Here is a 66,610-nt window from a genome sequence, read left to right as displayed (position 1 = left end):
CAAACCTACGCCAAACGTAAAGCCGAAGGTTTGGTTATCAAAAATGGCAACCCTAAGGAAAATCAAGCTTAGAATACAGTTTGGAAGAAGCCTTCAAAGGTGTCTAGAAGGCTCCAAGTATTTTTCTCCCATTAAGCTGGCCTGACTTGCTCATTTCGCTTCACGATGCGTGTTAACGTAAAGGTAAAGGTTTCCCCTTGGCATTAAGTCTAGTTGTGAGGGCGATGCTCATCTCAATCGCTAAGCCAAAGAGCCAGTGTTATATTATATTTCTTTTGCATTTTATGTATTTTATTTTCTGGTATTATGTTTTTTGTATTACAATGTATGTACTGTACTGATGGGTGTGGAGATGGAGAGGGGTATAAATAAAGTATTATTATTATCTGTAGACGCCTCCAAGGTCATGTGGCTGGCATGACTGTTGGAGCGCCGCTGTTCCCTTCCTGCCGAAGCGGTACCTATTAATCTACTCATATTTGCATGCTTTTGAACTGCTAGGTTGGCAGAAGTTGGGGAGATCACCCTGCTCCTGGATTCGAACCACCAACCTTTCGGTCACCAAGTTCAGCAACTCAGCAGTTTAACCTGCTGCACCACCAGTTTTGAATAAAACATTTGCCGAACCTTGTTGAATGATGCTTCTTTCTAGGTTAATTCTGCCTCTGTACTAATTTAGTATTTAAAATGCAATCCCTTTTGTTGACAGATATTCCAGTACCTTCACAAGGAATAATGTGTAGTCTCACTCTGAGCGCGTATACAAAGTAAGGGAACGTTTGGGCTCAGCTGGTTTTATATTTATAATATTTTATTATCTGGGCCTAAATAATACCCTAATGGCACCAGACCCTGCCTGATCTTATAAGCTAAGCTGGGTCATTCCTGGTCATGATTTGGGTAGGATAATGGATACCAGTGGCAAAATCAGCCAACGTTTGCTGTAGACGACCCCCACCTTGAAAGCACATACAGACATTTGGCATCCAGTTCCTTAGTCACATTGAATTCTATATTTACTTGTATTTTAGCATCCCATACTTCCATTTACACACTATGTGTCATCTTAGGGTGCGTCTACACTGCAGAATTAATGCAGTTTGCCACCACTTGCTATGGCTCAATGCTGTGGGATCCTGGGAGCTGTTGTCTGATGAAGCCTTGGGCCTTCTCTAGTCAAGTGTGCTCGTGCCTCCCCAAACTGAAAGCCCGGCAGTTAAAGCGGTATCAAACTGCACTAATTCTACAGTGCAGATGCAACCAGGTATGCTCATCTACACTACAGAGGTCCTTGGGCCCTTCCACTCCCCTCTAATGCTCGGGAGGTGCTATTGCAATGAAGCTGATCTCCAGCCATGCATTGGGATGAGAGCGCTTTCAAATCCAAGTCAATATGTGAGAGGAAGCCACAGGGAGGAGGAGGAGGGAGGGAGGGAGGGAGCTTGTTTTCTGCTTCCCTGGAGACTAGGACGCGGGACAATGGCTTCAAACTACATGAGAGGAGATTCCATCTGAACATTAGGAAGAACTTCCTGACTGTGAGAGCCGTTCAGCAGTGGAACTCTCTGCCCCGGAGCGTGGTGGAGGCTCCTTCTTTGGAAGCGTTTAAACAGAGGCTGGATGGCCATCTGTCGGGGGTGATCTGAATGCAATATTCCTGCTTCTTGGCAGGGGGTTGGACTGGATGGCCCATGAGGTCTCTTCCAACTCTTTGATTCTATGATTCTATGGTGGAAGTCTGAGGAAGAAAATCAGGGTTTGAAAAAGTATCGTTCTCCAATGAAGACGGGACATCTTCTACCACGGGATTGTGGCGCAGTTGGCTGAGTGTCAGCTGCATTAAGATCACTCTGACCAAAAGGTTATGAATTCGAAGCCAGCCTGGGTTGGAGTGGGTTTCCAACCAATTGTGTGTAGCCTGTTGTTGACCTTTGCAACCCGAAAGACAGTTGCATCTGTCAAATAGGAAAATTAGGTACCAGCTTAAAGTGTGGGGAGGCTAAATTAACTGATTTATGAGGCCATAAAGAAGACTCCAGCAAAGCATTCCAGCGGGGAAGCATGCGGGGAATGCGGAAGTGCTTCATCAGCGTCGCAGATGGAGGAGGAAAGCGACAGCTCCCCTGGCGGCCAGAAAAAGTTAAATAGCCTCTGTGTATGTCTGTATATGTTTGTATGTCAAAAATTGGTATTGAATGTTTGCCATATATTTGCCATACTGTAATCCGCCCTGAGTCCCCTGCGGGGTGAGAAGTCTGACTTGGCCACGGTAGTCCTCGCTCTGGTTACATCCCGTTTAGACTACTGCAACGCTCTCTACGTGGGGTTGCCTTTGAAGACAGCTCGGAAGCTCCAACTAGTCCAACGCCCGGCAGCCATGATTTTAACAGGAGCGGAGCCCTGTTGCGCCATACAACCCCCCTGTTGCGCCAACTTCACTGGCTACCGATCTGCTACCGGGCTGAATTCAAAGTGCTGGCGTTGGCCTTTAAAGCCCTAAACGGTTCCAGCCCAAGCTACCTATCTGACCGCATATCTGCCTATGAACCCACCAGGACTTTGAGATCTTCCGGGGAGACCCTGCTCTCGATCCCGCCTGCTTCTCAAGCTCGGCTGGCGGGGACGAGAGATAGGGCCTTCTCGGTGGTGGCTCCTCGGCTGTGGAACGCCCTTCCTACGGACATTAGACTAGCACCATCTCTAATGGTATTCCGCAAAAAGGTGAAGACCTGGATGTTTGTGCAGGCGTTTGAGTAATTTAGTGCAATCTGGTAATGGAACATAGGAATGGAACTATGGAGGACGAACCTGGACTATGCTTGGATGATGAGAAGATTGGGTATGGTTGTTTTTGGTAATAATTGTGCATTGTAATTGCTTATTGGTAATTTATGGATAATGTGTTAAGTCAATTGTTATATGTTGTATGGAACCACTGCTGTTTCTACTGTTTTTACTGTTTGTGAACCGCTGTGAGTTGCCTTCGGGCTTGAGCTACAGCGGTATATAAGCAAAGTAAATAAATAAATAAATAAATAAATAAATAAATATAAAAGCTGCAAATAAATAAATAAATAAATTTAATTCCAAATTAAAGCCTGACCGTGTAGGAGCCCTGGTGGCGCAGTGGATTAAAGCGCTGACCTGCGGAGCTGTTGACCCAAGGTCTCAGGTTCGATTCCGGGAAGTGGCGTGAGCTTCCGCTGTCGGCCCCAGCTTCTGCCAACCTACCAGTTTAAAAACATGCAAATGTGAGTAGATCAATAGGTACCACTCCGGCGGGAAGGTAAGGTCGTTCCATGCAGTCATGCCGGCCACATTACCCTGGAGGTATCTATGGACAACGTCAGCTCTTTGGCTTAGAAATGGAGATGAGCACCACACTCCAGAGTCAGACATGACTGGACTTCATGTCAGGGGACAACCTTTACCTTTACCTTTAATTTGGAATGGTGTATTTTTAAGGATTCCTGCAAAGCTTTCATTCTTTCCTCACGCTTAGATGCATTCTTTTTTTTCTACTGGACACGTGCTCTCCACATTACCATTTCATCTTTCCATGTTCCTTTTGAGTGCCGAACGCATGTCGCCTCGACTACGTATTACAATCCGAAGCCTTGGTTTTATTGCCCTTTCGGCAAACGTCTCCATCTTGGCATCTCCGTTCCCCGATGATGTCTTCTGAGGTCCAGACTCAAACCGGGTAACACCTCTTCATAAAGGAATGCACCGGCGGATGAGTGCGATGATGCTTGTGGGAACCTCACTGGGGTTAGATGGCATTTGTGTGGTGGGTCTACTCAAGTCTCTGTGGGGGAAATGGTGCTATTCCTGAGTGGAACTGAACCCTGGCATTCCCCTTAGGAGAATGAGCGTGGGTTGGACCCACAGTTGAAGCAGCGCTGCGCTGGGCTGTTGAGTTTTGAATGACAGGAATGCATTCTGCAACACGCAGCTGACACGAATGCCTTTGTGTCAAGGGACTGAAAGAACAGGGAAGGAACCCTTTAGGAACTCACACAGAGGTCAGTTCACTTGGTAGCAGTGTATGGGAAACTCCCTCTGAAATGCACAGCATGCCTATCACAAGATGTATAAACTTCTCAGAAAACTATTTTACCTTGTCATATGCGTTTGTAGAAACATCTGCAAAAGGTGAAGAGTTGTGTGTTACTTGAGAGAAATTGTTTCACTGTTTCTCACCCATCAGAAGGTCTGGCTGATGAGAAACTAACTTTTTTGTTAACGAAAAACTCAGGGAACCCAATTAAATATACAAACTGGTCCAAGATAGAGGAATATGAAAAAAACAAGAAGTTAATCAGATCCTTTAAAAGATTTTAATATGTAAGGGAGAAACATGAAGAGCCGGTTTATTTTATTACTACACAATATCCCAGAGTACTTGTAAGATATCAGTACAAACACAAAACAATCTATGCGTAATGTCAAAGTGTATTATCAAGAAAACATATAATATTCTATTTACCAAAATCCCCAGTACAAAGCTCAATTTAGTGGTACACAGAAATCAAAAGGAGCAACCGCTCTCAAACGTAACAGTTCTGGGTTTGGATAGGGATTCCACTGTGTATAGGCTTCAGGGATACATTCAATGAAAAAAGTCATATAAACAAAGTAAGCATAGAGTCATGAGGCTATATGTAAACTGAAGACAATAATGAAGATGAAGCGCCACTCTCAAAACAATCTTCATGGAAAAGATCCAACTCAAGTCCAGTGAAAAATGGAGCACTGCTTCTCAAAATAAGTCTTCAAAGAAAAGTCCCAATGGCATTCAACAGGGGTGCCCGGGTATTTTTGTACCCTGTTTCGGGGAAAGCAATCCCCTTCCTCAGGAGTTGATAAATTCAGCAACTCTAGACTCTTATCTATAACAAAACATAACATCACATAGAGTAACAAGTATTTTGCAGCACAATTACAGTAGTAAAGATAATGGATACATCAAACATATAACATATACTCACATCATGCCAGGTAGCTAATACAAAAAGTGACTCTGCTTGAAGTAAATTCACACTGCGAGTAATTCTGAAGGGTCATCCAGAGGTTTATAAAGATTAATCAGAAACTTAAAGGAAACGGCTAAAATGAAGTGACTCATTAAGTCCTTGAGGGGAAAGGGTTCTCAACTTAAAGATCCATAGCATTGTCATGTTATGAAAGCCTGCTGTGATTGGCCATTATGTCGGTCAAGGTAAAGCCACAAAGGACTAGATGAAAGTCACCAATTTTTTTTTCCAGTTTTTCAATATGTTTTCTTTTTTCCCACTTTTTCTTTTCTTTTCCCATTTTCTCCATCTTTTTTTCTCTATATAGGTTTTCCTACTTTCCTATGTATTGTTCTCCCACTTTCCTACTTTCCTATATATTGTTCTCCCACGCCTACCTGCGTGACCGCATCTCTGTATACAAAGCCACACGATCCCTTTGATCATCCGGGGAGGCCCTGCTCTTGATCTCACCAGCATCGCAGGCGCGGTTGGTGGGGATGAGAGAGGGCCTTTTTGGTGGTGGCCCCTCGACTCTGGAACTCACTCCCTAAAGACATCAGACAGGCCCCAACCTTGGCAGTCTTTAAGAGGAGCCTGAAGACGTGGTTGTTCCAGTGTGCCTTCCTGGAATAATGATCCCATAGCACTTTGTCCTCCAAAGCACTTTACACTTTTTAGATCTGCTCGTATGCCCTTCCACAAATGCCACTATCACCTTTCGTCCATGTCCCAGCATTATTTCCATTTTAACTTTACATTTGGCCTTCCCACTGTTTTTAATTGCGTGTTATCTTATTGATAATGTTGTATATTTTATTGTCTATGTTTTATTTTAATTGCTTGTACTGTTGTCGTTTTGCATGTATTGTTGTATTTGGGCTTGGCCTCATGTAAGCTGCACCGAGTCCCTTGGGGAGATGGTAGCGGGGTATAAATAAAGTATTATTATTATTATTATTATTATTATTATTATTTGTAAAAGAAAAGAAAAAATTACCTTTTCTTCCCCTTTGTGTTCCCCACCCTGCCCCCCTTCCCCTTAATAAAAATAGATTGAAAAAAGAAAACTATTACGAAAGGAGGAGTGTTTATTTTCCTCTTACCTTGTCATATGCGTTTGTAGAAACACCTGTAAAAGGTGAAAGGTTTGTGTGTTACTTGACAGAAATCGTTGGTTTCTCACCAGTCAGAAGGTTTGTACTAGTTCTCACCTGTGTTGGACATGTTCCATTTTGGCAAACTGATGCCAAATTTCCTTAGGAAATTCCATGCCTGAGTTACCTGCCTGAAATGACAGGCACTGTTCCTTTTACTCCATGCCTAGAGAAACTTTGCTATGTGTCCTATGAGGACACAGCCAGCTGTTTCTCCAATTCCCTTCACCTTCTGATCTGCATGAAATGGCTTCGGGGAAGCGCTGCAGCCGTCCAGCCTAGGTCCATGGGAGGGGAGTGGGTTGAATGGCTTCAACTGGGCCTGTTTTGCACAAGACCCTCGGCTGGTTTTGTTGCATTCAACCAGGGCTTCTTCAGCCTTTTCAACTTGCAAGCCCCTTTTGCCCAAGACATTTTTATGTGACCCAGGTATATGGCTATATAAAAAAGGTATACAAATCAAACTTTTTTTTTACTATTGGATGGTTAAATCAGCAGATATGGAGGGTCAGTTGTACCACAGCAATAACAATTAGGATACCTAACTTCCAAGTCCATAATCAAACCCCTTAAGTCAAATACAGTGGCTTTCGTTGTCCACTGCCATTTGATTCCAGAACCCATAGAGAAAACAAAAACCCATGGATTCTTGAATCCTATGATATACAAGACTGGATGATATGTCAGGGATGCTTTGAATGTGATTTTCTTTGGCATGGGAAGGAACCCCACTGGAGCATTTCAGCGCACCCAAATACCTGGGAGTCACTCTGGACCGTGCTCTTACCTGCAAGAAGCACTGCCTGAACATCAAACAAAAAGTGGATACTAGAAACAATATCATGCGAAAGCTGACTGGCACAACCTGGGGATCACAACCAGATACAGAGAAGACATCTGCCCTTGCACTGTGCTACTCTGCTGCTGAGTATGCATGCCCAGTGTGGAACACATCTCACCACACTAAAACAGTAGATGAGGCTCTTAATGAGACATGCTATATTATCACAGGGTGTCTGCGCCCTACACCACTGGAGAAATTACACTGTCTAGCCAGTATTGCACCACCTGACATCTGCTGGGAAGTAGCAGCCAATAGTGAAAGGACCAAGGCAGGGACATCTCCAGCTTATCCCGTTTGGGTATCAGCCAGCACATCAATGACTTAAATCTAGAAATAGTTTTCTAAGATCTACAGAGACACTCGCTGGAACACCTCAGCAAGTGAGAGTCCAAAAGTAGCAGGCTCAAACCCAGAACCTCAATCAATGGCTGATACCAAATGAGAGACTCCCCCCTGGGCACACAGAGGACTGGGCAACTTGGAAGGCACTGAACAGACTGCGCTCTGGCACCACGAGATGCAGAGGCAACCTTCAGAAATGGGGCTACAAAGTGGAATCCTCGACATGCGAGTGTGGAGAAGAGCAAACCACAGACCACCTTCTGCAATGCACCCTGAGCCCTGCCACATGCACAATGGAGGACCTTCTTGCGGCAACAGAAGCACTCCAAGTGGCCAGATACCGGTCAAAGAACATTTAATCAACTACCAAACTCACAAATTTTGTATTTTGTCTGTTTGTTTGCTTTGTTCTGTTAGAAATGTAATATAATTGACTGGTTGCCCTGACACGAAAAATAAATAAATTTGGTATGGGGTTGGACTGGATGGCCCATGAGCAGGCCTGTAGCCGTGGGGGGGGGGGGGTGTTAGGGGTTCAACCCCCCCCCCGACATTTTTCAGGTTAAAAAAACTGGTTAACTCATGAATTTTAACTGGTTAACCAAATCCCCATGCTAAGTCTATGAGACGCAAAAAAATAAGCGTCCCTCCAGAACTGCAAGCACTATCTCAAGCAAATACTGACAATTTATTCACACTGTCAGTACTTACAGCAATAGCCGATGTAGCAGAGCAACCAAGTTGGGGGGGGGGTGTTGAATCCTCTCAGTAAGGAGTCCAGACTTGGTGGAGGTGGTTGACAGGGGCGGAGATGCAGGCTTTTGAAGGCTGCTCTGCCCCCTGCTGTGCTCTTTGCTTCAGCGTGAGCTAGGAGGCAGATTTCAACCCCCCCCCCAAATTTTCAACCCCCCCGAATTTTTTTTCTGGCTACGGCCCTGCCCACGAGGTCTCTTCCAATTTTAGGATTCTACAAACTGCTAAAAAAAACCTATTACAAAAGGAGTAGTCTTTATTTATTACCTTGTAATATTTGTTTGCAGAAACATCTGTAAAAAGCTAAGAGTTGTGTGTTACTTTACGGAAATCATTTCACAGTTTCTCATCATTTGGGATGTCTGTAGTAGTTCTCACCTTCTGAAGCAGCCTTTAGTTTGGGCAAACTGATGTTCTCTTCAGCCGCTTCCAAGCCAGAGGTACCTGCCTGAAATGACATGCATTGGTAATTACACTACATATCTAGAGGAACCTAGCACAAGAAATACACATTGATAAAGTGTTTAAGTGTATGTTCGGCAGAGAATGGTAGTTGAATAATCTGATCAGAAGAAGTAAAGTGTACCCAGATAGACATTTTAAAAAGTACTTAACCTTTTTTACTGTGTTCTGCTCTTTCCATTGAAACTGCATAGGTGAACCCCATGGAAGAGCCGTTTTATTTAGAAACCTGCAGTACAGACGAAAACTCAATCCAAGATCAGCTCACATTCATACAATCCAAATTATATCTGATTCTGGTATGAAATTACACTCTATCAAAAGTTAAGAGTATTTCCAAGGACTTAGGATCCAAAGCACCATCTTTATCTTTCTCTACATCTGAAAAGCAGCAGATCCTGCCTAACCTTGGATGTTAGTTTTCAAGCTTTCTACAATGGCCAAAGCCCCCCACCCCCCCCCCCCCACCAGATCTAGGCTTCCCATTCAGGTGCTGCCGCGCCTTGCAGCCATTCTGTGACTGGTAGAGCGGAGGGGTGGCCAAAGAAACACCTGGCTTGGGCCCTGTAGGCAGGCACAAAAGGATTCCACCATCATCTCCTAAGATCTTGGGGGATAGCTGGGGGACCTCCGTAGGTGATGTAATGGTTCTGTGCCTGCCTAGGAGGGACATGTTTCCACATGTTTCTCCAATCCACTTCACAGTCTGGTTCTCATGAAATGGCTTTGGGGAAGCACTGCTGCAGTTCAGCCTAAGCCTGTGGAAGTGGGTTGAAGAGCTAGACCCTGTCCTGTTTTACACAAGACTCTCTGCTGGTTTTGAGTCATTAGACCAGGGCTTCTTAATTGGCAGCTTGCAAGACCTTTTGGCCCAAGATATTTTTATGTGACCCATATTTTATTTTGAATATTGGATGGTTAAATTAATGGATATGGAGGATCACTTGTACAATTAGGACACACCTCTTCCAAGTACATAATCCAGTGTTTCTCAACCTGGGGGTCAGCATCCCTGGGGGGGTTGTGATGGGGTTCCAGAGGGGTCGCCAAAGACCACCAGAAAACACAGCATTTTCTGTTGGTCATTGGGGTTCTGTGTGGGAAGTTTGGCCCAATTTTATCATTGGTAGGTTTCAGAATGCTCTTTGATTGTAGGTGAACTCTAAATCCCAGCAACTACAACTCCCAAATGCCAAGGTCTATTGTCACCAAACTCCACCAATGTTCACATTGGGCATATTGAGTTTCCGTACCAAATTTGGTCCAGATCCATCATTGTCTGAGTCCACAGTGCTCTCTGGATGTAGCTGAACTACAACTCCAAAACTCAAGGTCAATGCCCACCTATGCCTTCCTGTATCCTCAGTGGATACTTTTAAGCAGAGGTTAGGTGGCCACTTCTCAGGGGAACTTTTGCAGTGGGTTATTGTGTTGGCAGGAGTTTGGACTTGGTGGCCCTTGGGATTCTTTCCAACAGTAGGTTTCTGTTTTATTTGCTTCCATTGAAATAAAACAATGTTTAGACCTTGGATGCTTGACCTTTGTTGTTTCCTACCCAAGACACCTTTTAAGATTTTTCGGTCAGTCAAAAAAATTTTTTTTCTGTAACGCAGGCTCAGGAAGGACAGATTTCTTGGGTTTGGGACAGTCTCTTTAGAGAAAGTTGCACTTTCCGAACCTTACATGAACTGGAATGCATGTGAAAATTTAAACTTTTCAGATTTTTGCAGTGTCTGTCAATTTCAAAATATTGCCATTGCAGCTTGGTTTGCCTTGTTGGATGACTTGTGCTGGGAACAGGATGGGATGTGTGTGTGGTTCTGCTGGCCCTCTTGATATCTTTTAGTACCAGTGGTCATACTGTCCTTTTTGGCCACCTCACAGAGATGGAACTTAGAGGTACTGTTTACAGTATCTGTGTTCCTCCCCGGATGGGTCCAGCAGGCAGTAATTGTGGTGAATCCTGTAAACGTATTGATCTCCAAGGCCTGTTTCGACCTCTATTCTATTCAACAACATTTACATGAAAACACAGAGAGAGGTTGTTCAGAGTTTGGGGTTCAATGCCACTAGCATACTGATTGTACTCCCATCTATTTCTCCTTTCCACCTAACTCCAAGAAGCTGTTTGATGCTAAACCGTGTTTACTGTCAACAATGGAGTGAATGATGGCAAAAACTGCAATCAAAACTAAACAAAGTGGAGATTTTTAGTCAGTTAAAAAGTAAATGAGGTTATACTCTTGCTGCAGGTTTTCAGTTTGAGTAAGCTGTTGGTTCCTATTTGCACAGGCTTATTTTTGGCAGTAGGGACAGGGTTTTTTCCCACTTTTGCCACAAAGTCCACCAGATCCCATCTTACACAGTAAAATTACTTCCAAGGTGGCTCCATGGCGAAAAGGGGGGGGGGACCTCCTGCCACCACCCCAATTTTTCAGTGTCACACGATGGGAGGCTTCCTGTCTTTCCATGAGGAAAGATGGGTTTGGCTGGCTTAAAGAGGCTCTCAATGTGTGTTGAGGTAGAGGAGAAGGTGGGATGGTGCAGGCCGACAGGTCCCCATGCCCCCTGGATGGGAATTGCTGGGGTCATCGTGATTCATGACGATGCTCAGCAATTCGGGCAGCAAGTGTGAAGAGGTTCTTGAATTCAGCTGTGAACCTTGTAGCCCAGATTTCCTAGTGGCTTGAAGTGCCTCTGGACACTTAGGGCTGCGCACAAGCTGCGCCCATCCCTTGAAATGCCTGATCTGGCCACAACCACAAATGCCCTAATCACATCCCATTTGGATTACTGTAACAAGTTCTACATGGGTTGCCTTTGAAGACCATTCACTAATTTTAGCTAGGATGCACCTACACTGTAGAGTTAATGCAGTTTGTCACAAGATGTAAAGATGTGCACTAGCTGTAAAAGAGGATGGAACAAACGTGTGGATAATGGGTTATCAGTAGTTCCTTGACATGCAGGACTGATCTTTTCACTTGTCTACCGGTTAATTATTATGCGAAGAGAATCCTGAATTAGTTAGAGCTTTGGCTCTTCTCTTTTTCTGTCCTTTGTTGTCAGAGAATCATACTCTGCTCAGACCATGTCTCTGAAATTCCCCAGTCTCTTACAAGGAGGTGGCATCACTAAAATTCAAGATCTGAAATAATTTGTGATGTGTGTGTGCCTTTAAATCACACATTGACTTGCAGATTAAAAAAAAGAAAAGAAATTAAGTCTAGGAATACGCAGAAATGGCTTGCCAGATCCTCCCCTAGAACAGAGATCCCCAAACTAAGGTCCGCATGATGGAGGTGGGCCTCCAATGTAACTTACACAGCACCGGCCCCTAAACTTTAGACTTTGGATCACCCCAAGTCTCACATGACTTGAAGGCACACAACAACAATCCTAATTAACTTGACTAACTCATTAGCCAAAAACAGGCCCACACTTCCCATTGAAATACTGGGAATTTTATGTTGGTTAACATTGTACTTCATTTTAAATATTATATTGTTCTTTCTACAAATAAGATATGTGCAATGTGGTTAGGAATTCATTCATTGGGTTTTTTTCTAACTATTGTCTGCCTCCCCCCCCCCCCCAATAGCCTGAGGGACCATGAACCTCAGTTAAAAAGTTTCGGGACCCCTGCTCTAGATTAAAACTATACTAATTTGGTGGTATGTCTCTCTTCACTCCCATTACTGGATTCACTCCTGCTGATGTTTGTGGGTAAAGCACCCAAGTCGTCAAAAAACTGGGTTGTCCTTGTTGAAAAGTTTTCAATAAAAGGCTTCATGAACCTGGGAGTTTTACACATTTTGCTTGGCAAGCCCCCTTCATTCAGTTCAAAGGGCAGGGGGGAATGGGGCTGTTGTAAGTGAACTGGCCTTGCTGCTGCTTTCTCATTCCTCCAGTGAGTAACCTAACTGCAGAAACCCTGAGAGCCAAGTGTGAAGATCCAAGGGCTCCACAGGACAGAGTCCGAGGACCCATCCAACTGCCTTGTCTGTATTCTCCCTTTCAAAGGGATTCAAGTGAAGCTGTTTGAGAACAGAAATTAAAGGCATGTTTTGTTTACTGAGTGGCTCGGTCCTTAACTTTATTTTATTTATTTTTTGGAAAAAGAAAGCCTGTGCTTGTTTTTAATTATTGTTCTTTGCCGTTTACAATGGGATTAACTCAATACTTTGTTAAAAACAATTATGTTTGCTTATGCGCTAGTACACATGCCTGCCTAAAGCACAAAAGAAAAGAAAAACAAAACAAAAAAGTGGCACAACTTCATACAAAATAAAAATGGGAATGGAAAGAAATCCCTGTGTTTCAAGAGGGTGAGATTTACTTTTGTTTGCATTGCTATAATTAATATTATGATGTCATCTTGTAGAGCAGACATCTTCAGCCAATCGCTGAATGGTAAGTCAACACTTTTGAGAGTCAGTGTGGTGTCGTAGTTTGAGCATTGGATTACAACCCAGGACAATGGGGTATGAATTCCCACTCAGCCATAGAAACACACTGAGTGGCCCTTGGCAAGTCCAGCGTACTTGTCCGAATGCATCTCCCTCTACATCCCACCCCGGATTTTGAGATCATCTGGGGAGGCCCTGCTCTCGACCCCACCGCTATCACAAGCGAGGTTGGTGGGGACGAGGAGCAGGGCCTTCAGAGTGGTGGCCCCTCACCTGTGGAACTCACTCCCGGGGGAAATCAGGGCATCAACATCCCTCCTCTCCTTCAGGAGGAAATTAAAACGTGGTTGTGGGACCAGGCCTTCAGGCAATCTGACAACTAGATAAGGACAATCAGACGACTGGACTGACAGGACTGACAAAGTGGAATTGGAATTTGGACTGTGAGATGGCGAACGCTGAGCGTTAATTAGATGAAACTGGTTTTATTGGGTTTATTGTTGTAATGCAGAAACTGAGTGTTAATTGTTGAATTGCTGCCATATTGTTTTATTTTATCGTTATGTTGATGCCGGCATCGAATTGTGCCTTTGTAAGCTGCCCTGAGTCCCCTCCGGGGTGAGAAGGGCGGGGTAGAAGTAACCGAAATAAATAATAAATAAATAAATACTGTCTCAGGGTCGTTCCAGACAGGTCCTCTATCCCAGGACTGATCCCGGGTTTTCTGTTTATCTCAGATCATCTGGCAGTGCAGACTCACATAATCCACTTTAAAGCAGAAAACCTGGGAACATATCCTGGGATAGAGAGCCTGTCTCAAAGGAAGGTCATGGTAGACCCCCTCAGGACGACTCTTTCCAAGGTTGTTCCCTCCGATGTGTTTACTGTAGGGTCAACAAAACTCGAAAATGATATGAAGACATAAACAACAGTGTCAACACCTATGTAAATGCCCTTGATTTTATGAGCCTATGGGAGTTGGAACTAATACCTAAATTTAGGTTGTCGAAAATTATGATAAAAAACAACCGGAGAGCTTCTTAGCTCAATGGAGAATTAAAAAAATATTTCTGATCATGTTTTTTAAGACATATGTTTGAATCAAATACAATTCTAAGTATAACAAAAACAGAAAGTGCACTGCTGTTAACTGTTTTAGTTTGACGTACTGTCGAAGGCTTTCATGGCTGGAATCACTGGGTTGTTGTAGGTTTTTTGGGCTGTATGGCCATGTTCTGGAAGCATTTTCTCCTGACATTTTGCTGCATCTATGGCAGGCATCCTCAGATGTTGTGAGGTCTGTCTATGACCTCACAACCTCTGAATGCTTCTAGAATGCTTCTAGAACACGGCCATACAGCCCAAAAAACCTACAACAACCCAGTGTTTAAAATTGCCTATGTTGAAGAGAAGGCACTTAGTAGCCAAACTGCAGAATTATAGCATTTTGATATGACTGACAGCCATGCCTCAATGCTATAGAATCTTGCGATTTGTTGGTTTGTCAGCTATGTAGAGCTCTAGTACCACAACAAACTACAAATCCCAGGATTCTACATCATTTATCCATGGTAGTTAAAGTGTTATAAAACTATTATAATTCTACATCTTGGCTATACTAATCTATTCATCTTTGAACAGAATCCCTCTTGGGATATTATTATTATTATTATTATTATTATTAAACTTTATTTGTACCCCGCTAGCATCTCCCAAAGGGATTCGATGCGGCTTACAACAGGCCGGAACCCAGCACAACACAATACCACAATACAACAATACAAAAACATAGCAAATAAAACAGTTAAAGCAGAAAACAGTGGCAATACACAATACAACAGGACATATTAAAAGAAACTGAGCCGGCTGGAGTGGGGTACAGGGATAGACTTCGTGACCAACCCTTGTATTTCCTGCACCATTTAAGAATTAAATTTCAAAGCTGAATTGATTAGATGGGCACACACAGGGGAAAAAATCACATTTATTTGTATGACTTTGTTTATTTTATAATGAGCTGATGCATCACAGTGGAAAAGCAATAACAAGAATAATATGTTTGGTCGAAGGCTTTCATGGCCAGAATCACTGGGTTGTTGTAGGTTTTTTCGGGCTATATGGCCATGTTCTAGAGGCATTCTCTCCTGACGTTTCGCCTGCATCTATGGCAAGCATCCTCACTACCTCTGAGGATGTTTGCCAAAGATGCAGGTGAAACATCAGGAGAGAATGCCTCTAGAACATGGCCATATAGCCTGAAAAAATCTACAACAACCCGCAAGAATAATCTGTTTATTCAACTATCAACAAATTTCATGCCTGGCTGATCACAATGGTGTGAGAAAAATGTGTCATGGGAGTTACATGAGTCCCCTTATACCCATTTGGCAGCTGCTGAATCCAGCTCAAAACACCCCTTAAATTGCTCAAGTTACTTTAAATGATAATATTTCCACAGAATAAGATCAAACCATTTTCTGGTGATTTTTCATGTTGTTGTAGCTCAGCGTCCTGACAGAGCTGCTACTCCTAGTAGCAGTGGGGAAAGGTCTCCACGGGAGTCAGAGAGTGAAAGGCAGCGTCAACACGTTAGAGCAGGGGTCCCCAAAGTACGGCCCGGGGGCCGGATCCGGCCCGCCGGGGGCATTTATCCGGCCCCTGGCAGGGGTGGCTGAAGCAATAGCAGCCTGGCTGCTGCTCCTCTCCCGCTCGCTCGGGGGCTGGGAAGGAAGAGGGAGGCGGAGGCGCGGGCGGTGTGAGTGCCGGGTCTGAATGGAGGGAGCGAGAAGGCAGGCAAGCAGATAGGGCCTTCCTGCCCCCCATCCAGCCCCTGGATGCTCCATCTCCACCTGTCGAGCGCCAGGGTGTATGAGGCGTGGTGCACCATGGCTGGGGCTGCAAGGTTGGCAGGCAGCGGGAGGTACCTCTGTCTCTTTTCTCCACGCTCCTAGCCAGCCACTCTCCTCTTGCTGCTCCTGTTGCCCCCGGACGGGAGACGGAGATGGAGCATCTGGGGGCTGGGGGCAGGAAGGCCCCGATCTGCTTGCCTGCCTGCCTGCCTGCCTTTCACCCTTCCTTCCTTCCCTCCTTTTGCCTTTCTTTTCCCTTTCCTTCCTTCCTTCTATCCTTCTCTCCTTCCATCCTTCCTTCTTTCGGCCTTGATCCCTCCCCTCCCTTCCCCTTTCCTGGCTTTTCCATTCCTTCCTTCTTTCCTTCGGCACTTGGCCGCTCCCTCTCTCCATTCAGATTCAGCTCCGCCTCCTCATCCTCGCAGCAGCAGGGCCAAGGGGCCACACCAAGGCCAGTATTCCATTTGCAGCATATCAGGATTTTGTGCCAAATTGGGTAAAGACCCATCATTGTTTGAGTTCACAGTGCTCTCTGGATGTAGGTAAACCACAACTCCAAAACTCAAGTCCAATGCCCTTCAGTTTACTTCAGGAGACTGTTGTTGTTGTTGTTATTGCTCCTGCAGTCATTCTAACTTCCTGCCTGGCAGAAGGAAGGGGCTGGACTAGATGACCTTTGGGGGTCCCTTCCAATTGTATGAGTCTAATAATAATAATAATAATAATATACTAATGCTATCTTCCTGCCTGGCAGAAAGAAGGGGCTGGACTAAATGACCTTTGGGGGTCCATTCCAACTGAGTTCATAAATAATAATAATAATAATAATAATAATAATTATTATTATTATTATTATTATGTCTCTCTCTTCCCCCCCCCCCCCCCCCTCCAGTATGTTCTGTTGTTCATGGGAGTTCTGTATGCCAAGTTTGGTTCAGATCCATTTTGGAGGAGCTCAGAATGCTCTTTGATGGCTGGTGAACTCTAAATCCTCAGAACTGCAATTCCCAAATGTCAGGGTCTCTTTTCCCTATTCAGCTGTGAATGTGATTTGATAGCTTTCCATTGAATGTTTAAAGCAGGCATGGGCCGGCTTGGGCCCTCCTTGTGTTTTGGACTTCAGCTCCCACTACTGGCTGTTAGGAATTGTGGGAGCTGAAGTCCAAAACACAAGGAGGGCCAAACTGGCCCATGCCTGCTTTAAAGAATAGTAATAATGTTTAATTCTATTGTAACGTTTCATATATTTGTAGATTTAAAATTGTATTGAAATGTAAGCTGTTTTGGCCCCTTCCACACAGCTGTATAAAATCCACACTTAACTGGCTTACATGGACTCTGATAATGCAGTTCAAAGCAGATATTGTGGATTATCTGCTTGATATTCTGGGTTATATGGCTGTTTGGAAGGGCCCTTTCAGACAGGCCCTATATCCCAGGATCTGATCCTAGGTTTTCTGTTTATCCCAGATTATTTGGCAGTGCAGACTCATATAATCCAGTTTAAAGCAGAAAACCTGGGATCAGATCCTGAGATATAGGGCGTCTGGAAGAGCCCACAGTCTCCTTGTGGAGACAAAAAGTGGTGTATAAATAAACGTAATATTAAATTGTAGAACAGAAATCTGTTCCTGGTTTGAAAGTGTTATTTTCTGTTTAATTGTGCGTCCCTTACTTTGAAAGTAGTAGTTCTCATCCAGAAACTGTGTGGCTGCCACAAACTATTGGCCAAAAAGTTTGGACAATTGGCTGATCAGCAAACATATTCATGGGTTCCTGCTGTTATAGTAAACCTGTTACCCATGCTACGACATGCTTGAAGCCAAATTTTCATTTATTTGTAATTAGAAATAAATGTTTCACAATATATAAAACAAATGTTTCACAATATTCCCGTGTAAACTATAGTCCGGCCCTCCAACAGTCTGAGGGACAGTGAACTGGCCCCCGGTTCAAAAAGTTTGAGGACCCCTGCATTAGAGAAACCCTCCTGGCACCAAGCGACAGTGATACGTTTATGGGCTTCTCAGATTACGACATGGGGAATGGGGAAGCATCTAGAGGTGTTAAAAGGACTGTTTGTGAGCCAGAATCTGAAGGAGAAGCACAGAGGAAGTGTATTCGGGAGTTACTTAGGGAACCCACTTCTGAGGAGGACTTTTTGGGCTTTGAGGGGGATTTGGGGTCTGGAAGTGACATGGAAGGGGAGGAATTGGATTGGACTCAGGTACAGAATATAAGAGACATCTGCAACCAGCCCACTTCCAGCGAGGAGTTCGAGGGGTTCATGGGGGACTGGCAGCCAGGTGATTCTTGGCAGAATCTGACCCCTGATAGTAATTGGCAAAGGTGGAGAGATGGGCATTCAGCTGCAGACTTGGAAGCAGGCGATAGCGATGATGAAAGGGTGGGGAGCTCATCAAGCTCTGACAATGAGCTTTAAAATATAAGGGAGTTCTGTTGGCACATCTAGTTGCAGGAAGCAAAGTGTCCAAATGGGACCTTACTCTTTGCCTTGCCAAACTGTCACTTTTGGGTCCCAGGCTCCAGCCTCGTAAGTTCTTGTTGTTCCAGCTTTCCAGCTTTGATTCATTCGGATTGACCTCAGGACCGGTTTGACCACGCTCTGGCTTTTCTGGACTTTACGTGTTTATATTTTTGGGACTGAAACATTCTTTTGTTCTGAAACTGCGATTTTCTTTTCCAGTGACTGTATTTCTGCTACATATTGATTTTTAAGCAGTTTGCTTCATTTTTAGTTTAATCTGGATCAAGAGTCTACACTATAATCCGGATTATATTTTAGTTTGCTCTATTGACTCAATTTTGGTGTCAAACTACTCCAATAGACTTCAGCACTGCAGTTAAGTGCTTTTCAAGACTTTTTGTTAACAATAAAGCTGTGTTTTACCATTTGAACTGTGTCTGGCGTGTTTGAAGGCATCTGGGTTCTGACACATGTGGTGTTGGTCTAGACACGGTAAATAAAAATGGGTCCATCCTGAGCTGTAATTGCTTGTGTGAATGTAAATTGGGTTTTTATCTTTTTGTTTATGTTGTTTTGCATCTTTATATGGCATTGAATGTTTACCTCTCTGTATGTTGCAATCTGCCCTGAGTCCCCTGAGGAAGATAGGGCGGGATAGAAAGAAAGTCACATTTACTTATTATTTACTTATTTACTATATTTGCATACCACTCTTCTCAGCCCTCAGGGCGACTCAGAGCGGTTAACAAAGCAAATCCAATACTTAAACATGATAAAAACAGTTCTCCACAGGCACATTTCACATGGACAAGAGGAAGGCCCTTCTGAGTGGTCTCTCCCAGACCATGGAAATCCACTCCAGTGGCAGGGAAAGGCTCTTTTATTCGGGCTGGCTTTTGCCAGTTCACTGACTGCTGAAAAAAGTGCGGCATTCTTTAATCCATGTATTAAAGTTGGCTGGATTTTTATATTTTGTTTAACTACATTTTTGTTACAAGTTTTGGGGAGGATCTCTGGTGATCAATGTGCAAAGTGGGCCAAAGGATGCAATGATAATTGAATGTAATTGCTGTTTTAATGTTTTATTGTAATATGAATTATGATGTTTTATTGACTGTATGTGATATTATGGTTGGAAACTGGTCTGAAGGGTGCTTGCTTTGTGAGAGCCCATTGCCTCAGCCTTATCTTCTCATTCCCTGGGCAGCTCTGCTTGGTCCTATATAAGCGTATAGGTTTTTTTTATATATATAAAAAATAGTGAAAATAACAAGGGATGCTGATGCAGGGCTGACATATTTCCCTATATTTTGTTACAGATGGCTCGCAAAAGTGACGATACCGGACTGCCAGATGTAGAATATTTTACGTTCAAGCATGACTACAGATTCCTACAGCTACTGTCTCTGTAAGTTTATACACTTTTCTTAACCCTTGGATGTGTATGTGTTGTTGCAGTTATAGAGGATGTGTTCCCTTCTATGACTTCCCCCTTTTTTTCTAGATGAGCAGCAAATCATAAATAATTTTAACAAGAATTGCATTCCCTTCATCAATACAGGAGGTTTCTGCACACCCAATATTTTAGAATAGCGTGAACAGTACCATAGTTTGATTATGTTTCTTTTATTTCTTGAGACATGTCCGAGTGTGGTGTAGTGGTTGGAGTACTTGGGAGTCCTAATAATCCCTGCTGGCTCAAGAAACACACTAGGTGAACCTTGCATAGTGACTGTGTTTCAGACTGACCCACCTCACTGTTTTTTTAAGGGTAACATCAAGAGGAAAACACAAAACAAATCATAATGAACACGTGGTTGCTCCTTTTCACAGCAGGGTTCGCAGCCTTCTTAATTTTGCTACACATATCTTAAAAAGCAAGACCATTCATTGAATATCATCAGTGTAGTAGAGCAGAGTTTCTCAAACTGTTCTCCACCAGATGTTTTGAACTTCAGATCCCACAATTCTTAACAGCAGGACTATTTTAATAAGAAGCACTGAAAATACACACACACACACACACATGTTCTCCTCTCCAGCAGGGACCATGCTTCCTTCCAGTGGCAGCATGTGAATATCTGTGTTAACATCTACAATGCCCTTTGAATTGCATTATATGGTCAGTGTAGTCCAGTGGTACAAAACCCGTGGGCCCCAGCCCACAGGTGGGCCGTGAGACCTAAAATAAAGTCCGCAAGAGGGAGAGAAGGAAGGAAGGAGACGCACATTGCCCTCGCCCGTACTTTCTCGGCTGGCAGATAAGACTCACCTGGTGGCACACATGAGGGGGCAAGAGAGAGAAGCAGAGGGAGAGAACTGCCCCATGGTTGGCATGGAGACACATCACTAAAGAGCGCGGGAGCCGGTGGGTCAGTTCGCACATGGGGAGGAGGGCAGGCTGGCCTTGGTTGGCAAGGCGATGCCTCAGCTTGAGGTTTGGGTGTAGAGGCTGCTTGTCAGGTGCCTCTCCCTTTGGCAATGGCTCCGAAGCGTCCCAAGAGCGGAGGTGGTGGGGAGACCTCTACGACCCCAGGGACTGGCTCGAAAAACTGGGAAGCTGGGCTGATGGCTGCCTGCTTGGAAGAGGTGCATTTTCTATAGGAACAGTCGCTAGGTCCATTGGAAATGTGAAAGGAGATGCGTTACCCTGCGTGGTGTGGCGTGGTGTGGGTGGAAGGAAGGAACAGCACGGAGGAAACAAAGCACCAGCATTGTGGCAGGTCTCTTTGGCCTGGCCTCTGTGTTGTACATTGCCTCAATAGAACTAGATATCCCATCAATTCAAGCCACTCTTTGAACACAAACTATTCTTCTGAAAGTTTTGAAATCAACTTCCAAAACCACCAAGGCCTCTCTGCTGTTTGTTTCCTTTGTTTGCCTTGCGTTGCCAGAAAAGACACTACAGATCCCATATAGTCAAAATATTCTTCCTAAAGGTGGGAAATCAACTTTAACTAAGCGATTCAGACATTTCAAAAATTTTGGAAAGTTCCGAAAAATTTTAAGGAAAAATTCGGAATTCAATTCTGAATTGAACCACTATATCCGAAACGGGTTTTGAACCCATTTTTTGGATCAACCAAGCCTAACAATGATAGCACTAAATTCCTACTTTTACTGCCATGATAATATTCTGTGGAACCCCAGGATCTGCAGTTGAGGGTACGATGCTTAGCGCTCTCTGTCAAAGAGATATAGCATCTCACCAAACTAAAATGCTCAGATTTCCATTGGATGGATCCATGGCAGGGAAAATTAAATCATAGCACTACAATTGTGTAGTGGGAAAAAAATCCTAACCTCAGAAGATACCACTAGGCTCAGTGTTCTTTCAAAACAAATGAGAAACCATCCAGTTCTTTGTAGTACGTTGGGTCACAATTCCTTAGAAACAGAAGGTACTTTTAAAACAGTTATTTCCCCAGGATTTGTACTGCATTAAGCTTCAGCAATTGTCACCTCAAAAGTACCACTAGATATAACTACCCTATCAGTCTTGAGAAAGCTACACAAATTGGATCAAAGTGCTTTGTCATCAACAGGTTACTAATAAATGATACTATCCAATCAACTTTTTGTCCAATTTTCTGGGTTTTCCACAGTTAAAACCACAGGGCTATTGACAGTTTTATCAGGAAGCAGATGGAGGATTTCTGTGGTGTTATAGTATCTTCTTTTGTTCTTTTGTAGTGATCCAAACTTTAATATCGAGGAGAAGCTCAAGAAATTTGGAAGAACTAAGGCAGAAGATGAGGAATTCCTGGTAAGTGTCTTTTCAATATTCTTCTATTGTCTGCTTTGTGTCTTGCATTGATGTGTGTCAGTGGCATTCCCCAAACTAAAAGTGACAATTAGCACAGAACATTTCCAATGTTATAAAGCGATGTCCTGGATTGCATAACACGAAAGGCATAACACAGGATATAAATGGCCTTGCAATAACAGAATATACAACTGACAGATCCTCTTGTAACTGATATCCCAAAATGATTTCTGGGTTGACAGTTTTTGCAGAATCATCTGCCGGCTTTTGCTGCTACTGCTGCATGGATGTATATATGCCTTCAAGGCACCTGGCAACTTGATTCATAGGGTTTTCTTAGACAAAGCATACTCTGAGGTGGTTTTGCCTGTTCCTCCCACTGAATCATAGCATGAAATACCTGGTGTTCATGGTTGGTCTTTTGTCCAAATATTACTGAGGGTTAGCTCCTCTGTTGCGCCAGCTCCACTGGCTGCCAATCTGCTACCGGGCACAATTCAAAGTGCTGGCTTTAGCCTTTAAAGCCCTAAACGGTTCTGGCCTGACCTATCTGTCCGAACGCATCACCCCCTATGAACCAGTTAGGACACTAAGATAGTCTGGGGAGGCCCTGCTCTCGATCCCACCAGCCTCACAAGCACGGCTGGCGGGGACGAGAGTCAGGGCCTTCTCAGTGGTGGCCCCTCGGCTGTGGAACGCCCTTCCCGCAGACATTAGATCGGCCCCCTCCCTACTGGCATTCAGGAGAAGAGTGAAGACCTGGCTCTTTGAACAGGCATTTAATTAAGCAGTGCAATTAATTGATTAATTATTGGAACATGGAATAATGGACAAGGAGATCGGATTATGACTTTACTGATGAGACGTGATGGATTAGTTATATGGATGTATTGATGTTATATTGATGTACTGATGTATTGTTATATTGATGTAGTTGCCATGTTTACTGTTTTAAATGCTAATGTTGTGCACTTTGTATACTGATTTGGTTGTAAACCGCTCTGAGTCGCCTACGGGCTGAGAGAGAGCGGTATACTAATGAAGTAAATAATAAATAAATAACAATAGCTTTGCTTCACTTCCAAGTTCAGATGGATCTGGTTCCTTCATGGTATTTAGGCTTTGGTGCTCACATTTCGTTATATTTTGGAATGTATCTGTGTTGGAAATAACGGTAAACAATTAATCTGGTTGTTTTAAATATGAATGTACCCGAATCTTTAAAAATCTTCATATTCAGAGTGGAAACAATATAAGATTTTAAAAACCTGACTATGCGGGGAAACCGAAAAACACACCGTCTTCCACCCAGACCCAGAGCCTCAAAGTCTTCGTTCATATCGCTGTACACTCACAGCACTCTTAATACTAAATTAGTATTTCCACTTCCTAATTTTTATGTGAGATTGGTAAAGGAGGGGAAAGAATATAATTTCTGTTCATTGTAAAAGAATTGATCACACATATAAATTGCTTCAAACTTGGAATGGAAAGGATGCTTAAAGAAAAGTAAATCTGGAGAAAAAGTGAAAATGACATTTCCTCTTGAGTATACTAATCAGGAAAGAAATTAAATTTAAAGATTTACCAACGAGACTGTAAAGAAAAGGAGGAGGGTCTGCTAGGTTTTTCCCCCCATAAGACATTTGGTGTGTGAATTTTTTGAAAATATGTAAGATTGCTGGGGGATTGTTTGCTTTGCATAGTCTTGCACAATACACACATGCATTAGTCTGGAAAGAAATGAAACATATAGCACAAGTTGAGAGCTGGGAAACTAATTTAACTAATTTAACAAATACTGGCAAACACACACAGTCAAATCCTCTTGTTCAGTTATCCAACCAGAAAGCCATATTTTCTCTTCCAGTGCACTCCATTCTGTTCCTCGTCCCATCCAATTTTCAGTTATCACCACCGCAATGATCTGCCTTGTACACATAGTTCTCTTTGGACTGATTTTGTGGTGTTTTCCCAAAGATCCTCCTATCAAGTTATTCTCTCCAAAGTATGCTCTTGTGCACAGCTGCTACTGGTTTGATTGCATATGGGTTGAAAATTTATCTCTGAGCTTTAGGATAAAGGGCAATGATTTTTCCTGTGATAAGTCTTATACCAGTAGCTAATAGAAATGACAAAGAGTAGCAGAATCATTGTATCCATTTGTTTATGGCAATTTAACACATCGATATCTTCATGTGAATTGAATGTTTTTCTGCTCACATTTTTTGCTAATCAGTCTCCTATTTACTGAAGCCAACTATCGTACCCCATACTATTTTGAAAAGGCTCAAGTCCCCCAGAAGCCATTTTTGAAGTGCAAGAAGACTGATGATACAGGGGAGGATATTCAGCAAAAAATGTGCCTTTTTTGCAATTAGAAATATATGCTTCTGGTTGAAAACAGTGAATTGTTTGCACATCTGGATGAGTAAACCTACTTTTGCATAGGGAAAAGTGCACAGATTTATATACAAGTTATATATTGAAAGTAACATTCAGTATGGTCCTCTGTTGACCCAGATTTTCAAAACTTTTATATATATATTGTGTATTTTTTTAAAATGACAGATTCATCTGGTTCCTGGTAACTTCCTTACACACCTTGTTTTCTCAATTTGTTTAAACCATGATGCTATATTTCTGGAATACCAACATGCTATCTCTTTGTGTTGCCTATTGTTTCCAGAGCTGAAACATTTCACAACTTGCTTTCATAATCATGTTTGTTTTGTTCTATTAAAAGGACACTCTGTCACTCATGATTTGTCTGAGAAACATTTTATAGAGTATTGTCAAAATTGCAAGGTCTTTTGAATAATAATTGAAGAACCATAGGAAAAAAGTTCTTTGTTTGGAGATGCCAGTGTCACTTTCCATCACTAGTCATCAAAAGTGGAATCCACTTGGGTCCCTTTGGGAAGATGGTGGAGGGGTATACATGAAGATTATTATTATTATTGTTGTTGTTGTTGTTGTTGTTGTTGTTGTTGTTGTTATTATTATTATTATTATTATTATTATTTTCTGACACAAAAACACAGTATGACACAGCAAACGAGATATATATGTTGGATTTCATATCACAAAATTACAAGTCGAATACGTCCCAAGTGTTTAGGACTGTGTGATATATTTTTGAATGATGCACGCAGATCCAAGTAAGGTGGCTTTTTGCTGTTGACAGATTGTGATTTTTGTCAATGTTCAATGTGCCGATTACCACTGGGACCACCTGTGCTGGTTTCTGCCAAAGCCTTTGCAATACAATTTTAAGGTCTTGATAATGGTTGATTTTTCCTATTGTTTTTTGTCAATTTGACTGTCACCTGGTATGGAGACATCAGTAATCCAAACTTTTTTTCTTTTCCACAATCGTGATGTCTAGTGTATTGTGTTCAAAAACTTTGTCAGTTTGGATTCGAAAGTCCTGCAGTATTTTTGCGTGTTCATTTGCCACTAACTTTGCAGGTTTATAATCCCTATTTACTATTGGCAGGTGGTACTTGTGACATAAGTTCCAATGAATCATTTCAGCCACCGAGTTGTGCCTCTGTTTGTAGTCTGTCTGTGATGATGATGATGATGATGATGATGATGATGATGATGATGATACCACAGTATGTCACAGTAAATGAGATCTATATGCTGGATTTCTTAGCACAAAATCACAAGTCAAACACTTCCAAGTGTCTACGACTGTGTGATGCATGATGATGATGATGATGATGATTATTATTATTATTATTATTTTATTGAGGCACATTTGTTGTCACACTAAAACAACTCCCATCTTCATGTTGTAATAAATGATATTTTTCTTGCAGTACCTGATAAGACCATATTTGAGGCGTCCGGATAGAGACATTGCCCAACGCATGAGGCTGGCCTTTTACCCCGACATGAGAAAAGAGCCCGGATGGGAACCTAACATAAAACCTACGGTCAGTATAATATACCAATCCCTTTCCTTTTTTTGTTCCTTTTGTTCCTTTGGTCTAGATCAGGTAGAGAGCTGGTCACATCAATACACTAGACATAAAAACTGCTATAGCATTATCATTTTTAAAATTGACTAGAGGCATGATTTGCATTTCTTTGCATTTGACGACTGCAAATTAGATTCAACACACATTTTGAAAACACTGGGAGGCTTAGACCTAAGAAAGAAATTGGTCAGTGAAAAAGTACTGGTGAACATGTGGAGCATTTCTCTAAAGTCCAAATTTGCTAAATGTGACTGAGTTTTTTTTATTGCAATTTTGGAGAACCTGGAATGACATTTCTTTCCTAGGCAGGCAGAAGAGCAGAAGGAGAGAGGCAGTAGGAGAACAGTTTAAAAAAAGCATGCCCATTGATTTTATGAAGCCTTAGCTTTGATTAGTACTTAGGTTTTCAAAATTTTGTGTGTATGTATGCGTGAATTTTCGATGGTTAGTTTTGTCCTTCTAAGCACCCTTGTCAGAGATAGGGATTTGATTTTTGCCCTCTGGGTTTCTTTTTTACTTTCCTTTGTAACCGGAATATATGATTGTGACAGGGGTGGCATCATTTTCTCTTCTGATATTGTTCTTCTTACTATATTAGATTTTTTTTGGGGGGGGAGAGAGATTGCTATTTAATTTTATTGCATTGGTTTCTTGTTGTTTTGCCTGCTTCTAATTAATTGACAAAAGAAAGCAGTTATTTATATTTTAGAATTTTGCAGCTCCCTTGTTAGATTTCCCTTCTCCGAAGCCCTTTAACCAAAGTCTTAATGGGGTTCTCCAAGGGGCTGAACTTTATTTCTAAATATGCCCAGTAACCTGGAAAACACCTGAAAAGGTAACAAAAACCTAGAATGGACACTAATGCTTGAGAGGACTCAGTTGTCAGTTGGAACGATCACTGGACTGACTGAAGCCTGTTCAAAATGCCTGCAACCTTTTCCCACTCAACATGCCATGAGTTCTAGGCTCCATGGCTTGTGTTCTCGTACGGCTGTACCAGGAGCTCCAACTTCCTTTTCTTGCTTTGAGTGTTTGCATGTATTCCAAGGTTCCATGCATTTTGCAATAAGGTGGCTTCCCTTGGTTTGCAATAATAGGGAAAATGACCCATCAATTATCATTATGCTTTTTAGTTCCTCCCCTTTTTCTGGGTTAAGGAGGGGAAAAGGAGACCTCCAGTTCACACAGAGAAGCCTTTCGTACAGGACGTGAATCACTTCCACCTGTAGAAAGCTTAGTCTTTTACAGCTTTTGCTGGAGGGATCCAGTCCCACAGCTATACAGCCAGCCTTCGCTGGGAATTGAAGACCTTCTTTCCTCTTGGAAATCTACAAAAGGACTCTGTTCGGTAAGGACCACACGTGGCGGCCATAACGCAATTTGGACCGGGTGTAGGGGCCCACGCCAACAGAGCCTAATACAGATTGCCCAGGTAGAGGTCAAGGATTTCCCTGATAGTGAAGAAACAGTTCATGAAGATAGTTGCCTGTCCCTTGTGGACAAGATTAAGAAAGCCACCAGTTGATTCAAAGCCTTGAAGTATTTGTTTGATTTATTGAAGACCTAAGCACTAATAAAGAACTTTTAAAACTTTCCAAGTTTCTAAAGACTTTGTTTAGGGAAATCTATAGGGCCTCTAATCCGAAGCACCCTCGGCGTTCCGTTGGGCATACAGAACACGTCCTGCCTACAGACCTTTTCACAGGCCCAGCGCGTGACAGCTCAGCTTGAGTTTCAGCTCCTTATCCCTTCCCTTATCACCCCCTTTGTTTTGTTTACCATCAGGCCGGATGAAAAATTCTGAAGTGGGGAAAAGTGGAGGAAGGGGAGGGAAAGTGGGAGAAAGAGAGGGAGAATTGAGGGAACCGTCTTACTTCATTCTCTACCATAGAGGCCCATCTTTTGGGATGGTCAGTCAGCCTATGTCCTTTCCCTGTCTTTCTCCCATTTTTGCTGTTTGGAGTCGAATGGCACCTGGCGCCTGAAAATGCATTCTGGGCTCCATTTTCATGCTTTGTGGAAATGGTGTCCCACGGAGTCTCACTGGAATTGCGCCTTTGTCATGGGATTATATGTTAGGGCTATTGGATATGAGATGCATACGATGGCCTCCATGGGACTTCATTTTCGAAGTGCATAGAAACTGAGCTCAAACTGCATGCAATAAGAGTCCTTCGACAGCATTTGGTGGAAATATAAATGCATCTGTAGAACAGAAAAAAAAATACAAAAATAAGAAAAAAGTACAAAAATAAGTGGAAACCATTTTTTTAAAAAGCATTTTAATTTATTAATATGTTTGTACATAAGCATGCATAAAACATCATTGTATAAGAGTTTGCTTGTAAGATTTCCAGTTACCTTTACCTACGTTGTGTCATATTTATTTTGCTTAAATGTGCCAATCATACCACAGCATGAACTAACACTGTTAATGAAATGCAAAATCACTTTGAGACTTGAACAGCAAGCACAAGTTTGGGAAACATAATTCTACCAATTAGTTGCACAATCCCTTTGTTTAACAAATCTTTACAGCATGTAGATAATAATCTACTGTACAGGCAAGAGGCATGTAGATAACAATGGTGTCCTTGAAGGGCAGTTCTGAAAATCATGCTTATATCATACCACTAGATGACCAGATTTTTGCGGTTCACCACTTCTTGAAAACTGATACAGCCCCTTAGATATTTGTACTGTCAAAGGCTTTCATGGCCAGAATCACTGGGCTGTTGTAGGTTTTTTCGGGCTATATGGCCATGTTCTAGAGGCATTCTCTCCTGACGTTTCACCTGCATCTATGGCAAGCATTCTCAGAGGTAGTGAGGTCTGTTGGAACTAGGAAAAAGGGTTTATATATCTGTGGAATGACCAGGGTGAGACAAAGGACTCTTGTCTGCTGGAGCTAGGTGTGAATGTTTCAACTGACCACCTTGATTAGCATTTGATGGCCTGGCAGTACCTGGGGCAATCTTTTGTTGAAAGGTGATTACATGTCCCAGATTTTTTTTCCTCTCTGTTGTTCCTTTTTCTTGTTCTAAACAGATGGCTGAATAATTCTTTATGACAATTTATGCTGTTCTGCAACTTAATTGTATCAGCAACACAATTACTCAGTAGTGTTTACTCTTTCCTATAAAGATTACCATTTACTTAGCACATTGTCCTCAGCTTGTTGATGTAGTAGTTTGTCAGTTATGTGTTGTGTGCTATCGCACGCTGGGCTCCTATAAAAGACTGCAAACAGGGCTTAAATTCTGTTCGCCCAATGGGACGCTGGGGTTGCCTCAGAGAGAGGTTTTTTGGGATTTTCCTGAAAAGATGGGCTTCAAAGTCTTTAAAGATGCAACAAAATCTTTATTACTGAACAAATAACGAATCTTCAACGATAAGCTTCAAAGTTTTCTTAATAAACTATTGGCGTTCTCAATCTTGCCCCGAAAGGCAGGCAACTGTTCCTTTACCGTTGGGAAAATCCCCGGCCTCTACCTGGGCAATCTGTCTTCTCTTCTGTTGGCGTGGGGCCCCTACACCCGGTCCAATCTGCTTTATGGTTGCCGCGAAGGGCCCTTACCGAACAGAGACTTTGCAGAACTTCCAGGAGGAGGAAGATGGCTGAAGCGCTGCGGGACTGGATCCCCAGCAAGAGAGCTGAGAGGCTGTCTCTGTATATCCCTGGCCAAGCTATGGGGCCTTTTCTCCCTGGCCAAGCTATGGGGCCTTTTCTCCCCGGCCAAGCTATGGGGCCTTTTCTCCCCGGCCAAGCTGTAAATGATGAAGCCTTTTACAGGAGGCCCTGATTTAAGTCCTGTAAGGAAGGCTTCTCTGTGTGGACTGAGCTAAAATGACTCCTATTCCCTCCAAAACCCAAAAAGGGGGCGGAACTAGGGAACCTAATGATAATTGACAGGTCATTGACCCAATAACTGCAAAGTAAGGAAAGCCATCTAACTGCAAAAGCAGAGAACTTTAAAATACATGCAACAAATAACCAATAGCAAGGCAAGCTGGAGCTCCTGGTATGGCTGTACCAGAACATATTGACTTAATTATTTCATGCCAATATTCATAAAATAAAAATAGATTGAAAAGTAATCCAATAGAAACGTCCAGGCTAGTGCAAGAAAAATATTAGGCTCTGTAGTTCAGGAGCCACATTTCAGCTTGAAGAGACTATTATATTAAATGTATGACATTTACTCACTGTATTATGTTTTTCTCCTGCTTTGCTGAGGTTTGAGAGTTCTTCCTTGAGAAGCTCTGAGATCTTATTTCTCTCAATGTGTAGCTAGCTAGGGAACTAGGCCCCTTCTACACTGTCATATAAAATCCAGATTATCTGCTTTGAACTGGATTATATGGCACTGTAGACTCATATAATCCAGTTCAAAGCAAATAATGTATATTATCTGATTTGATAATCTGGATTGTATAGCAGTGTATACAATCCAGATTATCAACTCCAAGTCATATTTCCAAGGATTTTGGGGAGCATGGAAAATATTTCAATTTACCTGGTTCTGAACGTATGTAAATTGGTGGTATTTTTATTGTATCAGAAGCGATTTGAGGGAAGTACTCACAAAAGTCAAATTAATATTAATTTTATTCAGTATGCACTTGCAAAGGGAATTTCAATTGCTTTAGCAACAAAAGTTAATTTCATTTTTTAAGGAAAGCCACTAAAAAAGAACATGTATGGGTCATTTATTTATTCAGATGGGTTATTTAGCGGCATGATAAATAATGTCATGCATTTTTTCCTTTTCAGAGAATCCCAGTCTCCAAAAGACCCACTCTCCTTTACCGGAACCCCGAAGACAGTAAGTACAATGCACTAGCTGTTTTGGGAGACACTGTGATTCATTACTAGCTGTCCCCTGCCACGCGTTGCTGTGGCCCAGTCTGTTGATATGGAAAATAAAAGTCATGAGAAAGTGTTGGTTTCTAATATATGCAATGTCTTGATGCTTGTGGGTAAACAGTATTTCTTGCTGTTTCTTTGTCAGTGTTGATGTGGAGAGTGTCTGGTTTGTCTATTCTGGAACATGCAACATATAATTGTCCTTCTTCAGGGGTCCCTTTCAAATCTATGATACTATATTTGTGTGTGAATCATATCTATCTATATCTATGGCGGGATGGCTCTTTGTCAGGACGGCTTTGATTATGTTTTCTTGCCCTGGTGAAGGGAGTTGGACAGGATGCCCTTGAGTATTTTCTGTTGGTCATGGGGGTTCTGTGTGGGAAGTTTGGCCCAATTGGTTTGTGGGGTTCAGAACATTCTTTGATTGTAGGTGAACTACAAATCCTAGTAACTACAACTCTCAAATGTCAAGGTCTATTTTCCCCAAATTCCATCTGTGTTCATATTTGGGCATATGGAATATTCGTGCCAAGTTTGGTCCAGATCCATCATTGTTTGAGTCCATGGTAGTCTCTGGATGTAGGTGAACTACAACTCCCAAACTCAAGGTCAATGCTCACCAAATCCTTCTAGTGTTTTCTGTTGGTCAAGAGAGTCCTGTATGCCCCAATTGGTTCAATTCTATCATGCTATTTGATTGTAGGTGAACTATAAATCCCACCAACTACAACTCCCTATCTATCTATCTATCTATCTATCTATCTATCTATCTACCTATCTATCTCTATAGCTGGATGGCTCTTTGTCAGGAGGACTTTGATTATGTTTTCTTGCCCTGATGAAGGGAGTTGGATTGGATGGCCTTAAGTTTTTTCTGTTGGTCATGGGGGTTCTGTGTGGGAAGTTTGCCCCGATTCTGTCATTCGTAGGGTTCAGAATGCTCTTTGATTGTAGGTGAACTGTGAATCCCAGTGACTAGAACTCCCAAATGTCTATTTCCACCAAACTCCATCTGTGTTCATATTTGGGCATATTGAGTGCTTGTGCCAAGTTTGGTCCAGATCCATCATTGTTTGAGTCCACAGTGCTCTCTAGATGTAGGCGAACTATAACTCCCAAACTCAAGGTCAATGCCCACCAAACCCTTCCAGTATTTTCTGTTTGCCAAGTTTGGTTCAATTCCATCGTTGATGGAGTTCAGAATGCTCTTTGATTGTAGGTGAACTATAAATCCCAGCAACTACAGCTCCCAAATGACAAAATCATAAATTTTTTAGTGATGGTCACTCCTTGTGTTGTGAGATGTTTTGTTGCCAAATTTGGTCTGATTTCGTTAAGTTGTTCTTTTGTTTTTAAGGCACTCATTATGCACAGAGCATTTATATATAGACTAGCCATCCCCTGCCATGCGTTGCTGTGGCCCACATGGGGGCTCTGTGTGGGAGGTTTGGCCCAATTCTATCTTTGGTGGGGCTCAGAATGCTTTGTGATTGTAGGTGAACTATAAATCCCAGCAACTACAAATCCCAAATGTCAAGATTCTATTTTCCCCAAACTCCCCCAGTGTTCACATCTGGGCATATTGAGTATTTGTGTAGAGTTTGGTCCAGATCCATCATTGTTTGAATCCACGGTGATCTCTGGATGTAGGTGAACTACAACTCCAAAACCAAAGGACACTGCTCACCAAACCCTTCCAGTATTTTCTGTTGGTCATGAGAGAGCTGTGTGCCAAGTTTGGTTCAGTTCCATCGTTGAAATATTAAATGGTATTTGATAGGAGAATAAGAGAAGAAGTACCTATTCAGGTCAAGAAAAACAAAGCGGATTCTGATGCAAAAGGCATTATCTGAGACAAAGGGCTCGTTCTTGTATTGACTCAGACAGTCCATTCTCATGCCAGAAGGAATTTCATTAGCTAGAAATCACCCATGCTTGGCTATGTCAAATCTGATTCTGAATATACTCAGAACTGGGAAATTATCCTCTGTGATTCCATGTTGTCTCTTTGCCGCATCTCCTAACAGTCCATTGCTCTTTTGGCCTGGATCTTTAGTAGAAGCAGTTTTATACTCCTGGGCTCTCTTCCTTCTCTTAAGTGGCCGGAAGCTCTTCTCTCCTTTCCCTAAAATGGTCCCTGCAGAACGGGCTCTAGCGTTTGACTGAGCAGGGTCAAGGGCATTTCAAAGAAGGAAGAATCTGCTCTCCAGATGATTTTTTTGTCCTGGTCTAGAGAAAAGGATCTCTCAGTTGCTGCTAGGATAATAATCCAATAAGCTTTGACTTTCAGATATTTCTCATGGGTGAGGCTGCATGCTGTCTTGGGTTTTAATATGCCTAGTGTGATGCAGTGATACAACACCTGAATTTAACACTAGTTATAATCTCAATTGCCACCTTCTTTCTGTGAAACTAAACTTAAACACCATTGGAAATAAGAGTGGAGCAGTGAATCCATTCCATGTGTTAATCTTTCAGTGAGTTATGATAATAATAATAATAATAATAATAATAATAATAATAACTTTATTTTTATACCCGACCATCTTCTCCCCAAAGGGACTCGGGCGGCTTACATGGGGACAAGCCCGAGAATCACAGATTAAAAACAACAGCATTAAAAACAGTCAGATAAAAACACAACACAATCACAACAACGATATCATGGCTGAAAAACAGAATCAGGATGGGTCTAGGCTCAGGTAGTGCAATGAATTCTTAAGTAGAGCTGAGGAAAGGTGCAAAATTCAAGTGTGCCAATCTAGACAGAATACAAGTCAAAATTTGAAATATTGCCACCTTGCATTCTAGATGCAGGTGCAAATAATGATGATGATGATGATGATGATGACGATGATGTGCCAGCACAGTACTTGATGCTTTAAGAGAACAAGAAAATAGTCCCCCTATCTACAGGCTTACAGTCTAATTTAGACATGAAACAAAAGGCAAAAGGCAGTAGGTACTGCCACCTTCTCTCCTTCTGAGGTCATGGCAGCAGGAACTGAAATGGACGGAGGACTTTTCATCTGCTTCTGGTACATAACATAATGGTTCTTGTCTTCCTCTGAGTCTAGAACAATGACAGTTGGGACATGGGAAAGATTGTCATCAGCTTCTTGGCCTGGGCATGATAGAGCTGTGTCTGCTTTCTTTCGTCCCTCTGAGGCCTGGCCAGCCATATGAGCTTCTTCTAACTGACTAAGGAAGGAGGACTGATTAAGTCAAGGGGACTCCAAATGCAGTGATATTGTTTTTCTTGATTTTCAGAACCTACAAAATCAAAGCCGGCCCCGGAGCCAGAGGTCAAGGAAGAAAGAATCATCCCACCAGTAAGTAAAACTATACACTACAAGAAATACTTCATTACCAATATTGGTCAAAATGAACGCAGGTAAAACATAAAAATACCTTACAGTTTAAGTTGAGCTTTGTTGCTGGGTTTTCAATTCATTCATTCATTTGTTTGTGCAATTGTGAGTTTTAATTTGTATATTTTTTTAAATGACTGCATGGTTTTAGTGACTGGAGAGGTAGCCATTTTAGTTCAGCACACCTGAGGAAAGCTTTTGTAGAAATCTCTTCCTGAGAAAAGCACATAGAAAGTCCAGTATTTGTTAAGAAGTGGTCTAGGACATGAATTGCAATGGGCAAGCTGGTGGCCATGGCTCTGGTATCAAAGACTTAGTGGCAGGCTCTGTTTCTCCATCTCCATCATGCTACCAGAATAAGCAACATCCTTGTAGAGCAAAGAAGGGGATTTATTGCACAATCGCTGTATGAAAGAAATGGTCCATGCTGTTTTCAAAGCAAACAGCCTAGTGAATCCTTTCCTTTCACCTCTTTGTGAAAAGAAGAGGGGGGAAGAAAAGTCTTTGCATTCATCCACTCTGCAAGCACAAGGTTTAGACTTTCCTTCTGCCTTAGGTACTCTGTTCTGCATTCAAAAGTGCCAGAAGAGCCTTACTGAGCGGTGGGCTTATATTATCAGCTAATGTGTTGAAGCAGAATGTGTTGACTTCTCCTGGAGACCAACATGGTCCCACTAATGGGTTCAACTGAAGAAAGGGGCCGTTCTTGTCCGGATCCCCTACTGGTGCAATTTGCTCTGTAGGCTTTGCTGAGATTTACATTGCTTTTCTCTCCCTGCTTGCTCTTCGGGAATAGACAGAACAGATAGGGAGGAGAAGCCAGCTATTACTACACGAAGGGCTAAAGGGGACACAGGGAGGCTAACAGCTGTGGCTCATTGCCATTCTCATCCATGCGACACAGGGCCCCTCCAAAACTCCCCATTACATTTATAAATATGTTCCTTTTCTTCCCTATTTTCAGCAATCTCAATGGCACTTCCCTCCGATAGTCACTAAAGCGGATATCAAGGAGCTGGAGAATAAGAAATTGGAAGTGATGTGTAACATCTACACTCAAGTAAGTTGGATCTGTTGGAATATATTTGGTACCAGGGGCAAGGATACTTTGACAACATTGGACTTTGAATTAGCTTTCTGTTGAGGTTTGCTTGGCTGCTCTTGCAATTTATTGAAGCAATGATCATAAGGTAACATAAGTGTGTTCTGAAGAATTGGATCTGAAGAGCTAGATTAAATGATCTGTTTAATAAATGGAACAGCCTTATTGATTATATGCTAAAAATCATGCACAGAATCCTCTTCTCTAATAAATACAGGGAAGTAAAGGGTTATTTTCTTGCTGATGGTAGAGGAGAAAAAGTCTGGATTCACCCTGTTCACCTTATTGGTGGGAATAATATCAAAATGTAGGATTGGGAGGACATTGGTTTCCAGATGGAAGGCAGTCCCGGACAGGGTTGGTTTGACGTGCCTTCCTCTTGATACATTTCTCCCTTTTTCCCTCCATTCGTGCCTCTTCAAATTCCACAGCACTGTTGGTAACAGCTAACTTCCAGTTAGAGCACTCAAGGGCTTCTCAGTTTTCAGTGTCTATGCTACAGTTTTTAAAGTTGGTTTTAAGCCCATCTTTAAATCTCTTTTCCTTTCCACCAACCTTCCATTTTCCATTCTTCATTTGGGAGTAGAGTAACTCCTTTGGGAGACGGCAATCAGGCGTTCAGACAGTGTGGCCAGTCGAGCAGAGTTTATGGCAAAGGATCATCGCTTCAGTGCTGGTGGCCTTTGCTACTTCCAGCATACTGACATTTGCCCGCCTGTTTTCCCAGGAGATTTGCAGGATTTTTCAGAGACAACGCTGATGGAATCATTCCAGGAGTTGAGTGTGATGTCCATGTTTTGCAAGCATATAGCAGAGTAGGGAGAACAATAGCTTTCTTAACAAGCATCTTGGTATCCCTACGAATGTCCCAATCCTTAACATTCTTTGCTTCATTTGGAAGAATGCTGCACTCACAGAGCTCAGATGGTGTTGATTTTTGTGGAGAGGTGGCTGCCAAGGTAGTGGAAATGGTCAACATTTTCTAATATTATTCCATTAAGCTATATTTATGACATTGCAGAGGGACTGGCTGGTGTCTGTTGAAGGACCAATTTGGTTTTCTCAGTGTTCAGTGAGAGGTCAAGCTTTTCGTATGTTTCTGCAAAGGCATTTAGAGAAATTTGTATGTGTTCTTATGAATGAGCACAGAACATGTTACCATCAGCATATTTAAGTTCTATAGCAGACATTGTGACCTTGGTTTTGGCTTTCAGTCTGTTGTGATTAAATAGCTGATAGATGATTTCCACACCGGTTGGAAACCTCCCATCAACAAGGTGCAGTATCATGGCAATGAAGATGGAGAATAAGGTTGGGACAATAACACATCCCTGTTTGATATCTGATTCCACCTTAAATGGGCGACTTTGGGAGCCATTGCTCTCCAAGACAGTTGCAATCATGTCATCGTGGAGGAGCCACAGGATGTTCACAAATTTGTCAGGGCATCCAATTTTTTGGAGGCTGGTCCAGAGAGCACTGTGCTCCACTGTGTCAAATAAGGTTGGTTTTGTTCCCTGCTTTTTTCTTGGAGCTGTCATGCAGTGAAGATCATATCCACAGTTCCTCTGGAGTGGTGGAAGCCGTTCTGAGATTTTGGGAGCGTGTCTTCTGAAATAGGTAGAAGGCGGTTTGCAAGTATTCTTGTGAGGATTTACCCAGTGGAGGTTAGGAGAGAGATATCTCTATAGTCTGTCACCTTCTGATCTTTTCCCTTTTTTTTTTTTTGTAAAGGGTGATGATGGTGGCATCTTTGAAGTCTTTTGGGATTTTCTCAGTTGCCAACACTTTTTCAATGAGCTGGTGGAGTTGTTGTGTCAGCTCAGGTCCACTCTCTTTAAAGATTTCAGCAGGGATCCTATCAGGTCCGCTAGCTTTGTTGCATTTTTAGTTGACTGATTGCTTTGCTGATTTCCTCCAAACGAGGTGGTGCTTCAAGCTCATTCCTGGTTTATTGTTACAGGATTTGTGAGAGAACCTCTTTGGCCATGCTGGAGCTGCGGTTAAGGGGGTTGGGGTAGTGCTCTTTCCAACATAGTGCAATTGATATCTTATCCTTCAGAAGTTAGGTTCCATCTTATGAATGTAGAGGGTGTATGTCATGATTTCTTGGTCCACAGATGACCTTTGTGGCATTAAAGAATCCCCGTGCATCATGGACATCAGCAAGGTGTTGAATTTCTTGAGTCTTTTTTGTCCACCAGATGTTCTTGAGTTCGCCAGTCTTTCTCTGGGACTCAGCTTTTGCATTATCATAGATCTTTTTGTTAGCAGCGCAGTTGATGTCTCTGCCATGTTTGGAAGGCTTTCCTTTCCTCATCGATAAACTGTTGGATCTCTTTGTCATTTTCATCAAACCAGTCTGGATGATTCTTAATTTGGTATCCAATGGTTTCTTTGAAGGCTGTAATTGTTTAGGTCTTCAGCTACAGCTACAGGCAGACAATGGAATGGAGAAGAAAGAGTGGTTGGAAAGAAATGGTGTATATTTGGGTAGGGGAAATATCTATCCGGCCCATCCTATAAATTTCACCAGTGCCTGCCAAAATGCAGGCATTCGGTGTTCTCCGTGTTCCTGGTCTCATGTCAAAGCCCAGTCTAAATCTGAAACTGAAGAAGAACATGAAGGCTACACCTAGTAGACGGGAACCTATTCATGTAATGTCGACTAAGAAGAACATATTGCTCGTATTTACACCCCATTACATTCCTATTTACATGTAGGAATCCCATGTTATCTGGCAGTATCTTTTTTGAACATTCTGGGGCCAACGGATTCTTCAGCTGAGTTTATTGCCTCATTCTGGATCCGAACGTCACAGGAGTACATTGTGGCTTTAATTAGATGCAGTGGGTCATTGGTATCCACCGGGATTTGGATCTAGGAACCGTTGTGGATAACAAAACCCATGGAGGTTTAAGTCCCATTATAAATACTATTGTTTAGAAAAATCATGTCCCTTATATAAAATGACAAAATCAAGGTTTGGATTGTGATTTTTTAAAACATTTTCAAACCAGAGAAGGTTGAGTTTGTGAATAAAGTAGGCCAACTGCATTTTTTGTCCTTTTGAAGTCAACAGAAGTTAAGCTGTCAAATAACATGAATGCTTGTAAAGGTGCCGTATAAGGCTGCATGAGGTTTTTTGAATGGGAAGCCCTCTATGTTCAGTTTTGGACACTGTGTAGGAATGTTCCTTATGGTTCTTGTTGCTCTAATCCGATCTCTTTTTTCGATAGAATTACAAGCTGGGCAGATGCGGGCAATGCCACGGATGTAGCGTATCAGGATTTCAGTAAGGCCTTCGACAAGGTCCCCCATGACCTTCTGGCAAGGAAACTAGTCCAATGTGGGCTAGGCAAAACTACGGTTAGGTGGATCTGTAATTGGTTAAGCGGACGAACCCAGAGGGCCCGGTCCTGGTCAACATCTCTATTAATGACTTAGATGAAGGGTTAGAAGGCAGGATCATCAAGTTTTCAGATAACGCCAAATTGGGAGGGATTGCCAATACTCCAGAGGACAGGAGCAGGATTCAAAACAATCTTAACAGATTAGAGAGATGATTGGCCAAAACTAACAAAATGAAGTTAGTGACAAATGCAAGATACTCCGCTTAGGCAGAAAAAAATGAAATGCAAAGATACAGAATGGGGGAGACCTGGCTCGAGAGCGGTACGTGTGAAAAAGATCTTGAAGTCCTCGTGGACAACAAGTTAAACATGAGCCAATGGGAGTTTGGCCTGCATCAATAGGAGCATAGTGTCTAGATCCAGGGAAGTCATGCTACCCATGCTCTATTCTGCCTTGGTTAGACCACACCTGGAATATTGTGTCCAATTCTGGGCATCACAATTGAGGAGAGATATTGACAAGCTGGAATGTGTCCAGAGGAGGGCAACTAAAATGATCAAGGGTCTGGAGAACAAGCCCTATGAGGAGCGGCTTAAAGAGCTGGGCATGTTTAGCCTGAAGAAGAGAAGGCTGTGAGGAGACATGATAGCCATGTATAAATATGTGAGGGGAAGTCATAGGGAGGAGGGAGCAAACTTGTTTTCTGCTGCTCTGGAGACTAGGACGCGGAACAATGGCTTCAAACTACAAGAAAGGAAATTCCATCTGAACATTAGGAAAAACTTTCTGACTGTGAGAGCTGTTCAGCAGTGGAACTCTCTGCCCCGGAGTGTGGTGGAGGCTCCTTCTTTGGAGGCTTTTAAGCAGAGGCTGGATGGCCATCTGTTGGGGGTGCTTTGAATGCAAATTTCCTGCTTGGCAGGGGGTTGGACTGGATAGCCCATGAGGTCCCTTCCAACTCTAGGATTCTATGACGCTTGGGAAGTGTGACTTGTGATTTTGTGATGTGAAATCCAGCTATAGAGCTCATTTGCTGTGACATGCTGCGTTTTTGTGTCAGTAAAATAACAACAACAATAATCCAACGTATAGATCTCATTTGCTGTGACATAAAGTGTTTTTGTGTCAGGCAAAGAATAGCGTTGTGTGATACAACTTTGACTGGCATGGCTCAGTACTGTGTTTGTCTAATCTCAGTATTATTGCTTACAGGAAGCCCGAATGCAGATCCGGCGGGAAAAATTAGCGGCAGAAATTGGGATAGATCTAAAGAAACTTCCTCCAGTAACAGCACCAGGTACAGTATCCCTTTGTATGAACTACACATCTGCTTTTTTTAAAAGGCAGTTCCAGTAACAAACACACTAGCACTCAGCCTTCTGAGTCAAGGAGAAAAAGGAGGATTTGATCCTCCTTTTTCTCCTTGACTCAGAAGGCTGAGTGCTGAAGTGAACAGCCTACTTATGGAAGACAATTCTGTGATCAGAAGAATGAGGCCATAGCCTCTGAAGATCAAAATGGCACACGATAAAGAAGCCCTTTTGCATTTCCCTTGACAGCTAATCAGATCCGTCATTATGGTCCACATGAGCCTAGCCCCAATCACTGTCAAGGTGGTAGCCCCACAACAAAAGGCATAATGAGATATTCTCCAGTTGGTTAGCACCACTTGATAACTCATTAAATCATTTGTCATGTTTTGTGTAATTCTAACATATGTCCATCATGACTGCTTTGAAATTAGGTCCATCAAGAGAGCAAGAGAAGGCAGTGAGAAAAACACAGGAAGTAGGCGGAGAAGAGAGCCGGAAGGGGAGGAGCAAAACCGTGCAATGGAAGGTAAAACAAGATAAAGAAATAACGCAAGAGAAAACAAGTAAGAACCAGAGCTGGAGTAGAGGCAAATACCACGAGAATGGGAACGGGAGTAAGAGAAAGACGGAAGAAGTCAAGATACTGACCCAACCGTGGCCCACCTGGGTTGCAGCGGAGAAGACCCTCATTTCCAGCAGCGCCAACCCGGCCGCAGTGCAGGGAAGATTGGCCAGTGAGCCCCCGCAGAGTGTGGAGAACGGGAGGCTGAGCGGAGACGTGCGCGGACGGGGATCAGCGATCTCGCGATGTCTGGCGTCCGGCGGGACCTGCAGATCCACAGACCGCGAAACAAAACTAATATTAAAAACAACAGAAGCGAAAGGCAAACAAAGGTGCAGGAATCCACCAGGAAAACAACTCCAGGTCAACAATAGACCAGAAGACAACTGGGGAACGAGTGGGGCGAATCCTGCAGGGGAGACCGAAGCAGACGCAAGGGAGTGGCCAATACTGAAAAACAAACAAGGAGAATTGGTAGTAAAAGAGCCACATGAATTAAACACCTGGCTGCAATATTGCCGGATTAAAGAGAAATATAAATAAGATAAAAAATTAGGTTTTACACAAGGAAAATAATTTTGGGACAAAATTATGGAAACAGAGAAGAAATTAATAACGAAGATATACAAGAAATTATTAGAATGGTATATGGAACCAAAAGAAGAGAAAAATTACATGAAAAGATGGAACGAAAATATACGAAGAAAGATAAGAAACGAGGAATGGGAAGAAATCTGGAAGAGACGACTAAAGTTTGCTTATGCATCAGATTTGAGAGAAAATTGGGTCAAAATGTCACAAAGGTGGTATTTGACCCCGAAAAAATTGGGAAAAATATATAACAATACAAGCACGACAGGTTGGAAATGTAGAAAAAAAAAGAAGGTTCGTATTACCACATGTGGTGGACTTGTGATAAAGCAAAAGAATATTGGACGATAATACAAAAAGAGATTCAAAATATGTTAAAGATGCAAGTACCACTGGAACCAGAGATATTTTTATTAGGAATATACGATAGGAATTTGGAAAAAGATAAAGATAAAATTCTATTCTTAGCCCTAACTGCTGCAATAATGTGCTTTGCCAGAAAATGGAAACAGGAGGAGATACCAAAAGAGGAAGACTGGATAATAAAAATGTTAGAAATTAGAAATCTAGATAGGCTTACATTCCTACTATTGGAAAATAAAGAAATAAGAAGAAAAGAAACAGACTGGAAAGAAGTTACCGAATATTTAAGAAAAAGAAAAGAAAAGGAATTGTGATTTGAAAGGAACAAATAGAGACCGTAACACAACAAGAAGGGGGAAAGAAGGAAACAAAAAAGTAAAGAAACAAAGAAATATTAAAAGAAGACCACATACAAGACTTTTGAAAGATACCAGGAAGTCAAGCTTTCTTCTTCTTATTTTCTCTCTCTCCCTCCCTCTTCTTTTCCCTCTTTTCCCTACTCTCTCATCTTCTACGATGATTTTATTACACTTGTATATTTTTATGGAAAACTTTAATAAAGGTTATTTAAAAAGAAAAAAGAAAAAGGGGGTCGCCACATATGTCAAAGAAGGTACATTATCCAAACTAGTCTTTAAGGACTGCGAAGGTAGAATATTAGGAGTGATGATTGAAGTGAACTCCCTTCGAATTTTAATCTGCAATATATATGCGCCCAATGGGGCCAAAGGAAAATTTATTGAAAAACTAAAATGGTATATTATAGAGCAACAATACGATGAGCTAATAATATTGGGTGACTTTAATGGGGTTCTTAACACAAACCTACGCCAAACGTAAAGCCGAAGGTTTGGTTATCAAAAATGGCAACCCTAAGGAAAATGAAGCTTAGAATACAGTTTGGAAGAAGCCTTCAAAGGTGTCTAGAAGGCTCCAAGTATTTTTCTCCCATTAAGCTGGCCTGACTTGCTCATTTCGCTTCACGATGCGTGTTAACGTAAAGGTAAAGGTTTCCCCTTGGCATTAAGTCTAGTTGTGAGGGCGATGCTCATCTCAATCGCGAAGCCAAAGAGCCAGTGTTATATTATATTTCTTTTGCATTTTATGTATTTTATTTTCTGGTATTATGTTTTTTGTATTACAATGTATGTACTGTACTGATGGGTGTGGAGATGGAGAGGGGTATAAATAAAGTATTATTATTATCTGTAGACGCCTCCAAGGTCATGTGGCTGGCATGACTGTTGGAGCGCCGCTGTTCCCTTCCTGCCGAAGCGGTACCTATTAATCTACTCATATTTGCATGCTTTTGAACTGCTAGGTTGGCAGAAGTTGGGGAGATCACCCTGCTCCTGGATTCGAACCACCAACCTTTCGGTCACCAAGATCAGCAACTCAGCAGTTTAACCTGCTGCACCACCAGTTTTGAATAAAACATTTGCCGAACCTTGTTGAATGATGCTTCTTTCTAGGTTAATTCTGCCTCTGTACTAATTTAGTATTTAAAATGCAATCCCTTTTGTTGACAGATATTCCAGTACCTTCACAAGGAATAATGTGTAGTCTCACTCTGAGCGCGTATACAAAGTAAGGGAACGTTTGGGCTCAGCTGGTTTTATATTTATAATATTTTATTATCTGGGCCTAAATAATACCCTAATGGCACCAGACCCTGCCTGATCTTATAAGCTAAGCTGGGTCATTCCTGGTCATGATTTGGGTAGGATAATGGATACCAGTGGCAAAATCAGCCAACGTTTGCTGTAGACGACCCCCACCTTGAAAGCACATACAGACATTTGGCATCCAGTTCCTTAGTCACATTGAATTCTATATTTACTTGTATTTTAGCATCCCATACTTCCATTTAAACACTATGTGTCATCTTAGGGTGCGTCTACACTGCAGAATTAATGCAGTTTGCCACCACTTGCTATGGCTCAATGCTGTGGGATCCTGGGAGCTGTTGTCTGATGAAGCCTTGGGCCTTCTCTAGTCAAGTGTGCTCGTGCCTCCCCAAACTGAAAGCCCGGCAGTTAAAGCGGTATCAAACTGCACTAATTCTACAGTGCAGATGCAACCAGGTATGCTCATCTACACTACAGAGGTCCCTGGGCCCTTCCACTCCCCTCTAATGCCGGGAGGTGCTATTGCAATGCTCGTATCTATCTCCAATGAAGGTGATCTCCAGCCATGCATTTGGATGACAGCGCTTTCAAATCCAAGTCAATATGTGAGAGGAAGCCACAGGGAGGAGGGGGAGGGAGGGAGCTTGTTTTCTGCTTCCCTGGAGACTAGGACGCGGAACAATGGCTTTAAACTACAAGAGAGGAGATTCCATCTGAACATGAGGAAGAACTTCCTGACTGTGAGAGCCGTTCAGCAGTGGAACTCTCTGCCCCGGAGCGTGGTGGAGGCTCCTTCTTTGGAAGCGTTTAAACAGAGGCTGGATGGCCATCTGTCGGGGGTGATCTGAATGCAATATTCCTGCTTCTTGGCAGGGGGTTGGACTGGATGGCCCATGAGGTCTCTTCCAACTCTTTGATTCTATGATTCTATGGTGGAAGTCTGAGGAAGAAAATCAGGGTTTGAAAAAGTATCGTTCTCCAATGAAGACGGGACATCTTCTTCCGCGGGATTGTGGCGCAGCTGGCTGAGTGTCAGCTGCATTAAGATCACTCTGACCAAAAGGTCATGAGTTCGAAGCCAGCCTGGGTTGGAGTGGGTTTCCAACCAATTGTGTGTAGCCTGTTGTTGACCTTTGCAACCCGAAAGACAGTTGCATCTGTCAATTAGGAAAATTAGGTACCACCTTAAAGTGTGGGGAGGCTAAATTAACTGATTTATGAGGCCATAAAGAAGACTCCAGCAAAGCATTCCAGCGGGGAAGCATGCGGGGAATGCGGAAGTGCTTCATCAGCGTCGCAGATGGAGGATGAAAGCGACAGCTCCCCTGGCGGCCAGAAAAAGTTAAATAGCCTCTGTGTATGTCTGTATATGTTTGTATGTCAAAAATTGGTATTGAATGTTTGCCATATATTTGCCACACTGTAATCCGCCCTGAGTCCCCTGCGGGGTGAGAAGTCTGACTTGGCCACGGTAGTCCACGCTCTAGTTACATCCCGTTTAGACTACTGCAACGCTCTCTACGTGGGGTTGCCTTTGAAGACAGCTCGGAAGCTCCAACTAGTCCAACGCTCGGCAGCCATGATTTTAACAGGAGTGGAGCGCAGGGAGCATACAACCCCCCTGTTGCGCCAACTCCACTGGCTACCAATCTGCTACCGGGCTGAATTCAAAGTGCTGCCGTTGGCCTTTAAAGCCCTAAACGGTTCCGGCCCAAGCTACCTATCTGACCGCATCTCTGCCTATGAACCCACCAGGACTTTGAGATCTTCCGGAGAGACCCTGCTCTCGATCCCGCCTGCTTCTCAAGCTCGGCTGGCGGGGACGAGAGATAGGGCCTTCTCGGTGGTGGCTCCTCGGCTGTGGAACGCCCTTCCTACGGACATTAGACTAGCACCATCTCTAATGGTATTCCGCAAAAAGGTGAAGACCTGGATGTTTGTGCAGACGTTTGAGTAATTTAGTGCAATCTGGTAATGGAACATAGGAATGGAACAATGGACGACGAACCTGGACTATGCTTGGATGATGAGAAGATTGGGTACGGTTGTTTTTTGTAATACTTGTGCATTGTAATTGCTTATTGGTAATTTATGGATAATGTGTTAAGTCAATTGTTATATGTTGTATGGAACCAGTGCTGTTTCTACTGTTTTTACTGTTTGTGAACCGCTGTGAGTTGCCTTCGGGCTTGAGATACAGCGGTATATAAGCAAAGTAAATAAATAAATAAATAAATTTAATTCCAAATTAAAGCCTGACCGTGTAGGAGCCCTGGTGGCGCAGTGGATTAAAGCGCTGACCTGTTGAGCTGTTGACCCAAGGTCGCAGGTTCGATTCCGGGAAGTGGCGTGAGCCTCCGCTGTCAGCCCCAGCTTCTGCCAACTTACCAGTTTAAAAACATGCAAATGTGAGTAGATCAATAGGTACCACTCCGGCGGGAAGGTAAGGTCGTTCCATGCAGTCATGCCGGCCACATTACCTTGGAGGTTTCTATGGACAACGTCGGCTCTTTGGCTGAGAAATGGAGATGAGCACCACACTCCAGAGTCAGACATGACTGGACTTCATGTCAGGGGACAACCTTTACCTTTACCTTTAATTTGGAATGATGTATTTTCAAGGATTCCTGCAAAGCTTTCATTCTTTCCTCACGCTTAGAGGCATTCTTTTTTTCTACTGTATTGTTCTCCCACTTTCCTACTTTCCTATATATTGTTCTCCCACGCCTACCTGCATGACCGCATCTCTGTATACGAAGCCACACAATCCCTTTGATCATCTGGGGAGGCCCTGCTCTTGATCTCACCAGCATCGCAGGCGCGGTTGGTGGGGATGAGAGAGAGGGCCTTTTCGGTGGTGGCCCCTCGACTCTGGAACTCACTCCCTAAAGACGTTTTTAATTGCGTGTTATCTTATTCATAATGTTGTATATTTTATTGTCTATGTTTTATTTTAATTTCTTGTACTGTTGTCGTTTTGCATGTATTGTTGTATTCGGGCTCGGCCTCATGTAAGCCACACCGAGTCCCTTGGGGAGATGGTAGCGGGGTACAAATAAAGTATTATTATTATTATTATTATTATTATTATTATTATTATTTGTAAAAGAAAAGAAAAATTACCTTTTCTTCCCCTTTGTGTTCCCCACCCTGCCCCCCTTCCCCTTAATAAAAATAGATTGAAAAAAGAAAACTATTACGAAAGGAGGAGTGTTTCTTTTCCTCTTACCTTGTCATATGCGTTTGTAGAAACACCTGTAAAAGGTGAAGGGTTGTGTGTTACTTGACAGAAATCGTTGGTTTCTCACCAGTCAGAAGGTCTGTACTAGTTCTCACCTGTGTTGGACATGTTTCGTTTTGGCAAACTGATGCCAAATTTCGTTAGGAAATTCCATGCCTGAGTTACCTGCCTGAAATGACAGGCACTGTTCCTTTCACTCCATGCCTAGAGAAACTTAGCGATGTGTCCTATGAGGCACAGCCAGCTGTTTCTCCAATTCCCTTCACCTTCTGATCTGCATGAAATGGCTTCAGGGAAGCGCTGCAGCTGTCCAGCCTAGGTCCATGGGAGGGGAGTGGGTTGAATGGCTTCAACTGGGCCTGTTTTGCACAAGACCCTCGGCTGGTTTTGTTGCATTCAACCAGGGCTTCTTCAGCCTTTTCAACTTGCAAGCCCCTTTTGCCCAAGACATTTTTATGTGACCCAGGTATATGGCTATATAAAAAAGGTATACAAATAAAACTTTTTTTTTACTATTGGATGGTTAAATCAGCGAATATGGAGGGTCAGTTGTACCACAGTAATAACAATTAGGACACCTAACTTCCAAGTCCATAATCAAATCCCTTAAGTCAAATACAGTGGCTTTGGTTGTCCGCTGGCATTTGGTTCCAGAACCCATAGAGAAAACCAAAACCCATGGATTCTTGAATCCTATGATATACAAGATTGGATGATATGTCAGGGATGCTTTGAATGTGATTTTCTTTGGCATGGGGTTGGACTGGATGGCCCACGAGCAGGCCTGTAGCCGTGGGGGGGGGGGGTTTAAGGGGTTCAACCCCCCCCCCCCCCCGAAATCTTTCAGGTTAAAAAAATTGGTTAACTCATGAATTTTAACTGGTTAACCAAATCCCCATGCTAAGTCTATGAGATGCAAAAAAAATAAGCGTCCTTCCAGAACTGCAAGCACTATGTCAAGGAAATACTGACAATTTATTTACACTGTCATTACTTGCAGCAATAGCCGATGTAGCAGAGCAACCAAGTTGGGTGGGCGGTGTTGAATGCTCTCAGTAAGGAGTCCAGACTTGGTGGAGGTGGCTGACAGGGGCAGAGATGCAGGCTTTTGAAGGCTGCTCTGCCCCCTGCTGTGCTCTTTGCTTCAGCGTGAGCTAGGAGGCAGATTTCAACCCCCCCCCCCCAAATTTTCAACCCCCCCTCTGAATTTTTTTTCTGGCTACGGCCCTGCCCACGAGGTCTCTTCCAATTTTAGGATTCTACAAACTGCTAAAAAAAACCTATTACAAAAGGAGTAGTCTTTATTTATTACCTTGTAATATTTGTTTGCAGAAACATCTGTAAAAAGCTAAGAGTTGTGTGTTACTTTACGGAAATCATTTCACAGTTTCTCATCGGTTGGGATGTCTGTAGTAGTTCTCACCTTCTGAAGCAGCCTTTAGTTTGGGCAAACCGATGTTCTCTTCAGCCGCTTCCAAGCCAGAGGTACCTGCCTGAAATGACATGCATTGGTAATTACACTACATATCTAGAGAAACCTAGCACAAGAAATACACATTGATAAAGTGTTTAAGTGTATGTTCGGCAGAGAATGGTAGTTGAATAATCTGATCAGAAGAAGTAAAGCATACCCAGATAGACATTTTAAATGTACTTAACCTTTTTTACTGTGTTCTGCTCTTTCCATTGAAACTGTATAAGTGAACCCAATGGAAGAGCCGTTTTATTTAGAAACCTGTAGTACAGACGAAAACTCAATCCAAGATCAGCTCACATTCATACAATCCAAATTATATCTGATTCTGGTATGAAATTACACTCTATCAAAAGTTAAGAGTATTTCCAAGGACTAGGATCCAAAGCACCATCTTCATCTTTCTCTACATCTGAAAAGCAGCAGATCCTGGCTAACCTTGGATGTTAGTTTTCAAGTTTTCTATAGTGGCCAAAGCCCCCCCCCCCCCCACCAGATCTAGGCTTCCCATTCAGGTGCTGCCGCGCCTTGCAGCCATTCTGTGGCTGGTAGAGCGGAGGGGTGGCCAAAGAAACACCTGGCTTGGGCCCTGTAGGCAGGCACAAAAGGATTCCACCATCATCTCCTAAGATCTTGGGGGATAGCCGGGGGGCCTCCGTAGGTGATGTAATGGTTCTGTGCCTGCCTAGGAGGGACATGTTTCCACTAGGCTTAGGCGGTTTCGTTCGTTAATTTCGTAATTCGTTATTAATTCGTATTTAAATTACCTTACGATCCAATATTGAGCCATGCAGGAATAGTGTGAGGAGTAATTAAGATTCGAAACAATTTTCCCAATTTATTTCGTAATTATTTCGAAATTATTTCGTAATTATTTCGTAATTCTTTTGTAATTATTTTCGCATGTCTGGTGCAAGTTTAATAGTTGTTGTTTGTTTTATCACACCAACAGTCAACAACAGAGGGAGAGGGAAGCTTCAGAAGTTCCCCCTGTCCCATTTGGAGGTTTTTTTAGCATATTGCACAATCTCGTCCGCCATTAACAAATTGATTCATAATTTTACGAAATTTCGTAAATTTCGAAATTTTTAAAAGGAAAATTTCGGAATTATTAAAAAAAAAACGAAACGCAAGGGCCCCCTAAAAACGAAACGAGTTTAGAACCAAATTTTTCTGTGGTTACCCAAGCCTAGTTTCCACCCCCATCCCCCCACCAGATCTAGGCTTCCCATTCAGGTGCTGCCGTGCCTTGCAGCCATTCTGTGACTGGTAGAGCGGAGGGGTGGCCAAAGAAACACCTGGCTTGGGCCCTGTAGGCAGGGACAAAAGGATTCCACCATCATCTCCTAAGATCTTGGGGGATAGCTGGGGGACCTCCGTAGGTGATGTAATGGTTCTGTGCCTGCCTAGGAGGGACATGTTTCCACTAGGCTTAGGCGGTTTCGTTCGTTAATTTCGTAATTCGTTATTAATTCGTATTTAAATTAGCTTACGATCCAATATTGAGCCATGCAGGAATAGTGTGAGGAGTAATTAAGATTCGAAACAATTTTCCCAATTTATTTCGTAATTATTTCGAAATTATTTCGTAATTATTTCATAATTCTTTTGTAATTATTTTCGCATGTCTGGTGCAAGTTTAATAGTTGTTGTTTGTTTTATCACACCAACAGTCAACAACAGAGGGAGAGGGAAGCTTCAGAAGTTCCCCCTGTCCCATTTGGAGGTTTTTTTAGCATATTGCACAATCTCGTCCGCCATTAACAAATTGATTCATAATTTTACGAAATTTCGTAAATTTCGAAATTTTTAAAAGGAAAATTTCGGAATTATTAAAAAAAAAACGAAACGCAAGGGCCCCCTAAAAACGAAACGAGTTTAGAACCAAATTTTTCTGTGGTTACCCAAGCCTAGTTTCCACATGTTTCTCCAATCCACTTCACAGTCTGGTCCTCATGAAATGGCTTTGGGGAAGCACTGCTGCAGTTCAGCCTAAGCCTGTGGAAGTGGGTTGAAGAGCTAGAACCTGTCCTGTTTTACACAAGACTCTCTGCTGGTTTTGAGTCATTAGACCAGGGCTTCTTAATTTGGCCCAAGATATTTTTATGTGACCCATATTTTATTTTGAATATTGGATGGTTAAATTAATGGATATGGAGGATCACTTGTACCACAGCAGTAACAATTAGGACACACCTCTTCCAAGTACATAATCCAGTGTTTCTCAACCTGGGGGTCAGGACCTGGGGGGGTTGTGATGGGGTTCCAGAGGGGTCGCCAAAGACCACCAGAAAACACAGCATTTTCTGTTGGTCATTGGGGTTCTGTGTGGGAAGTTTGGCCCAATTTTATCATTGGTAGGTTTCAGAATGCTCTTTGATTGTAGGTGAACTCTAAATCCCAGCAACTACAACTCCCAAATGCCAAGGTCTATTTTCTCCAAACTCCACCAATGTTCACATTTGGGCATATTGAGTTTCTGTACCAATTTTGGTCCAGATCCATCATTGTTTGAGTCCACAGTGCTCTCTGGATGTAGGTGAACTACAACTCCAAAACTCAAGGTCAATGCCCACCTATGCCTTCCTGTATTTTCTGTTGGTCATGGGAATTCTGAGTACCAAGTTTGGCCCAATTCCATCATTGGTGGAGTTTGGAATGCTCCTTGATTGTAGGTGAACTATAAATCCCAGCAACTTCAACTCCCAAATGAGAAAATTACACCACCACCACCACAACCCCACCACTATTCAAATTTGGGCATATCGGGTATTTGTGCCAAATTTGATCTAGTTAATAAAAATACATCATATCAGATATTTACATTACAATTCCTAACAGTAGAAAAATTATAGTTATGAAGTAGCAACAAAAATAATTTTATGGTTGGGGGTCACCACAACATGAAGAACTGGATTAAGGGGTTGCTGCATTAGGAAGGTTGAGAACCACTGACATAATCAAACCCCTTCAGTCAAATAGAGTGGGTCTCACTATATGCTGGAGTGGATCCTCAAATCCTGTGATCTACAAGGGTGTAGTAACATGATGTCCATTATATACAATGGCAATGCCAAGATTTGAGATTTATAGGTTTTCAAGCTGTGGGTGATTGAATCTGTGGATACAGAGGACCCATCCTATTGGAAGAAAAAGTCTGCAGGCAGATTAAGGTGCAAAAAACCAGCAACCCAGATACACTTCAAGCAAGGTTGGGGATAAGGAAGGGCAGTAAATGCTTAGAGGGGCCAGCCGGGTCCTTTATTGCCCTCCTTCACTGCCTAGTTTCTTTTGCCCTCCTTCACATGGCTTGCTGACAGGGAAGGCAGCATAAATTGTTATTTGCATTGATTATTTGTACCAAAATTAATGTCTCTCCACCGCCTCCATGCTACTTGATACCTATGTGAAATCATACCATCTCATCATATGGGGCTGATCTAGCCCCTGTCGCCCATGGAGCTGGCCGACTCTGATCACGTGGCATTGTGTCTGCTCTGTGGGTGAAGAAGGGTGGAACCAGCATGCCACTGCCACTGCCTAACAATGCAGGAGGCTTCCCGCCTTGCAATTCCTTCAATGGAGGAAGCCTCATGCTCCACGCACGTGCCACACTTCCCCCTGTGTAAAGAGCTGCTGGAGGAGCCCGGCAAAGTGGGGCATATGGCATGGCTTCCTGGTGCCCGGCAGTGACCCAGAGTGCTTCTGAGATTTGCGACCGAACATATGATGAGGTGGGTTTTGGTTCAATATCACCAGCTTGCTGAAGCTAACTCAAGACCACTGCCAGATATAAATATTATAACAAAAATAAATATTATAACAAAAATATCCAGTCAAGCTAAGTAGTTAAAATAATGTAATCATTAAAAACAGATTGGTTAAAAGATCCTAATGATAAAACTATTTGCTATATGGCAGTGAAATAGACAAGCTCAGCATCTTCAGTGGAGACTTTTAAGCAGAAGTCAGGTGGCCACTTCTCAGGGGAACTTTTGCAGTGGGTTGTTGTGTTGGCAGGAGTTTGGACTTGGTGGCCCTTGGGATCCTTTCCAACATTAGGTTTCTATTTTATTTGCTCCCATGGAAATAAAACAATGTTTAGACCTTGGATGCTTGACCTTGGTTGTTTCCTACCCAAGACACCTCTTAAGATTTTTTGGTCAGTCAAAAAAATGTTTTTTCTGTAACGCAGGCTCAGGAAGGACAGATTTCTTGGGTTTGGGACAGTCTCTTTAGAGAAAATTGCACTTTCCGAACCTTACATGAACTGGAATGCATGTGAAAATTTAAACTTTTCAGATTTTTGCAGTGTCTGTCAATTTCTAAATATTGCCATTGCAGCTTGGTTTGCCTTGTTGGATGACTTGTGCTGGGAACAGGATGGGATGTGTGTGTGGTTCTGCTGGCCCTCTTGATATCTTTTAGTACCAGTGGTCATACTGTCCTTTTTGGCCACCTCACAGAGATGGAACTTAGAGGTACTGTTTACAGTATCTGTGTTCCTTCCCGGATGGGTCCAGCAGGCAGTAATTGTGGTGAATCCTGTAAACGTATTGATCTCCAAGGCCTGTTTCAACCTCTATTCTATTCAACAACATTTACATGAAACCACAGAGAGAGGTTGTTCAGAGTTTGGGGTTCAATGCCACTAGCATACTGATTGTACTCCCATCTATTTCTCCTTTCCACCTAACTCCAAAGAAGCTGTTTGATGCTAAACCGTGTTTACTGTCAACAATGGAGTGAATGATGGCAAAAACTGCAATCAAAACTAAACAAAGTGGAGATTTTTAGTCAGTTAAAAAGTAAATCAGGAAATAGGGATTCAACCTTTGGATGGGGTTATACTCTTGTTGCAGGTTTCAGTTTGAGTAAGCTGTTGGTTCCTATTTGCACAGGCTTATTTTTGGCAGTAGGGACAGGGTTTTTTCCCACTTTTGCCACAAAGTCCACCAGATCCCATCTTACACAGTAAAATTACTTCCAAGGTGGCTCCATGGCGAAAAGGGGGGGGGGGGGACCTCCTGCCACCACCCCAATTTTTCAGTGTCACATGATGGGAGGCTTCCTGTCTTTCCATGAGGAAAGATGGGTTTGGCTGGCTTAAAGTGGCTCTCAAAGTGTGTTGAGGTAGAAGAGAAGGCGGGATGGTGCAGGCCGACAGGTCCCCATGCCCCCTGGATGGGAATTGCTGGGGTCATCGTGATTCATGACAATACTCAGCAATTCGGGCAGCAAGTGTGAAGAGGTGCTTGAATTCAGCTGTGAACCTTGCAGCCCAGATTTCTTAGTGGCTTGAAGTGCCTCTGGACACTTAGGGTTGTGCACAAGCTGCGCCCATCCCTTGAAATGCCTGATCTGGCCCCAACCACAAATGCCCTAATCAAATCCCATTTGGATTACTGTAACAAGTTCTACATGGGTTGCCTTTGAAGACCATTCAATATTTTTAGCTAGGATGCACCTACACTGTAGAGTTAATGCAATTTGTCACAAGATGTAAAGATGTGCACTAGCTGTAAAAGAGGATGGAACAAACGTGTGGATAATGGGTTGTCAGTAGTTCCTTGACATGCAGGACTGATCTTTTCTCTTGTCTACCGGTTAATTATTATGTGAAGAGAATGCTGAATTAGTTAGAGCTTTGGCTCTTCTGTTTTTCTGTCCTTTGTTGTCAGAGAATCATACTCTGCTCAGACCATGTCTCTGAAATTCCCCAGTCTCTTACAAGGAGGTGGCATCACTAAAATTCAAGATCTGAAATAATTTGTGATGTGTGTGTGCCTTTAAATCACACATTGACTTGCAGATTTTTTTAAAAAAGAAATTAAGTCTAGGAATACGCAGAAATGGCTTGCCAGATCCTCCCCTAGAACAGGGATCCCCAAACTAAGGTCCGCATGACGGATGTGGGCCTCCAATGTAACTTACACAGCACCGGCCCCTAAACTTTAGACTTTGGATCACCCCAAGTCTCACATGACTTGAAGGCACACAACAACAATCCTAATTAACATGACTAACTCATTAGCCAAAAACAGGCCCACACTTCCCATTGAAATACTGGGAATTTTATGTTGGTTAACATTGTACTTCATTTTAAATATGATATTGTTCTTTCTACAAATAAGATATGTGCAATGTGGTTAGGAATTCATTCATTGGGTTTTTTTCTAACTATTGTCTGCCCCCCCCCTCCTGCCCCCCAATAGCCTGAGGGACCATGAACCTCAGTTAAAAAGTTTCGGGACCCCTGCTCTAGATTAAAACTATACTAATTTGGTGATATGTCTCTCCTCGCTCCCATTACTGGATTCACTCCTGCTGATGTTTGTGGGTAAAGCACCCAAGTCGTCAAAAAAACTGGGTTGTCCTTGTTGAAAAGTTTTCAATAAAAGGCTTCATGAACCTGGGAGTTTTACACATTTTGCTTGGCATGCCCCCTTCATTCAGTTCAAAGGGCAGGGGGGAATGGGGCTGTTGGAAGTGAACTGGCCTTGCTGCTGCTGCTGCTTTCTCATTCCTCCAGTGAGTAACCTAAGTGCAGAAACCCTGAGAGCCAAGTGTGATGATCAAAGGGCTCCACAGGACAGAGTCCGAGGACCCATCCAACTGCCTTGTCTGTATTCTCCCTTTCAAAGGGATTCAAGTGAAGCTGTTTGAGAACAGAAATTAAAGGCATGTTTTGTTTACTGAGTGGCTCGGTCCTTAACTTTATTTTATTTATTTTTTGGAAAAAGAAAGCCTGTGCTTGTTTTTAATTATTGTTCTTTGCCGTTTACAATGGGATTAACTCAATACTTTGTTAAAAACAATTACGTTTGCTTATGCGCTAGTACACATGCCTGCCCAAAGCACAAAAGAAAAGAAAAACAAAACAAAAAAGTGGCACAACTTCATACAAAATAAAAATGGGAATGGAAAGAAATCCCTGTGTTTCAAGAGGGTGAGATTTACTTTTGTTTGCATTGCTATAATTAATATTATGATGTCATCTTGTAGAGCAGACATCTTCAGCCAATCGCTGAATGGTAAGTCAACACTTTTGAGAGTCAGTGTGGTGTCGTGGTTTTAGCATTGGATTACAACCCAGGACAATGGGGTATGAATTCCCACTCAGCCATGGAAACACACTGAGTGGCCCTTGGCAAGTCCAGCGTACTTGTCCAAACGCATCTCCCTCTACGTCCCACCCGGGAGTTTGAGATCATCTGGGGAGGCCCTGCTCTCGACCCCACCGCTATCACAAGTGGGGTTGGTGGGGACGAGGAGCAGGGCCTTCTCAGTGGTGGCCCCTCACCTGTGGAACTCACTCCCGGGGGAAATCAGGGCATCAACATCCCTCCTCTCCTTCAGGAGGAAATTAAAACGTGGTTGTGGGACCAGGCCTTCGGGCAATCTGACAACTAGATAAGGAAAATCAGACGACTGGACAGACAGGACTGACAAAGTGGAATTGGAATTTGGACTATGAGATGGCAAACGCTGAGCGTTAATTAGATGAAACTGGTTTTATTGGTTTTATTGGGTTTATTGTTGTAATGCAGAAACTGAGTGTTAATTGTTGAATTGCTGCTATATTGTTTTATTTTATTGTTATGTTGATGCCGGCATCGAATTGTGCCTTTGTAAGCTGCCCTGAGTCCCCTCCGGGGTGAGAAGGGCGGGGTAGAAGTAACCGAAATAATAAATAAATAAATAAATACTGTCTCAGGGTCTTTCCAGACAGGTCCTCTATCCCATGATCTGATCCCGGGTTTTCTGTTTATCTCAGATTATCTGGCAGTGCAGACTCACATAATCCACTTTAAAGCAGAAAACCTGAGAACATATCCTGGGATAGAGAGCCTGTCTCAAAGGAAGGTCATGGTAGACCCCCTCAGGACAACTCTTTCCAAGGTTGTTCCCTCCGATGTGTTTACTGTAGGGTCAACAAAACTCAAAAATGATATGAAGACATAAACAACAGTGTCGACACCTATGTAAATACCCTTGATTTTATGAGCCTATGCCAGTTGGAACTAATACCTAAATTTAGGTTGCCGAAAATTATGATAGAAAACAACCGGAGAGCTTCTTAGCTCAATGGAGAATTATAGTGTCACCTTTAAAAAATATTTCTGATCATGTTTTTTAAGACATATGTTTGAATCAAATACAATTCTAAGTATAACAAAAACAGAAAGTGCACTGCTGTTAACTGTTTTAGTTTGACGTACTGTCGAAGGCTTTCACGGCTGGAATCACTGGGTTGTTGTAGGTTTTTCGGGCTGTATGGCCATATTCTGGAAGCATTTTCTCCTGACATTTTGCTGCATCTATGGCAGGCATCCTCGGATGTTGTGAGGTCTGTCTATGACCTCACAACCTCTGAATGCTTCTAGAATGCTTCTAGAACACGGCCATACAGCCCGAAAAACCTACAACAACCCATTGTTTAAGATTGCCTATGTTGAAGAGAAGGCACTTAGTAGCCAAACTGCAGAATTATAGCATTTTGATATGACTGACAGCCATGCCTCAATGCTATAGAATCTTGCGATTTGTTGGTTTGTTAGCTATGTAGAGCTCTAGTACCACAACAAACTACAAATCCCAGGATTCTATATCATTTATCCATGGTAGTTAAAGTGTTATAAAACTGTTATAATTCTATATCTTGGCTATACTAATCTATTCTAACTTCTATCCCTCATGGGATAGACTTCGTGACCAACCCTTGTATTTCTTGCACCATTTAATAATTATATTTCAAAGCTGAATTGATTAGATGTGCAACACACAGGGGAAAAAATCACTTTTATTTGTATGACTTTGTTTATTTTATAATGAGCTGATGCATCACAGTGGAAAAGCAATAACAAGAATAATATGTTTGGTCGAAGGCTTTCATGGCCGGAATCACTGGGTTGTTGTAGGTTTTTTCGGGCTATATGGCCATGTTCTAGAGGCATTCTCTCCTGACGTTTCGCCTGCATCAATGGCAAGCATCCTCACTACCTCTGAGGATGTTTGCCAAAGATGCAGGTGAAACATCAGGAGAGAATGCCTCTAGAACATGGCCATATAGCCTGAAAAAACCTACAACAACCCACAAGAATAATCTGTTTATTCAACTATCAACAAATTCCATACCTGGCTGATCACAATGGTGTGAGAAAAATGTGTCATGGGGGTTACATGAAACTCCTTATACCCATTTGGCAGCTGATGAATCCAGCTCAAAACACCCCTTAAATTGCTCAAGTTATTTTAAAAGAGGCATTCCCAGATGGACCCAGACTCTCAAAACTGCAAAATATAGCAGCTTTGTTCCCTTATTACACGTACAACCAACACAAATGTGAAAAGGACAAACATGAAAATATAAATGTTGTCACTCCTGATGTCAGTTTGGTGTCGTGGTGCCCCTGGCCCCAAGCAGAATTGATTATTAATAATCAGATTACCTGTCTTGGGTGTCAGATGACGTGCATGTCACCCCTTTATTGTAAAAAGCTGGCGAAATGTATTTGAAGCAATCTGATCACCAAAGTCTAATATTTTGTTTCAATAGTGACACAACTGAAACAAAATTAAATCACTTCATTCATGCCTAACTTTCAAGAGGAAGAAGTCCAATGTCAATATTTGGACAAGATACACTGATATGAATCCAGAGCTGTCTTACTTGACTAGAAAGGCACTTGTCCACCTACTACGTTCCTTTGATTTCAGTATCCTGGACTTGCAAATCTAGAATGTTCCTTACACCCCGGAACCAATCTGGGTGTGAGAGCCGTGGGCTGTTGTGGGGTGAAATAACCAAGAAGCTACTTCCTATGGGGAAACTTCTGTTCATCCACCTCTGGACCTGATCCATTGAGATTTGGATCCTGACATCATGATTCCAGGATTTAAACATTACTTCAAAAGATAATATTTCCACAGAATAAGATCAAACCATTTTCTGGTGAAGAAATGTCACATGTGTTGTTGGTCTAGACACGGTAAATAAAAATGGGTCCATCCTGAGCTGTAGTTGCTTGTGTGAATGTAAATTGGGTTTTTATCTTTTTGTTTCTGTTGTTTTGCATCTTTATATGGCATTGAATGTTTACCTCTCTGTATGTTGCAATCTGCCCTGAGTCCCCTGAGGAAGATCGGGCGGGATAGAAAGAAAGTCACATTTACTTATTATTTATTTATTTACTATATTTGCATACCACTCTTCTCAGCCCTCAGGGCGACTCAGAGTGGTTAACAAAGCAAATCCAATACTTAAACATGATAAAAACAGTTAAAATCTAGTTAAAAGAATAACATTATAACAATCAATAAACATCATAACATCTCATCTCGTCTCAAGATCATTCATTCATAGTTCATTTCTGTACTGGTTTGTGGGGGCACTGCCTGCCAGTCAGTTCTGAAAGCATGGCTGTACTAATGTTTTCCTGAATATGCTGAATGAACAAATACATTGGTTTACACTCATTCATCTTCTTGAGTGAAGGGCTACCTAAGCAGTTGGCCCTTCACTACAGCAAATCACAGCATTTAACAATGACACATGGTGACCTCAGCTGGAGCGCCATGGAAACTGATGACACCGGAAAGACAGTTAAAAAAATATCAGTTGATGGTTGCCATCGAGTGTATTGGTTGCCTTCGAGTGTATCGAGTGTTGGAGTGTATTTCCCATTGAGGAAAAGCGAATATTCTGAGGATAGGAGATATAGAGTTTCATCCTTTTAAGTGTAAGATCTATCTTGAACTTCCTTTCAAGGGAAATAAGACAGGCCCCATCCCTCCCCTCCTTTCGTAAGAGCTTGAAGACCTGGTGGTTTCAACAAGACTTTGAAAATGACCAGTTCTAACTTAGTCTTACACATTGTTGAATACGGCCTTCTTCTTCCTACCAATTCCCCAGATCACTTCCTCTAATCGGCCCTGGAATGAACAGCCACAGACCAGTACCTAATATTATTGTTGCTTGCACAAATCTTGGCCCGGCTTTTTAAATTTTTAAATTGCCTTGAACAGGCAGGATTATTTTTAATGTATGTCTGTTATGGCGACCATTTTTATGCTTATATTGTTTTGTTAATCTTATGGTTATGTTGTTTTACTTTGCATGTTTTGTGATGTTACCTGGGAACTGCTCTGAGACCCCTCGGGGAGACTCAGAGTGGTTATATAAATAAAGTTATTATTATTATTATTATTATTATTATTATTATTATTATTATTTAATATGGGCAGGCTCATATAAGGGACGAGTGGCTGGCATTCTATGAGTGACCAATGCCAGCCACAAGAGGGAGGATTTTGCTGCCTACCTTGTGTAATCTCTCCCCCCACACCACCACCACCATTTGAAACACATCCGTCACCTATAGAAGTACACACATCACTGGCATGGCCATTTCGTGGTTGGTGGAGAGAACTTGGTGGTGATGAAATCTCCAGCTATTTCTCTATAGCTGTGTATGCAGTGATAACGGCACCCCTGGGGTCCTCTAGAGGTCCTGAGGATGGTGTTGTTTTGCATCTAGCTGCCAGGACATAGTTCCCTTTCCTTACACTCCACTGGCCACTAAATTGCGGGGTTGTTGGTGAGAGGGGGGAGTAGGCAATAACTGGGTCAAAGAATAGTAGAATAATTGAGTTGGAAGAGACTACATGGGCCATCAAATCCAAACCCCTGCCATTCAGGCAAAACACAATGAAAGTTCCCCTAAGAAAATGGATATCCAGCCTCTGGTTAAAAGTTTCCAAGGAAGGAGCTTCCACTACACTCCGAGGCAGAGAGTTCCCCTGCTGAACAGCTCTTCTTATAGTCAGGAAGTTCTTCCCCGTGAGCATGTAGAACCTCCTTCCCTGTCATTTCAACCCATTGTTCTGAGTCCTAGTTTGCAGGGCAGCAGGAAATAAGCCTGCACCCTCTTCCTTATGACATCCTTTCACATCTTTATACATGCCTATCGTGTCTCCTCTCAACCTCTTTTCTGCAGGCTAAATATGCCCAGTTCTTTAAGACGCTCCTCGTAGGGCATGGTCTCTAGATCTTTGATCATTTGAGTTGCCCTCCTTTGAACACCTTCCAGCTTATCAATATCACTTTTGAACTGTGGTGCCCAGAATTGGACACACTACTCTAGGTGAAATCTGACCAAAGCCAAATAGAGGGACACCATGTCTTCCCTCAATCTAGATACTGTACAGGGACTGTGGAAGTCATCCAGTTCTTATTTAGGGTATTTTCTACTGTGAGAGGGGAATTGAGGCAAGGACCCTGCTTCTGCATGTCATAATGGATGTCACTCACAAAAGGGAATGGAAATGTCAATCAGGTACTTCCTGATTCACAAGGAAACAGATCCCTGTTGATCACAGCAGGCATGGTCGCGTTGGGCTAATATGTTACAACACAACTAAAGTCATCTTCTAGGTTCACAGCTGATACTGACTGCTTCATTTTCTTACATGAATCTGTGCAGACTTTCAGGTTTGCTCAGGCCCAGCATCTCCACAGGCACATTTCACATGGACAAGAGGAAGGCCCTTCTGAGTGGTCTCTCCCAGACTATGGAAATCCACTCCAGTGGCAGGGAAAGGCTCTTTTATTCGGGCTGGCTTTTGCCAGTTCACTGACTGCTGAAAAAAGTGCGGCATTCTTTAATCCATGTATTAAAGCTGGCTGGATTTTTATATTTTGTTTAACTACATTTTTGTTACAAGTTTTGGGGAGGATCTCTGGTGATCAATGTGCAAAGTGGGCCAAAGGATGCAATGATAATTGAATGTAATTGCTGTTTTAATGTTTTATTGTAATATGAATTATGATGTTTTATTGACTCTATGTGATATTATGGTTGGAAACTGGTCTGAAGGGTGCTTGCTTTGTGAGAGCCCATTGCCTCAGCCTTATCTTCTCATTCCCTGGGCAGCTCTGCTTGGTCCTATATAAGCGTATAGGTTTTTTTTTTTTTATAAAAAATAGTGAAAATAACAAGGGATGCTGATGCAGGGCTGACATATTTCCCTATATTTTGTTACAGATGGCTCGCAAAAGTGACGATACCGGACTGCCAGATGTAGAATATTTTACATTCAAGCATGACTACAGATTCCTACAGCTACTGTCTCTGTAAGTTTATACACTTTTCTTAACCCTTGGATGTGTATGTGTTGTTGCAGTTATAGAGGATGTGTTCCCTTCTATGACTTCCCCCTTTTTTTCTAGATGAGCAGCAAATCATAAATAATTTTAACAAGAATTGCATTCCCTTCATCAATACAGGAGGTTTCTGCACACCCAATATTTTAGAATAGCGTGAACAGTACCATAGTTTGATTATGTTTCTTTTATTTCTTGAGACATGTCCGAGTGTGGTGTAGTGGTTGGAGTACTTGGGAGTCCTAATAATCCCTGCTGGCTCAAGAAACACACTAGGTGAACCTTGCATAGTGACTGTGTTTCAGACTGACCCACCTCACTGTTTTTTTAAGGGTAACATCAAGAGGAAAACACAAAACAAATCATAATGAACACGTGGTTGCTCCTTTTCACAGCAGGGTTCGCAGCCTTCTTAATTTTGCTACACATATCTTAAAAAGCAAGACCATTCATTGAATATCATCAGTGTAGTAGAGCAGAGTTTCTCAAACTGTTCTCCACCAGATGTTTTGAACTTCAGATCCCACAATTCTTAACAGCAGGACTATTTTAATAAGAAGCACTGAAAATACACACACACACACACATGTTCTCCTCTCCAGCAGGGACCATGCTTCCTTCCATTGGCAGCATGTGAATATCTGTGTTAACATCTACAATGCCCTTTGAATTGCATTATATGGTCAGTGTAGTCCAGTGGTACAAAACCCGTGGGCCCCAGTCCACAGGTGGGCCGTGAGACCTAAAATAAAGTCCGCAAGAGGGAGAGAAGGAAGGAAGGAGACGCCAGCACATTGCCCTCGCCCGTACTTTCTCGGCTGGCAGATAAGACTCACCTGGTGGCACACATGAGGGGGCAAGAGAGAGAAGCAGAGGGAGAGAACTGCCCCATGGTTGGCATGGAGACACATCACTAAAGAGCGCGGGAGCCGGTGGGTCAGTTCGCACATGGGGAGGAGGGCAGGCCTGCCTTGGTTGGCAAGGCGATGCCTCAGCTTGAGGTTTGGGTGTAGGGGCTGCTTGTCAGGTGCCTCTCCCTTTGGCAATGGCTCCAAAGCGTCCCAAGAGCGGAGGTGGTGGGGAGACCTCTACGACCCCAGGGACTGGCTCGAAAAACTGGGAAGCTGGGCTGATGGCTGCCTGCTTGGAAGAGGTGCATTTTCTATAGGAACAGTCGCTAGGTCCATTGGAAATGTGAAAGGAGATGCGTTACCCTGCGTGGTGTGGCGTGGTGTGGGTGGAAGGAAGGAACAGCACGGAGGAAACAAAGCACCAGCATTGTGGCAGGTCTCTTTGGCCTGGCCTCTGTGTTGTACATTGCCTCAATAGAACTAGATATCCCATCAATTCAAGCCACTCTTTGAACACAAACTATTCTTCTGAAAGGTTTGAAATCAACTTCCAAAACCACCAAGGCCTCTCTGCTGTTTGTTTCCTTTGTTTGCCTTGCGTTGCCAGAAAAGACACTACAGATCCCATATAGTCAAAATATTCTTCCTAAAGGTGGGAAATCAACTTTAACTAAGCGATTCAGACATTTCAAAAATTTTGGAAAGTTCCGAAAAATTTTAAGGAAAAATTCGGAATTCAATTCTGAATCAAACCACTATATCCGAAACGGGTTTTGAACCCATTTTTTGGATCAACCAAGCCTAACAATGATAGCACTAAATTCCTACTTTTACTGCCATGATAATATTCTGTGGAACCCCAGGATCTGCAGTTGAGGGTACGATGCTTAGCGCTCTCTGTCAAAGAGATATAGCATCTCACCAAACTAAAATGCTCAGATTTCCATTGGATGGATCCATGGCAGGGAAAATTAAATCATAGCACTACAATTGTGTAGTGGGAAAAAATCCTAACCTCAGAAGATACCACTAGGCTCAGTGTTCTTTCAAAACAAATGAGAAACCATCCAGTTCTTTGTAGTACGTTGGGTCACAATTCCTTAGAAACAGAAGGTACTTTTAAAACAGTTATTTCCCCAGGATTTGTACTGCATTAAGCTTCAGCAATTGTCACCTCAAAAGTACCACTAGATATAACTACCCTATCAGTCTTGAGAAAGCTACACAAATTGGATCAAAGTGCTTTGTCATCAACAGGTTACTAATAAATGATACTATCCAATCAACTTTTTGTCCAATTTTCTGGGTTTTCCACAGTTAAAACCACAGGGCTATTGACAGTTTTATCAGGAAGCAGATGGAGGATTTCTGTGGTGTTATAGTATCTTCTTTTGTTCTTTTGTAGTGATCCAAACTTTAATATTGAGGAGAAGCTCAAGAAATTTGGAAGAACTAAGGCAGAAGATGAGGAATTCCTGGTAAGTGTCTTTTCAATATTCTTCTATTGTCTGCTTTGTGTCTTGCATTGATGTGTGTCAGTGGCATTCCCCAAACTAAAAGTGACAATTAGCACAGAACATTTCCAATGTTATAAAGCGATGTCCTGGATTGCATAACACGAAAGGCATAACACAGGATATAAATGGCCTTGCAATAACAGAATATACAACTGACAGATCCTCTTGTAACTGATATCCCAAAATGATTTCTGGGTTGACAGTTTTTGCAGAATCATCTGCCGGCTTTTGCTGCTACTGCTGCATGGATGTATATATGCCTTCAAGGCACCTGGCAACTTGATTCATAGGGTTTTCTTAGACAAAGCATACTCTGAGGTGGTTTTGCCTGTGTCCTCCCACTGAATCATAGCATGAAATACCTGGTGTTCATGGTTGGTCTTTTGTCCAAATATTAATGAGGGTTAGCTCCTCTGTTGCGCCAGCTCCACTGGCTGCCAATCTGCTACCGGGCACAATTCAAAGTGCTGGCTTTAGCCTTTAAAGCCCTAAACGGTTCTGGCCTGACCTATCTGTCCGAACGCATCACCCCCTATGAACCAGTTAGGACACTAAGATAGTCTGGGGAGGCCCTGCTCTCGATCCCACCAGCCTCACAAGCACGGCTGGCGGGGACGAGAGACAGGGCCTTCTCAGTGGTGGCCCCTCGGCTGTGGGACGCCCTTCCCGCAAACATTAGATCGGCCCCCTCCCTACTGGCATTCAGGAGAAGAGTGAAGACCTGGCTCTTTGAACAGGCATTTAATTAAGCAGTGCCATTAATTGATTAATTATTGGAACATGGAATAATGGACAAGGAGATCGGATTATGACTTTACTGATGAGACGTGATGGATTAGTTATATGGATGTATTGATGTTATATTGATGTACTGATGTATTGTGATATTGATGTAGTTGCCATGTTTACTGTTTTAAATGCTAATGTTGTGCACTTTGTATACTGATTTGGTTGTAAACCGCTCTGAGTCGCCTACGGGCTGAGAGAGAGCGGTATACAAATGAAGTAAATAATAAATAAATAACAATAGCTTTGCTTCACTTCCAAGTTCAGATGGATCTGGTTCCTTCATGGTATTTAGGCTTTGGTGCTCACATTTCGTTATATTTTGGGATGTATCTGTGTTGGGAATAAGGGTAAACAATTAATCTGGTTGTTTTAAATATGAATGTACCCGAATCTTTAAAAATCTTCATATTCAGAGTGGAAACAATATAAGATTTTAAAAACTTGACTATGCGGGAAAACCGAAAAACACATCGTCTTCCACCCAGACCCAGAGCCTCAAAGTCTTCGTTCATATCGCTGTACACTCACAGCACTCTAATACTGAATTAGTATTTCCACTTCCTAATTTTTATGTGAGATTGGTAAAGGAGGGGAAAGAATATAATTTCTGTTCAATGTAAAAGAATTGATCACACATATAAATTGCTTCAAACTTGGAATGGAAAGGATGCTTAAAGAAAAGTAAATCTGGAGAAAAAGTGAAAATGACATTTCCTCTTGAGTATACTAATCAGGAAAGAAATTAAATTTAAAGATTTACCAATGAGACTGTAAAGAAAAGGAGGAGGGTCTGCTAGTTTTTTTCCCCATAAGACATTTGGTGTGTGAATTTTTTGAAAATATGTAAGATTGTTTGCTTTGCATAGTCTTGCACAATACACACATGCGTTAGTCTGGAAAGAAATGAAACATATAGCACAAGTTGAGAGCTGGGAAACTAATTTAACTAATTTAACAAATACTGGCAAAAACACACAGTCAAATCCTCTTGTTCAGTTATCCAACCAGAAAGCCATATTTTCTCTTCCAGTGCACTCCATTCTGTTCCTCGTCCCATCCAATTTTCAGTTATCACCACCGCAATGATCTGCCTTGTACACATAGTTCTCTTTGGACTGATTTTGTGGTGTTTTCCCAAAGATCCTCCTATCAAGTTATTCTCTCCAAAGTATGCTCTTGTGCACAGCTGCTACTGTTTTGATTGCATATGGGTTGATAATTTATCTCTGAGCTTTAGGATAAAGGGCAATGATTTTTCCTGTGATAAGTCTTATACCAGTAGCTAATAGAAATGACAAAGAGTAGCAGAATCATTGCATCCATTTGTTTATGGCAATTTAACACATCGATATCTCATGTGAATTGAATGTTTTTCTGCTCACATTTTTTGCTAATCAGTCTCCTATTTACTGAAGCCAACTATCGTACCCCATACTATTTTGAAAGGGCTCAAGTCCCCCAGAAGCCATTTCTGAAGTGCAAGAAGACTGATGATACAGGGGAGGATATTCAGCAAAAAATGTGCCTTTTTTGCAATTAGAAATATATGCTTCTTGTTGAAAACAGTGAATTGTTTGCACATCTGGATGAGTAAACCTACTTTTGCATAGGGAAAAGTGCACAGATTTATATACAAGTTATATATTGAAAGTAACATTCAGTATGGTCCTCTGTTGACCCAGATTTTCAAAACTTTTATATATATATTATGTATTTTTTTAAAATGACAGATTCATCTGGTTCCTGGTAACTTCCTTACACACCTTGTTTTCTCAATTTGTTTAAACCATGATGCTATATTTCTGGAATACCAACATGCTATCTCTTTGTGTTGCCTATTGTTTCCAGAGCTGAAACATTTCACAACTTGCTTTCATAATCATGTTTGTTTTGTTCTATTAAAAGGACACTCTGTCACTCATGATTTGTCTGAGAAACATTTTATAGAGTATTGTCAAAATTGCAAGGTCTTTTGAATAATAATTGAAGAACCATAAGAAAAAAGTTCTTTGTTTGGAGATGCCAGTGTCACTTTCCATCACTATTCATTAAAAGTGGAATCCACTTGGGTTCCTTTGGGAAGATGGTGGAGGGGTATACACAGGGGCGGCCCGTCCATTACTCGAAGTAAGCGGTGGCGGAATACTTTTTTTGCCAGGGGGCGCTGTTCTGTCCTTAGGCCACGCCTCCTCCTGCAGGCCCCATGCGCCCTCCACAGCCTTCTTCTAATGGAGAAGCGCAGGCCCCGCCCCCTAGGCGAGAGGGAAGTCCTCCCTCCCTCCACGTGCTGCCAGGAGGGAGGCAGCCAGCCAGCCAGCCAGCCAGGCTCTTTCTTTCGCTTTCC

General features: G+C 42.4%; 1 protein-coding gene across 1 annotated transcript; it reads left to right on the top strand.

The window, feature by feature from the left end:
• Positions 1-15,715: 15,715 nt before the first annotated feature.
• LOC132768561 (uncharacterized) lies at positions 15,716-66,120 on the top strand. Its single transcript, XM_067463990.1, has 13 exons — positions 15,716-15,902; positions 19,639-19,727; positions 22,013-22,085; positions 25,913-26,029; positions 30,849-30,900; positions 34,215-34,276; positions 35,280-35,375; positions 39,985-40,069; positions 40,517-40,979; positions 51,576-51,678; positions 60,991-61,079; positions 63,366-63,438; positions 66,115-66,120. Exons 2-13 carry the CDS (start codon positions 19,639-19,641, stop codon positions 66,118-66,120), a joined length of 1,308 nt encoding a protein of 435 aa, XP_067320091.1. The 5' UTR covers positions 15,716-15,902.
• The last annotated feature ends 490 nt before the right edge of the window (positions 66,121-66,610 follow it).

The sequence above is a fragment of the Anolis sagrei genome, chromosome 1 (genome assembly GCF_037176765.1).
Source record: "Anolis sagrei isolate rAnoSag1 chromosome 1, rAnoSag1.mat, whole genome shotgun sequence".
Classification (NCBI taxonomy): Eukaryota; Metazoa; Chordata; class Lepidosauria; order Squamata; family Dactyloidae; genus Anolis; species Anolis sagrei.
The sequence above is the reverse complement of the archived record's forward strand: the minus strand, read 5'-3'. Positions and strand labels throughout refer to the sequence as shown.

Coding starts and splice junctions, on each gene's coding strand:
- LOC132768561 (XM_067463990.1), top strand. CDS start 19,639: ATGGCTCGCAAAAGTGACGATACCGGACTGCCAGATGTAGAATATTTT. Junction 34,277..35,279: donor AAGAAAGAATCATCCCACCA/GTAAGTAAAACT, acceptor CCCTATTTTCAG/CAATCTCAATGGCACTTCCC. Junction 51,679..60,990: donor GCGACCGAACATATGATGAG/GTGGGTTTTGGT, acceptor ATTTTGTTACAG/ATGGCTCGCAAAAGTGACGA.